This window comes from Lynx rufus, unplaced genomic scaffold (assembly GCF_022079265.1).
Source record: "Lynx rufus isolate CCGP_SWC_20201006 ecotype Redwood Valley unplaced genomic scaffold, mLynRuf1.p SCAF_10, whole genome shotgun sequence".
Classification (NCBI taxonomy): Eukaryota; Metazoa; Chordata; class Mammalia; order Carnivora; family Felidae; genus Lynx; species Lynx rufus.
The window spans coordinates 88,637,615-88,707,009 of NW_025814824.1; the positions used below are offsets into that span (position 1 = coordinate 88,637,615).

The 69,395-nt window shown below is 57.0% G+C and overlaps 1 protein-coding gene across 1 annotated transcript; it reads left to right on the plus strand.

The window, feature by feature from the left end:
- The first annotated feature begins 214 nt into the window (after positions 1–214).
- ASS1 (argininosuccinate synthase 1) lies at positions 215–46,924 on the plus strand. Its single transcript, XM_047100274.1, has 14 exons — positions 215–319; positions 1,121–1,189; positions 6,062–6,250; positions 11,518–11,574; positions 15,033–15,107; positions 18,245–18,315; positions 18,857–18,887; positions 24,014–24,104; positions 26,983–27,067; positions 27,606–27,670; positions 36,335–36,466; positions 41,135–41,291; positions 45,239–45,304; positions 46,728–46,924. The coding sequence occupies exons 1-14, from the start codon at positions 215–217 to the stop codon at positions 46,771–46,773; spliced, it is 1,239 nt and encodes a 412-aa protein (XP_046956230.1). The 3' UTR covers positions 46,774–46,924.
- Positions 46,925–69,395: the final 22,471 nt, after the last annotated feature.

The window sequence follows — 69,395 nt, forward strand, 5'->3', positions numbered from 1 at the left end:
TGGGGGAAGGGATGAGGCCGCAGGAAGGAACAGCTTCTCAGCTGGCCTTGAGAACAGGTGAACACCTTGTTCCCATCCCTCTCCTCCCCCCGCGGCAGCTCTTCCGAGGGCTGAGGCTGCCCAAGGCCAAAGTGGGGGCTGCTGGCCGGTTGGGATGGGCTGGCTCTGAGTCACTCTCCTTCCTCCACGACAACCTCCCCCTCCCCCAGACGAGATGTCCAGCAAAGGCTCCGTGGTTCTGGCCTACAGTGGCGGCCTGGACACCTCCTGCATTCTCGTGTGGCTGAAGGAACAAGGCTATGACGTCATCGCCTACCTGGTAAGGAGGCTCCCAGTGTGTGCGTCTTTCTACCTGTTTGTCCTGCTGTCCGTGAGCTCGCTCTCACTGCCCCCGAGCCCAGCTTTCCCTCCCTAAGCCTGTCAACCGTAGACAAATACTTCTTGCTGTTCTGCCTCCCTTTCTTCCCCGGTAAAATGAACATCCGTGGTGTCCCCAGGTCTGGGGTGCCCCACAGGGCACCGAGGAGGCCAGCTGTATGAGGCTGACCGGAGCGGGGGACGCCAGAAATGAGCTTGGCCGTGTGACCCGGCCAGCCTGCCTGCAAGGGGCCGTGGGCTCTGGCCTGCAGCGGGGACCGTGGAAGGCACACCGGAAGCCCCTTGTCAGCACCCAGGAAGTCTGCAAAGATCATAGACTCCTGCAGTGGCTGAAGGGTTCCGACTGACTAGGCTTGGATCATGGGCGTATCCCTACCTTGAGCAGGGGACGTGATTTGCTCCCCTCCATTCCTATGGAAAGAGGCCCCGAAAACAAGTTTCTGGTCCCAGAGGAAGCGAGGACAGTGCTCCACATAGACAAAAGTTCAGCCGTTGCCAGGAGTGATTGGTTTGCAGTTGAAGTCAAGACACCTAAGAGCGCCCGGTCCCCTTGTCATTCAGGTAGGGGAGGGTGAGGCCCAGGGAGAGAAGCGTCTCGCTCACAGTCTCCTGGTAAGTGAGAGCCACCTCCCTCTGAGGGGTGTTGTAGACAGCTTTGGCAGGGGGAGAAGGGGCTGAAATTCTTCTCCAGCTCTCCTTCGTGCCCCCGGGCTGATTAGGCCTCTCTGCTGCTGTTTCTCAGGCCAACATCGGCCAGAAGGAAGACTTTGAAGAAGCCAGGAAGAAGGCGCTGAAGCTCGGGGCCAAAAAGGTACCAAGTGGCGGCAGGATTTGGGGTCGGAAGTGGGGTTTTGACCTGGTGGAGGCAGCAGTGGGCATGGCTGCCTCAGGGTTCCTTGTCCCCTGCATCCTTTTCAGTTGGGTCCTCTCGCTCCCAAGAGTATGGGCTCGATTCCTTCTGTTTTCAGGTGTGTGGATGGCATCATCTCCCTGCCTCCCCTACCCACTTTCCCACCACGTCCTCATCCCCCCTGCCCTTCTGTCTTCCTCTTCTCCATCCGTCGGTCTGCCTGCCCATCCCTCCTTTATGCCTCTGTCCCTCCACCCATGATTCACTCATCTATCCATCCATCCAACAATCATCCATCCAGCCAACCTTCTTCCATCCATCCATTCATCCATCCACCCATCAACGATCCATCCATTCATCTGTCCATCTATCTGCCCATTCTCTCATCCATCCTTCATCCATCTACCTGTCCATTCCTCTTCTATCTCTGTCCATCATTCCATCCATTCAACAGAATCAGAAAATTCCAGTTGAGTTCGGTGCCCTGATTGAGCATCTATCTCTGCTCTGTCCATCATTCCATCCATTCAACAGAATCAGAAAATTCCAGTTGACTTCGGTGCCCTGATTGAGCATCTAATCACGTGGCAGGCAGGCCCTCTGTGGGGTGTGGAGCCCGTGTAGTAAACAGGGCCAACATGGTCCCTGCTCACACAGGCTCACAGTGTAAAGTCTGAGCTGCTCCCCGGGGCCGTCCCTGGTACCCTCATCCCTTCACTTGGGCAAGTGGGCAGGGGACACAGCAGGGATGGTGTGAAAAGCCATCAGCTCACCTGCTTGGTCGGAACTGGTCCCCTCTGCAGGGCACTTCCTTGGGGTTCTCAGAACCTAAAAAGGAGCCTGGCACATACAAAGAGCTCAATTTGCACATTAAAATAATGCAGGAGTCCCATATCCCATCACTGGCCGCAGGCCTAAAACTGGATCTCCCTCATGTCTCAGAGAGGAGAGGGGTTGTCTGAGCAGGAACCCAGAAGGTGGGATAAGAACACTTGAGTGTTGAAGATGAGCAGGGCCTTCACATGAGTTGGGCTTTTGTGTAAAGATCTGTCCTTAATTCATTACTCTAGATCGTTCTTAAGCTTGTGCTCTGAGGATCCCAACTACTTTTATGTATTTGGAATTGGAGTGGGAATTTCTTGCCCATACCATCAGGGTATAGTCTCATTGCTTTTCTTTTAATTTTCATTTTCTTTCGTTCTTTGAGTCATTAAAAAAAAAAATAGTTTCTTTTTTTTTTTTAATTATTTTTTAATGCTTATTTATTTTTTAATTTTTTTTTCAATGTTTATTTATTTTTGGGACAGAGAGAGACAGAGCATGAACGGGGGAGGGGCAGAGAGAGAGGGAGACACAGAATCGGAAACAGGCTCCAGGCTCCGAGCCATCAGCCCGGAGCCTGACGCGGGGCTCGAACTCACGGACCGCGAGATCGTGACCTGGCTGAAGTCGGACGCTTAACCGACTGCGCCACCCAGGCGCCCCAATGCTTATTTATTTTTGAGAGAGAGACAGACAGAGCACGAGCAGGGGAGGGGCGGAGAGAGAGGGAGACACAGACTCGGAAGCAGGCTCCAGGCTCTGAGCTGTCAGCACAGGGCCTGACGCGGGGCTCGAACTCACGAATTGTGAGATCATGACCTGAGCCAAAGTCGGGTGCTTACCTGACCGAGCCACCCAGGCGCTTCCCCCCACGAAATGGTTTCATTTTAAGCTAAATGTAGGCTCACAGGAAGTTGCAAATATAATATGAAGAACCCCATGACCATTTTCCACTCTTGAAAATACTTGAGTGCCCCATAGTTTTGTGGATTACATCTACTGATACGACGTTATAAATAAAAGCTGAAATTAAACACAGTAACCCACTTTAAAAGACCAATATTAAACACATCCTATGCTAACATCAGTGACATTTTTACCTCAGAAAAATAACTATTTCCAAAACAAAAACGTTTGGTGAAAGCAGCATTGTGGATGTTGCATTTTTATAAATCTCTTTCATGTCTGGTTTAGCAGAAAACAGGTGGATTCTTATAGCTGTGTCTCCATTCATTTTGCGATGTGTTGTTTTGGTTGACATTGTGAAGAAAATACGGCCTCATGAATGTAGCCCTGGAAGAGAGAGGAATATTTTATTTTATTTTATTTTTTATTTTTTAAAATTTACGTCCAAATTAGTTAGCATATAGTGCAACAATGATTTCAGGAGTAGATTCCTTAGTGCCCTTGACCCATTTCGCTCATCCCCCCTCCCACACCCCTTTCAGTAACCCTCAGTTTGTTCTCCGTATTTATGAGTCTCTTCTGTTTTGTCCCCCTCCCTGTTTTTATATTATTTTTGCTTCCCTTCCCTTATGTTCAACTGTTTTGTCTCTTAAAGGCCTCATATGAGTGAAGTCATATGATATTTGTCTTTCTCGGACTAATTTCGCTTAGCATAATACCCTTCAGTTCCATCCACGTAGTTGTAAATGGCAAGACTTCATTCTTTTTGATTGCCGAGTAATACTCCATTGTCTATAGGTACCACATCTTCTTTATCCATTCATCCATCGATGGCCATTTGGGCTCTTTCCGTCCTTTGGCTGTTGTCGAGAGTGCTGCTATAAACATGGGGGTGCATGCGTCCCTTCGAAACAGCACACCTGTATCCCCATGGAGAAACGCCTAGTAGTGCCATTGCTGGGTCGTAGGGCAGTTCTATTTTTAATTTTTTGAGCAACCTCCATACTGTTTTCCAGAGTGGCTGCCCCAGCTTGCATTGCCACCAACAATGCGAAAGAGACCCTCTTTCTCCGCATCCTCGCCAACATCTGTTGTTGCCTGAGTTATTCATGTTGGCCATTCTGACAGGTGTGAGGGGGTATCTCAGTGTGGTTTTGATTTGTATTTCCCTGAGGATGAGTGACGTTGAGTATTTTTTCATGTGTCGGTCGGCCACCTGGATGTCTTCTTTGGAGAAGTGTCTGTTCATGTCTTTTGCCCATTTCTTCACTGGATTATTTGTTTTTTGGGTGTAGGAGAGAGGAATATTTTAATAGCCTTTTCAGAGAGTTGGGGATATTTTCTGATACTGCACCTAAACTCAGCAAGGGGTGGTTTCTTAAAGAATAGTGTGATGGGGAACTCGACCCTGTAGCAATGAGTTTTTCATGCATCAGAATCCACTGGTGCAGGAGCGCCTTGGTGGTTCAGTCAGTTGAGCATCTGATCCCAGGGTCATGGGATCGAGCCCCACATGGGTCTTCTCACTGTGCATGGAGTCTGCTTAAGATTCTCTCTCTTCTTCTCCCTCTTCCCCTCACTCTGGCTTGCGTGCTCTCTCGCTCGCTCTCTCCCTCTCTCTCAAATAAATAATAAATAAATAAATAAATAAATAAAATACAAATACATTTTTAAAAACCCTGTCCATCTTGCACTTTGGATGGATTTTTTTTGTCTGTGCAAGATTGTGTCACATCATGCATCCACTGATCATGTGAAAACCATTATTTCATTGAGTTATGCAGATCTTCCAAATGTTGGTACACTTCATCATAAGATATCAAAACATCGCATTTGTCAATCTCGCCACTACCCACGGAAATATTAGGAAGCTGTCAGTTGGACGTTGTCCATAATTCTAACTTTTGCCGGAAAACCTGAGTTTTCTCATTGGTAACAAATACTCAAGTGTTCCCTGAAGTGACAACAAGGTCACTTCATTTTTGTGAAAATGTCAAACACTCCAGTCTGAAGGACCATGTTTTGTCTGTCATGCTTTCAAGTAAAAACGATGTTTCATGAAAAAAAAAAATGGCTACTTCAGCTTGTAACTCGCTTTGGAAGGCACCAGAAGGACTTCATGTGCATTTCACCTTTTGTGCTTGAGATTCAACGGAAGTAATCCTTGCTGCAGCTTCGAGACCGTTCTTAAGTGAAATCATCGCGGTGGAAACAAGACGTTAGGAACACAGTGGCGGTGTCTCTGCCTTGATTTGGGCTGAGGTGCCAGTGTGAACGCCAACCCTAGTGAAAAAGGCAAATGACAGCTTAGCATCATCATAGAAAATCTTTCCGGGGCGCTGGGTGGCTCAGTCAGTTGAACATCTGACTCTTGATTTCAGCTCCGGTCATGATCCAGGGTCGTGGCATCAAGCCCCAAGTTGGGAGAACACCTGTTTAGGATTCTCTCTCTCTCTCCTTCTGCCCCCTCACCTCAACTCGTGCTCTCTCTCTCTCTCTCTCAAATTAAAAAAAAAATCTTTTCACTCACTCAGTCTCCTTGAAAGGGTCCTGAGGGTGTCCAGAGGTCTATGCTCTGAGAACCATTCCTTTAGATCGGGGCCTCTCGACCTTGGCACTCTTGGGACGGAGCTGGCTGCCCTGAAGTTTCTGGGATGTCTAGCAGCATCCCTGGCCTTTGCCCATGAGATATCAGAAACCCTCTCCCCCAACCCACCGGTGTGAGAACCAAAAATATCTCCAGCTATTGTCACTGCTCCTGGCGGGCAAAGTCATCCCTTGTTGAGAGCTTTTGTGGATTACTATCTCCTATCTACTGCTTTAGATCTTAGGTGACAACAAGTTTCATCTCAGGCCCAGAAGGTTGGGCTGGGAGGGACTTAAAGTCCGCATAGGTTTCAGCTAGATGGCCTATCAGGATTGATTAGCAATGTCTGCCATGAGTGCAGGAATGGAGTAAGAATACTGTGTGCTAGGGTTGATTAATGATGTCTGCTACAGATAAACAGAAGGTAAAGTGAAGAGTCTGCCGTAGACACAGGGCTCTGTCGTCTGGCTGGGCCCTCTCCTTGCCGAGCCTCACTCCATGGGCTCCTCTCCCCGTAGGTGTTCATCGAGGACGTCAGCAAGGAGTTTGTGGAGGAGTTCATCTGGCCCGCCATCCAGTCGAGCGCGCTGTACGAGGACCGCTACCTCCTGGGCACCTCTCTCGCCAGGCCCTGCATTGCCCGGAAACAAGTGGAGATCGCCCAGCGGGAGGGAGCCAAGTATGTGTCTCACGGCGCCACAGGAAAGGTGAGCCAATGGATGGACGGTGCTGGGGAGGGCTGGGCAGAGGCGGGGGGAACCTGCAAAGGGGACTCGGGAAACCAGGGTGGTTGCAGGCTTCGCCCCCAGGAGAGGCAGGCGAGCAGCGGACACATTCACTGTCCACACTGCCTGTCCAGTCTGAGTAGGACAAATGGTATTCGCAGGAGCGGGTACCAGGGCGTAGGCAGCTGGGTGCTGTGGGTCCGTGTGTGTCTTCTGTCTACGGGGGGAGCAGTTTGGCGGACTTGACCCTGCGGCTCAGGGCAATCACCCCTGGCCCGGGTCACAGAGCACAGGTCACCATGCAATGCGGTGGAAAGGGCTGGAAACCCCGCATTAGCAAAGCGGGGTGGATCCCACCTGGGTGGCCCCTGTGGGTCTTCGTTGGCCAGGACCGCCGCCCCACAGCGCCACAGGCCTGGTGGCTCCAGCCATAGAAGTGTGTCGTATCACGATTCCAGGGCCGAGGTGCGGGCAGGGCCGGGCTCCCCCGGTGGAGGGGGGGCGGCGAGGAAGGCGTCCATCCAGGCCTCTCCGGGTTTCTATGGGGCCCTCATCTGCCCTCGGGCATGGCTCGCTCTGTGTCCAAATTCCTCCCTTTTATACCACACCAGTCCTATCAGATTAGGGCCCACCCTTCTGATCCCATCCTAACCCCATCACTTCTACAAAGACCTGTTTCCGAATAAGGTCACGTTCTCGGGTACTGAGAGCTGGGGCTTCAACCTGGCTCTTGTGGGGGACACCAGTCAACCCGTGACACACCCCCGCCTTCCTGCCCCTGCGTGGCCAGTGCGGACTGAGGGAGGGGGCCCGGTGGGGGACAAGGCAGGAGAGCCCTCTGCACGCTGTCCCACAGGTGGCCGTGCTCAAGACACAAGATTGCAAGGCAGACAAGTCTTGGGCGATGGTGTCAGCAAGGCTGTGTGGTCACGGGCTCTCAACGTTACTGGACGCCAAGCCAGTAGCCCCCCCGGTACAGGGCTTGGCTCCCTGACAACCCCACAGTCAGCAGACCCTGCCCCTCCCCGAGACAGGGAGCTCACTACCTTCCCCGCGCGCTCGTGCTAACCTGACCCAGGCCCCGCCCCTGCCCAGGCTGGTCGGGGCAGTGGGAGGGGAAGCAGACTCTGGCTCGCTGTGACACAGGGACACTTGTAGCCTAGATTATGACAGAGCAGACGTGACTTGAGGGTGGCCTTGCAAGCCAGGGTGGCCCTGGTTCCGGTCTTCGAGAGCTGATGCGTTCGTTCAGGCGCTTGGGCACGAGGTCAGCAAGCTTATACGGGGGCCTGTGGAAAGGGTTGGACACAAGCCGGGTCTGGCAACAGTATTGAACTTCTGGGGCTCCTCCCGCCCTCAGGGAGCCTGTGTGTCCTAGCAAGGGAGAGGAGAGTGGACAGACAGACAGACAGACACGATAAGGTGGCTGTAGGGGTGGGGCCTCTCGGCCGTGGGGGCAACAGGCAGGGGAGGGAGGCTGATCTCCAGAGCATGGCCCTGCAGGAGGAGTGTGGGTGAGTGAGTAATGGGGTACGGGAAGAGTGTGCCCGGCAGAGGGATCCGCCTGTGCCAAGGCTTGGGGGCACGGAGCCCCGAACAATAGCCCGTCTGGGAGCATCTAGCCAGAACTGTCGCTGTGGGGGGCAGCAGGCTCGGGGCCGGGCCGCGGCCATGCTGAGGGGTTGACTTCTGAGAGCACTTCATCAGGAGGCACGGGAGGGTCCCGGGCTGGGCGGGGGGTGGCCAGCGAGTCCCCCACTGGTGTGTTGGGGATGGTTCTGGACTGAGATGGTGGGAGTTCCTTCTACGGAGGAAGGGGACTGGGGTCTCTCGCGCAGACCTGTGACCCTAGAGCCTAGTCGTGAGCGCAGGGTGAGCAGGGTGACAGAGCTGGGCTGTTTGCACGGGGATGTGCGCGTCCCCTTCCGCCTTGAGGGCGGTAGGACAGAGTGCACGAGAACCCGGAGGTTCGGGCCGTACGGCTCTCAGAGCTGCACTGGGGGCTCCTGCAGGTAGAGGAAGGTCAGTGAGAACACGTGTCCGTGCGGAATAAAGACGTTTCGGAGCCGTGTCATCCACCCCGGATGAGCTGAGCTGAGCAGTGAGCTCCCCGTTCTACGAGGCATTGAAGCTGAGACCAGATCAGGATTCTGGAAGGGCTCCTGCCTGGAGAAGATCCCCCCAGGACTGAGGATGGGTGGCGTTCAGGGCTGGCGGAGTGAATGGTGGGTCTGGCCCTGGTGTGGGAGACTCGAGGGTCCAGGGAGAGACCCTCCCTGACCCCCCCCCACCCCGGGGCAACTAGCCCCACAAGGCGGCGAGCAGCCACCTGCAGCCGTGCGCACCCTCCGTTTGGCCACAAGAGGACACCAGAGGCTTGGATTTGAGGCCTTCGGGTGAGAAGGTGTGTGCAGTGCTACCCCGGGTCTGCTGTCCCTTCTGGGGGTTGATGGGCGAGGCGTACTCCTGTGCCTTAGTTTCCCCTTATCTGCAGAACCTGAGGAAGCCCCCCAAAGTCTCTGAAGACAATTTCCTAGCCCCGAGAGGTGTGAGTAGAGAGAGCCAGGAAGGCTTGGGGCCGGGTCCAGAGAAATGCCAAGTTTTTGAGGCAAGAAGGAGCGGGGACAGGGGCCGGCGGCCTGCAATGGGCACCAGCGATCAGGAGGTGGGCTTTGCGGGCAAGCGAGGGAGGCTTGTGGCCCCAGATGGAGGCACCTGGGCCCCGTGGGGTGTGGCCGGCCACCCCGAAGACAGGTGCCAGAAGGACGCTCGGCGGAGTTTTCTGCAGGGGCTCACGGTGAAGAGAGAGCTGGGGTATAAGCAGACTGCGGCCCCGCCCCCCGCCCCCCTGCAGATGTGGGGGAGATCCCAGCGTGGCCAGTCCTGAGGCTGTGGCCATTTGGAACACCCAGCCGCTGGCCTCTCCCAGCTGTTGGCTCCTGAGTCGCGGGTGGAGGAGACTCGTTCCAGCCTCCCGGATAGATGTCACCTTCCCGCGTGTGTCCATTCACTCCCCGAATACTGATCCAGCACGGGCCCTCCTCCACGCACGGGGACGCTGGTACAGGAGGCGCTCGGGACTTAGGAGCCCTAACCCAGCAGGGGCTGGAACAGGGCGGGAGCAAGAGTTAGCCAGGGATGCGGCGGGGAAGGGCATCCCAGGCTGGAACAGCCCTTGCGAAGGCCTGGAGGCGGGAGGGAGGCAGCTGGGCGGCACCTGGTACTGAGCTGGAGCTGGGGGTCCCCCCTCCACGCCCTGCCCTGATCCCTCGCTAGCAGAGAGCTGCACAGAAGCTGGGGTGGCCCTTCCGGCACCCCCCTCACCCCCCCCAGTTTTGGAAGAAGGGCCTGGAAATATGAGCCAGACTCAGGCAGGGGTACGGGGAGCAGGTCTGTAAATGGCGCCATCTGTATGGTTAGCCGAGGAACAGATGGGCGGACCCCCCTCCCCCAGCCCCTCCGGGCCCCGTGGGCGCTGCACCCACACTTACGCACACCTGCACGTGTATCAGCGCGTGGACACACGTGGCTACACCCCCCCCTCTCCCGCCCTCGGGGCCGCCCTGGTGCCGAGGGTCCTGGGGTTCCAGGGGGGAGGAAGGACTTAGACCAACTGGAGTCTTAACCTGGGACAGAGTTTGAAGCAAGGGGGCCCGTCTGGCTTCTGCGAGGGTCTCCGACTGTGGAACAGATGGGTGTCCTCATGTGGGTCTGGACAGGCAGACACCAGCCTGGGTGTGCCTGTCCGAGGAGGCACAAGTGGCCATTGTACTGGGGAAACGTGAAGCCACGGTGGGGGGGAATCACCAGGAGACGCAATACCGTGGGCTTCGTGGGCTTCGCAGATCTGACCCGAGCCTGCTTCTTCATCGCCTGCCTTTGCCCCGGGAGCTGTGCCCGCCACGGGTCCTTGGGCAGGCGTGCCACCTGTGCCTCGGTTTCCCCATCTGTCAGGCAGGGACGATACCGGAACCTATCTCAGCTGTAAGGATTCAACAGGTTTAAGTCCGGAGCTCGGACCGGTCGCTGGCCTGTGAGCTGTTGGGACAGAAACGTTGTCTGTCGGCTGCGCGGCCCTGGGCAAGTGGCATCACTTCTCTGAGCCTTGTCAGCAAAGCTGGGTTAACTATCCCCCCTGGCCCCAGGCGGCTTTCCCCTGTGGCCGCGAGCACATAGTAGGTGCTCACTACGGGGCTTGGCTGGCGGGCGGGGAGCGGGATGGGCCTGGGAGGCATCAGAGAGGGACGGCCTCGGCCCCTCGGCTCCTGGCTCCGCAGAGAGGGGCTGCAGCCTGTATTTCCACGCCGCCTGACAACTCTCTGGAAAATAACACGTTATTCCCGCCGCTGCCTGGCTGGGCCCGTGCAGTTTTCACAGTAGGCGAAAGGCCCCTCTGTTATTTCCACAGCTTAAGTCCCCCTCTGGGCGCCGAGCTGACGGGAAGCAGGCAGGACGCTGGCAACCATTGTGTCTGCGGCCTTCTCTTCCTCCTCCCCGTCGTCAGCGCCCTGGGGTGTCAGATGAGTCTTTATTTTACGCAGGCGCGGAGAGGCAGGGCAACCCTCCCAGGGAGGTGGGCTCAGTGCCCTTGCACTAGTTCCTTCTCTTTGGACCTCAGTTCCCTGTCCGTTCAGAGAGGAACCGAGGAGCAAAGAGCCCTCGGGTCACCTGGTTGCACCCATTCCCTGCCCCCCCGCCCCGGCAATTTATAGATGGGGAAACTGAGGCTCAGAGAGGAGACGGGATTCCCAACTGGATGGATATGAGTCGTCAAAGGACCACGGAGCCCCAGCCCTGGATCTCTGGGTGGGGGTTAGATGGGGCCAGGTGGGGGGAAGAAGGCTGAGGTGTGGACAGCTGGGGGCTCCCTAGAGGAGGACGGGGATCTCGGCGGGGCTAGACCCCCCGCCTCACACATGTGTGCACCCCCTGAAGCGTGCACAGACATGATGATGCGTGTGCTCGCCCTACCGTGTTCCCAGACAGGTGTACCCCCGTCGGGCCCCACGCCCCACACCCACACCACTGGATTCTAATCTTGACTCCACCTAAAGGGCAGGGCCCGGGGCTTCCTCTCCAGGAAGGAGGCTCGTAACAGTCCCCACCTCAGAAGATCTCGGGGTTGGAGGTGGGCCTGCCCTGAGCAGCCCTCAGGCAGGTTGTCGGCCGTCACACGGTGCCGTCCCTGCCCCCAGCCCCTGTCCTGTGGCTCCCGGTGATTCCCCCCCCCCCCCCGTTCCGTGTTTCAGGGAAATGACCAGGTCCGGTTTGAGCTCACCTGCTACTCACTGGCCCCTCAGATTAAGGTAAGATGTTGTTCCTCCCCCGAAGGTGGGTGCTGGGGGCTAATGTCACCGGCGGGGGAGGGCACGGTGTGGAGTTCTGGGAGGTTCCACGGACAGGGACAGAGTGCCCCTGAGTCTCCAGGTGGGTGGTTCCCTTCTTGCTCGGGAGAGACACTGTGCTCACGCCAGCTGAGAGGCCACGGCACCCTCTCTGACCATTAGTCCTCCTGGAAGGCGCTGCCCAGGGGCCTGGGTAGGTCAGAGGACTGGACAGAAAGACATAGCCGCCCTTTGGCCAGGGTCCTTGGTGCTCCCGGGTCCGGCTTCTCGGTTCCAGGCCGGAACAGTTCTGGGACAATGTTGGCCTGTTTCTAGGAGCTCATAGCACACCCAGGGTCGGGGCCACCCAGCTAAGGCCCTGGCTCTGCTCCGGCTGCCTGAGCCCTGACCCCCTGCATCCTGGATCCTTTCCTGGGTGGAAATCACCAGAATCTGGGGAATCAACCGCCCCTGCCCGTGGCCTGTCACCCAGGCATGAGAGCACACATCAGGGCTGTGTGTCGGCCACCGCTGCTTCTGTCCCCCCCCAGGCTGGCCTGGGGCCTGGGCCTGTGTCCATCTATCTTATCTGTTCCCTTCCTCCCTCCCTCTCTCCCTTCCTTCCTTCCTTCCTTCTTTCCTTCCTTCCTTCCTCCTTCCCTTCCTTCCCTCCTTCCTTCTTCCTTTCCTCCTTTCCTTCCTTCCTTCCTTCCTTCCTTCCTTCCTTCCTTCCTCCTTCCCTTCCTTCCCTCCTTCCTTCTTCCTTTCCTCCTTTCCTTCCTTCCTTCCTTCCTTCCTTCCTTCCTTCTTCCTTTCCTCCTTCCCTTCCTTCCTTCCTTCCTTCCTCCCTTTCTTCCTTCCCTCCCTCTCTCTCGCCTTCATTCCTTCCTTCCTTCCTTCCTTCCTCCCTTCCTTCCTTCCTTCCCTCCCTCTCTCTCTCCTTCCTTCCTTCCTTCCTTCCTTCCTTCCTTCCTTCCTTCTTCCTTCCCTCCCTCTCTCTCCCCTTCCTTCCTTCCTTCCTCCCTCCCTCCCTCCCTTCCTTCCTTCCCTCCCTCTCTCTCTCCTTCATTCCTTCCTTCCTTCCTTCCTTCCTCCCTTCCTTCCTTCCTTCCCTCCCTCTCTGTCTCCTTCCTTCCTTCCTTCCTTCCTTCCTTCCTTCCTTCCTTCTTCCTTCCCTCCCTCTCTCTCTCCTTCCTTCCTTCCTTCCTTCCTTCCTTCCTTCCTTCCTCCTTTCCTTCCTTCCTCCCTCCCTCCCTCCCTCCCTCCCTCCCTTCCTTCCTTCCCTCCCTCTCTCCTTCCTTCCTTCCTTCCTCCCTTCCTTCCTTCCTTCCTTCCTTCCTTCCTTCCTTCTTCCTTCCCTCCCTCTCTCTCTCCTTCCTTCCTTCCTTCCTTCCTTCCTTCCTTCCTTCCTTCCTCCTTTCCTTCCTTCCTCCCTCCCTCCCTCCCTTCCTTCCTTCCTTCCCTCCCTCTCTCTCTCCTTCCTTCCTTCCTTCCTTCTTTCTTTCCTCCTTCCCTTCCTTCCTTCCTTCCTTCCTTTCTTCCTTCCCTCCCTCTCTGTCTCCTTCCTTCCTTCCTTCCTTCCTTCCTTCCTTCCTTCCTTCTTCCTTCCCTCCCTCTCTCTCCTTCCTTCCTTCCTTCCTTCCTTCCTTCCTTCCTTCCTTCCCTCTCTCTCTCCTTCCTTCCTTCCTTCCTTCCTTCCTTCCTTCTGTATTTACTCAGATCAGGCCCTGGGCCAGGCTCCAGGCATACAATGAGTAGACAAGGCTGGGCCACAGAGCTGTAATGTGCCACCAATGGGAGCCCTATGGGTAATTTACGTTTTTCTAGCAGCCGCATCAAAACAAACCGATAAAAAAACACAAGATAAAAAGCGACGGGTGACCTCATTGTAATAATACGTACTGCATGTACGTCCTGAACCCTGTGTACCCCAGTGGTGTCATTTAACCTGCCATCGATGTGAACACATTACTCATGAGATGTTTTCCGTTCTGAGTCTTCACGCTCCTTGTGCTTTGCGGTGGCAGCACATCCCAGTCGGGACCGGCCACGTTTCGGGTCTCGGTGGCCACACGTGGCTCCTGGCTGCCGGACTGGACAGGACAGGCCTAGGTCTGAGCTCCTTCGAGGTCCCTTCAGGCTAAAGCTGCAGAAGACGTGTCTCCTCCTGAGCACTGAAGGAGCCCTAAGAGGTTTCCTTATTTGTTTATTTAAAAAAATTTTTTTTTAATGCTTCTTTTTGATAGAGAGAACGTGAGTGGGGGAGGGGCAGAGAGAGAGACACACACAGAATCCAAAGCACCTTCCAGGCTCCCAGCTGCCAGCACGGAACCTGACGTGAGGCTCGAACTCACGAGTCGCAAGATCATGACCCGAGGCGAAGTCGGACACGTAACCGACTGAGCCACCCAGGTGTCCCTTTTTTAAAGTAGACCGTCTCTCTCTGTCCCTTTAACCAGCCGGCAGCTGCTTGCTGGGTGGGAGTGACCTGGGGGTAAGCTCTAATGGTCCCCGAACACCGAACACCGGGCAGCTAGGAAGTCCTCAGCAGTGGCTGCTTGCTAGCTTGTCGCAGGCCGGTGGCCATGGGGGCTTTCTCTTGACCCCCCCCCTCCCTGGGTTCCCACAGCAGCTTGGGGGAGGAGGGCAAGGTGTCTGGTTCCTGGATCTCTGTCTGCACAGGCCGAGCCGAGGGGCTGGGATGGGGCTGAGGGCAGGGGCCAAAGCTGAGATGAGACGAGACCAGAGGGTGCCCCCCCATGGCCGAGCCTGTGCCAGGGGCAGCTTGCCGTCAGAGGCAGGGGCCTGGCTGGCTCCAGGGCTGGGTGGGGGCTCTTCTTGGGGACCTGACCCTTACGGCCCCAGGCTGAAATGAGCTCAGTCCCCTCAGTCAGGCTGTGACTCCTCTCCCTTCCCCACCCAGCGCAGCTCCGGCATGCAGAAGGCAGGAGAACAAGAGAAATGGGTTGAGAGCACCGTGCGCTGTCTCTGAGCCCTGCAGGGCTTCTGCAGTGGTGTGGACCGCCCCCCACCCCCACCCCGGGCAGGGGTCGGGGGTTGCTAGCCCTCTGACCGGGGGTCCTAGTAGGAAACCCGAGGCCTGTCTGGTTCAAACCCTCAAGTCTCAGAGAGACGGATGCCCAGAAAGCCAGGGAACCCAGCTGGGGGCCACAGGGCCATCCTGCCCTGGAGCTTGGGCCTCTACAAAGCACGCCCCCCCCTCCAGTGTAGCAGGTCCTGTCCTCCCCGTGCCTAATGGGGTAACTGGCCGCCCCACACGGACTCTATTCTCTCCGGGGAGGATGCAGTGGGGGACTCCCCACCCAGGTGACCGCTGGAGCCTTGGGCCCCTTAACAGAGAGGCCAGCTCTGTGGCCCCAGGGCCAGAAGAAGCCAGCATCTGGGCTCTCCCACATCTGACTCCTTGTCCCCATGCCCAGGTCATCGCTCCCTGGCGGATGCCTGAGTTCTACAACCGGTTCCAGGGCCGCAATGACCTGATGGAGTATGCGAAGGTATGGCTGAGTCCCCGCCTCCCCATCACCCCCAGCCCTGGCCCTCCGGGCATATCCCTTCCAAGGGGCTGGAGCAGCAGTACAAGGCTAAGGCTGATCCTTATCCCGGGGTGTGGGGGGGGTGTGGGGGGGGGTACTGAATCTCTGTCCCAGCTGCCTCCCCCCCGTGACACCTGTCCCCTGGGCCGGCCCCACGGCGGGCGCTGTGGTCACTGCCTGGGCTGGGCATCTCCACGGAGAGTCTCCAGTCCGCCAGGTCAGGGGGTGACGGGCACCCCGTGCCTCCCCCTCCGTGGGAGGTGTGAGTGAGGTGTTCTTTGGCCCTCCTTTACCTGGCTGCTAATGGTCCCCGGCGCTTTGCGGGGAACAGGTAGGCACGCTGAGGGGCAGTGGCAGACAAAGGCTTGTGTCGAGCCAGCCCTTTTGAAGTACAAGTTGCAATAAAACATATTAGAAGTTTTGCATCAAGATCCTTAGCCGCTCCCCAGGGCACCTTTCTTTTTAGCGACTCAATAGCAGCTCTTGACAAACAGCCTCAGTCAATCAGACAGGGGTGGGGGGGGGGGGGAAAGCGACTCGTTGCACACGCCAGAAAATTGCTCAGGTTTTAAATAGCAGTCACCAGGGCTGGCTGTGAGCCCTCACCGCAGCCAAGGTGCCGCGTGGTAGGGGACCCGGCGGGGACGCGGCCCTGCCCCTGCCGCCAGCATCCCATTAAGACCTGGAGGGCTTGGAGGAAAGATCTCCTGGGCCATCTGTTGTTTTATTATTAAGAGGGGAGTTTACGAGAGGAAGCCCATATGTTGCCAAACAAATTGTCAAATAGCAGAGCTATTAAGAGAACCGGGTTGACAGGGCCTCCCCCGCCCCCCCCCCAAGCCCTTCGTCTCCTTGATCCTGAATATGGAACACGTTTCATCTTTAAGAATAATGAATTGGAACCCCCACCCCGAACTACATTCTCACGACTGCCGTCCTGGTTCAAGAGAGGGCCAGGGCGACCCCACGCGTGGCCCTTCGTTTCCGTTAAGCCCCACACAAAAGCGGCTCCTGGTTTTCCCAGCAAAGATGAATTTCCTTCCCAGGTTTTGGGGGAGAAGTCACTTCACTGAGCTTCTGTCCCCAATAGCCTTTGGACAGGAGAGCATGGCGGGGAGGGGGGTGAGGAACAGGCGAGTCTGGGGCCCCAGGCCTTGGGTTCTCCTCCCCCCCCACCCCTCCACGGGCGGCCAGTATCTGCATTGAGCTCCAGGGAGTCTGAGCGCATTCTGGGAGGGAGGCCGTGTTTCTGCACCCAGGAAATGACCAGAATCACTGAACAGCAACCAGGCTTTGTCCAAAATTCAGAGCCAGGCAGCTGATTCAGCTGAGACAAAAAATCAATGGGGCTTTGAAAACCCCTGCTTTCAAGACCCGTAAGTTACCAAGGCCAAAAGGTGGGGTAGGAGACCCGCAAACATGTGTTGCCTGCATTTTCCATCCAGCCCCCCCAAGCCATCGTCCAAGGGGGAAAACACTCAGAACCACCCGTCCTCAGCATTGTCACCCTAATTAGTTTCTTTTAAAAAGCCAGCGGACAAGCCAGGGGGGGCTACAAAGCAGGGCAGTTGCTGCAATACATGTTGACGAGGGTTTTTTTTTGTCTCAGTTGCAGTGAGAATTTCTTTGCGGGCTGGGTGGGGCGGGGGGAGCCTCAGGACAGAGAGGGGAGGGGAGACAAAAATCTCTTTGGAGGGGCTGCCCATCCTGCCTTCCCTCTCTCGTCTCCTTGCTCCGACCACGACCAAGGAGCCCCAGTGGGAAAGAAGGCAAAAGTGTTTCCAAACCATCCCCCCAAACGGGCTGCAGGGAACCCATCTGCTGGCTTTCTCCGCCCCCAGCCCGGGGATGCCAGCGCCCGCACAGGGTCCCGGTCCCCACAGCTGGCCCATTCTACCTGGAGGGAGCGTAAGGCCAGCACGTGCATTTGACTCTTGGCAACCTTGCCGGGAGACAGGCGGCCCCCCAACGCTGAGCAGCCCTCTAAATGGGGTGTTGTTTGCCCACAAATTCTCGAGTAGATACGGACTTACAGAAACGTTCCCCTGGTAAAGCTTGAGAAAAACAACTTAGAGGGCTTTTAGCTTCATTTACCTTGAAATTTTAAGGTGGGGCTGAAGGAAACCCAGGGGCTCCCTGGAGGAGGCTGGAATCTTACAGTCGTGGGAATAAGTGTGGCTCAGGGTGGCCCGACCAGGAGAGGCAGAGTGGTGCTGGTGGGGGCTATGGGGCTGGGGCTGGCTAGGTCTAGGACCACAGAGGGCAAGGTGCCGAAAGGGGGCTTGGAGGCAAAGCGTCAGGTGTCACTGCCTTAAAGGGGCCTGGCTGGGCCCCTCAGCTGCCTCTGCCCAGTAACGTGTGTGCACTAGATTCCGGCCGAATATCCACCCAGGGCAGCGTGGGGTAGCTAAGGGGGTCAGCCTCCTCCTTATTCGGAAAGGGCCTTCACAGTGAGATCACCAACAGCCTTTCAGACCCAGGGTCTCGGGTGGGGTGAGTTTTCTCCTTGCACGACGGATGGAACGATTTGGGAAGCAAAACACGATTGGAACCAAGAGAGGAGGATGGAGAGGGTGCGGATCGGCCCAGGATGTCCTTTTCAGGGTTGCAGAGTGATGGGTGTGGCCGTTGCGCCAGGCAGGGGGAGAGGGGTGCCTCCCAGAAAGTGCCAGGCCCACATCGTAAACAAGTGCCGTGGGCTAGAAGCCCTTTGCTTGGGGCACAGAAAGTACCACGCGGGCACAGATGGCTTCCGCGGTGGAAGTTTGGACCCTTCCAGCCCCCTCCCCTCCCGCTCAGAGGGTCGGGGACCCATTCTAATGCTCAGAATCTTCTGGAAGGAACCTCCAAGGTCAGTATCCACTCCACGACGTCGCAGACACCATCTTGCGGTTTCTGCACGGGCGCGTCCAGCCGCAGGGCCCTCACTCTCCGTGCAGCCTGGAGGAGGGGAGGGACACTAGAGCGGGGCCCTGGCCTTGACTGCGTGGTGACCAGTGTGTCTGAAGCCTGGAAAGAAAACCAAGGCAGCCGGGCCTGCCCCTCAGGCCTCCTTCACGCTGCCTCACTCCCGCCCCCGTGTCACTTCTTACCTGCAGCAACACGGAATCCCCATCCCGGTCACCCCCAAGAACCCGTGGAGCATGGACGAGAACCTTATGCACATCAGGTAAGGAAGACGTCCCCCGCCTGTCCGCTGCCCCGCCCTGTGTCAGGGAGCACCTGCCTGCGCAGGGCAGATGTCACGGTGACCGCATGCGGGGACCGACCCACTTGTAGCTCACTGCACGGCCCTCTGGGGGGTAGATGGATGATAGGCACCCGGCCTCCGCTGGGGTATCCGGAAGGCTTCTCGGAGGAAGTGACATTTGACATTCAAACTTCAAGGATGAGAACGGACTGGACCGGCCGAGGTGCACGCAGTGTTTCAAGCAGAGAGAATAGCGTGTGTGAAGCGCCGCCCCCCCCAAGATGGGAAGCCCTGGGGCCGTGCCCCCCCAGAAGATTGAGGGAAATGTCCCAGGGTCTTTCCTGCAACCTGCAGTTCCCACAGCCAACTATGGTGGGCTCAGAATGTTCCAGGCGGGGCTGGCAGCGGTTGCTTTGGCAGAGAAAGAAAGGCAGGGCAGACTTTGTTGGGCATGGTGGGGGCGGGGGGCGTCTCCCTGCCCCTCCCCACCTGATCCCCTGTCTTCCCTCTCCCCCTGCAGCTACGAGGCTGGAATCCTGGAGAACCCCAAGGTAATCCCCCCCACCCCGTTTCCTGTGAACGGGCTGCCTGCTCCGGGCCCGATGCTGTCTGATGTGATTGTAGCCTAATTTGAAATTTCACGGGGGCCGGGTGTGGGCCTGGGGCCGAGCCCTGCCTGCGTCCAGGTCCTCCCCACCGCCCCCCACCTCCCCTCGCCGCCTCCCCACTCCATGCTGCTGCGTTTTGAGACACCCCCCCCCCCACTCCCTGGCTCTCTTTTTCTAATTGCCGCCCGAGATGAATAGGGGAAGGAAATATTTCAGGACAGCATGGAGAGAGTGTGTGATTGTAAGACAATAAAGAAGCAATTAGGCAGATGAGACACTTGTAGGAGGGCCCAGGCTGTGCCCACCAGCTCTCAGGCCGCTAGTGCTGCAGTGGGGTGGGGGGTGGTACAGATTAGAGCCCCAGGACCCATTTGTCTGCGTTTTCTGCTCCACGGCAGCCCGAGGCAGGCCGCCCTGATCCCCGGTCCCCAGCCTCCCAGGCTGGCCAGGCTGGGCCTCAGCCCTGTTTGAAGTTTAGGATTTCTCTCCCTGGGGGGTTTCCCTTTGTATCTCCCCCTGCCACCGTGGGAGATGGGGGCTGGGGCGGGGTGGGGGGGGGGACCCGGACGAAATCTATCCTGGGAAGAGAAAAATCTCTTTGTCCCTGAGGGAATGTGTCTCCATTCCCTGGCCCAGCCCCACACCAGGGCGGCTGGTTTGGGGGTGGGGTGAGCTGCTGGGTGGCTGACGTTAGGGAAGAAGTGTGCTGTGTGGGGTGCTGCTTGGGCAGCGGGGTCTGGGGGATCCAAGAAGGCCAGCTGGAGTAGGGGGGGTGCCCTGGTGGTGCCGGTGAGGGTCGGGGAGCTGGAGCCCCTGCCGGGAGTCCTGGGGGGGGGGCCCGGAGGGACCAGGCCTCTCCGGCAGTGTGGGTGATATTGTAACAGCTCCCAGTGACCATTTCTGGGGCCAGGCCCGGGTTTAGCTTCTTCTTGGATTCCTTTCCTTGGCTCCTAGCCATAAGCCAGTCCTCATCTTACGGGAGAGGAAAGGGAGAAACCAAGGCCCAAAGTTGAGTGGCTCCCCCCACCCCACCGCCTTGCTAGGGCACCCCATCTCAGGAGCTGGCCCTCCTGCCTCCGTGGTTCCCCCATTGCCCGCCCCCACCCACACTCGGCTCTGCCCAATGTGTCACTCAAGAGAGCCCGCACCCTTGCCCCCTGGGGGCTGATGGCCCCACGGGGCTGCTGCCTGCTGGCCACAGGTTTTTCCAGTTCATGCTCTGCTGACCCCGTGACACTCAGGCCAGCCACCCCTAATTAGCCAGTCAGTCAGCGCCAAGGGGGGCGGGGGAGGCTGAGCCTGGCAGAGGCAGAGCTGTGCAGAGGCAGGCTGTGACCCCGACCCCTCTCCAAACATCCTGTGGCACTCTCACCCACCGAGGGGCGGCTGGGGGGCGCGGGGAGCAGAGCCAAGGCCAGAGGGGAAAGTGCCCCTTGGGCAGTGCTGGGGGTGCAGATGGCTGTGTGACCCTGGGCAGACCCTCCCCCTCAGGCCTCCTGTCTAACGAGGGCGGTGGATGGATGCGTAAGGGCCAAAGAGTGTCTTTGTAGGAATTCTGCCACCCGCTCAAGTTGGGAAGGCTGGGGCCTCAGGCCCGGAGCTAAGAAACCGGGCTCTGAATCCTGGCTCTGCCACTTGGTGCTGTGCCGCCTCGGGCAAGTGACCCAACCTCTCTGAGCCTTTGATTCCTCATGCGCACAGTGGGAGGCCCCAGCCAGCCCTTCCCTTCTGCGGCTCTTGGCCTGTCCCTAGCACAGATCTTAGAGCCGAGCTCCCTGCCCCCCCCCCACCACCTACACAAAGATTCTTTGGGGGATAAAGGGGCCGAGATCCTCGCAGGACCCCTCTCATCGGGCAGGGAAGGCTGGGCTGGGTATGAGTGAGAGGAAACATCATTCCCGCTGAGCAGTGTGGGGTAAGGCTGAGGACCCCACGGTCCGGCTCTCCGGGGCCTGCCCAGCTTGGTGGCAGGGGTGAGGGGGCTCCCCCAGCCTAAACCCCAGGACCCCCCCCTTGCATCTCTAGATGCCCTGTGCATGGTGCCAGCCTCCACCCCCCCCCCCCGCCCCACCGGCAGCCCTGGCCCCCTTGGGAGGAGATGGGGAGACAGCTCAAGGGAACGGGGGGCCCCCCTCCCCCTCTCCAAAAAAAGCCCCAAGACCTGCCGAAGGGAGGGTCTGAAGGCAGATGGCGGAGCCATTTTCTGCCTCCGTGAGGGCTGATTGAAGGGCAATGAGGCAGCTAATGCGAAGAAAGATAGAAATTTACTTGCTTTAACTTCATACGGCACACAGTGAAAGAGTTCATTCAGTCGCCGGCCCGCCATATCTGATGGATGAATAAACCATTTTCAGCATCGATCATGCCTCTACATCATGGTTTAGTTCATGGGCCATTTGCTTCCAATTTCTCCTTCTCGGCCCTGTTTCATGCTTTCTTTCGGCCTCTCCCCCCACCCCACCCCCCACTCTCTCTCTTTTTTTTTCTTCACTCTCTTCCCTCCCCCCAGCCCCCCCCCAGATGACATTGGAAGTGAGCCCTCCCGCTGGGAGGGATAAATAGATGGTATTGATACTCGGCAACAAACTATTTGTCATTTGAACTGGGCTTTTAGGAGGGAGAGTAAAAAAGAAGGCAGGCGCCCAGCCACCTCGGAATGCAAAGCAAATGTCACTTGATTTCTATTTAGTTATTTTATTTAATCGGCGCTGTCAGGGTGTCGGAAACCGGCAGGACAGCTGCATCCGACGTCCACCGCGGAGTGTGGGTCGCTGGCCGAGCGGCTCTGCCCGCCTCCTCTGTCCTCCCAAGTACAGGCCATCTCGTCCTCCGTTCCCAGCTTCGCAGAGAAGCGTGGCTGGAGGTCAGGCAGCGCTGGGGGGGGGGGCGCGGTGGGAGGAAGGAGACGTGGGTGCGGGACCGGGGACCCTCAGCGCTGGCACCCCGCTTTGAGTTCATCCTGGGCTGTGGGGAAAGGGGCTGCGGAGTCAGGGGGGACACCCAGAGGTCCAAGCCCTGCTCTCCACTTTGCCTTTTGGCCAAGGACGGTTTGTCATCGGGCCTGCCTGTGCCCAAGGAATGCGGTGGTCGGCAGGACCCAGCGGCGCCTGGGGAGCTGGGCATTTCTCTGAAACCACGCGAAGCCTGTCCCCACCGTGCACGATGGTGGCTGTCTCTGGCCCAATCCCTCGCGCTGTTTCTCAGCCCTTTGGTTTCGAAACCAGCTGGGGAACGGCAGGGGGTGATGGGAAGAGCACTGAACAGGGGGTCTAGAGTCTACACTGGGGTGGGGGGGGGCAGGCAATATGATTGGGTCAAGCCACTTCTTTGGCCTTGGTTTTCCATCTCTGCCGTGGAGTCATCAGGTCCTGAAGGACCCTCTTCTGCCCTGAGTCTGTCTTTGAGGTCAGCTCTGGAGGCTTATTCCCACCCTACAGATGGAAACAGATGAAGGGATACAGCGGGGCCCAGGTCGTGCAGCAATCTGGAGGTGAGGGGTCCGCCGCAGACCCCTGTGTGCGCTCAGAGGTGGAGCTAGAAGCCCAAGCATCCCCCTTGCCCAGGACGGAGGGGTGCCTAGGCGGGCGGGAGCCAGGGTGGGTGGTCACTTGGGCATACAGCCAAGAAGCAAAGCGACCACAGGTGAGGGGGCCCAAGGCACCTCTGCCGGCCCACCTCTCCTGGACAGGCTCTTCCCGGAGGCAGACGCCACCGGGGGTCTGTTCCAGCTGCCATACCCCCCCTGCAGGGCAGGTCACAATTTGCACCCGACCTCCCTGCCATTTTCTTAGGTGACGTGCATGCCCAGTAAAAATTACAAAAACCACCCTGTGTGCTTATGGTGGAAGATGGTCAAGGGCAGGGATCGTTTCCCCGTTTTGCAGGTGAGGGAAACAGGCCCAAGGAAGCAAAGCAACTTGCCCAAGGCCCCCCCCCACCGGGCCGGAGATCCTGACCCCTGGCTGAGGGTATTTCCCACCAGTCTAAAACCCAGCTCGTGTCTGTGGCGGGTCTCAGGGTTCCCTGTCCCGGGCAGGGTTCAGGCTTGCACAGAACCTAGTTGCAGCCGTGGTCCGCCCCCCGCCCCCCGCTCAGCCTCTATTTCTTCATCTATAGATAGGATGATAGCACTTGACCTTACCAAAGGGGGCTGCTGGGAACCTGAAAGAAACTGCAGGTGGAAAGAGACCCGTGAACGTCTGCAGGGTTCTGAAAGCAAAGATTTAAGGAACTATGTGTCCCAAGGTGTCCCAGGCGGAAACTGCTAGGTCCGGGGTGCCCACAGAAGAGACTAGAGCAGTCAAGCTGAGAGGCAGGCCCCCCTCCCCTCAGTGGCAAGGATCCTGGGCCGGTGGGGAGTATGTGTGGGGCGGGGGGGTGCGGGTAGCCAGGGCCTCGGGAGCCCCAGGCAGTCAACGGTCCCTCTGCCCCTGGATCAAGACGAGAGGCCCATTTTCCAACACGCCCAGGGAAAAATATACATAAAGGTTGATGTGCTTTCAAATGGGTTTTTGCTTTACTCTTCTCTTTTCTCCCTGTGAGTATTAACCTCGGGGACCCCGGGGACGGCTCGGCCTGCCGGAGCACCTGCTGGGGTCACGCGTAGTCATTAGCTTTGCGGTCAGTGCAGAATAAACCCCAATTCCCGGCGCCTGCGAGAGCGAGCGCCCGCTCCCGGGAAGCCCGCTGCCACCCGCCCGCCTGCCTCGCTCCTCCAAAGTCACACTTTTCTTGCCTGACTTGTTCCTCTGCTGCTATTCTATTCTATTCTACCTCCAGCTGTGGGGGCGTCGAAGAAAAAGATGAGATCAAGTTGAGGGGAAAAATTGTCTGATTTCTTGAGCCCTTTGTTTCCCAGGCCCCTGGCAAGTGGGAGGGTGCAGGGGGGAGGCCGGCTCCTGGCTGGGGGGCTGGGAGGACCATGGGTCCGTGCCAGGCGGTGGCAAGGGCCGTAGCCCCCTAGTTCCGGAGAAGGGGTGCAGATCTCTGGGGAGGTGGGTGCAGGGACTGGCAGGGCACAGCTTGGCTCTGGGCACCCCGGCCTCCAACCTCTTTCTGTCTTTTATCAGAACCAAGCGCCTCCAGGCCTCTACACAAAGACCCAGGACCCCACCAAAGCCCCCAACAGCCCTGACATCCTTGAGATCGAGTTCAAGAAAGGTAGGTGCCCGCCTGTTGGGACCCGAGGGGGTGAGCTCTTGGGGCCCTGGGGTCCTGGCTCCTTTCCCCTGTGCCCAGGCCTGGGCACGAGCCCTCTCCATCCCTCCTGTGTTCCCGGAAGCCAGAATTCAGGTTTCCCAACCCCCGCTTCCCCAGATGGCGTGGTCCACGGAAGCCCCCCAGGCCTCAGAGAAAAGCACCCTCAGTGGCCCATCACATGGGCTCATGGGCACCAGCTCTGACGTGACAGCATTCCAGTCCCCAGGCAGTCATTTGCCAGCTGCTTTGGGACTTGGGGCAGTCATTCAGCTATCCTGGGCCTCAGTGTCCCCTTCTGTAAACTGGTGATAGAAGCATCCGCCGCCTGGCATTTTCGTGGCATGGAATGAGGTCTGAAAGGGACGTGTCTGCTACAGGGTTCCGGCACCAAGGAGGTGCTCAGTAAATGGCCGGTCTTAGAGAGCCAGCCTCGGGGGGCCCCTCTGACCCCACAGCTAAAGCCTCAGCTAGTCCTAGGCTCGATGCTGTCCACACCCCCTACCCCAGACTCAAAGCTGCCACCACTCTTGTTCGCTTTGGCCGTGGGTGGGTGTCCTGATCTCCCTAGCTTCACCGCTAGCAGCAAGACATGTTTGCTGGCCCGGCCTGAGTGCCCAGTCTCGAGCCTGGCACCAGGCACACCTCTTGCCATAGAGGACAGACGGGAAGGCAAGGTGAGCCTGGTAATGAGAAGGGCGGGACCAGGCTCAGAGTGAGGGCTCAGGGCACCCAAGGAGAGGACCTGCCCAGGCAGCTGTAGAAATCGGGGAGGCTTCCTGGAGGTGGTGCTAGGCAGGAGCTAGAGGATCCAGCAAGGGGGGGGGGGCATCCTGAGTCTGGACAAAGAGGCTGGACAGTCCATCCACAAGGCCACTCCCTGGGCTAGAACAGAGCGGAGGGAGAGGGACATGGTCCCTCCCAGGGCACCTCAGAGACCTAGGATGGGGAAGGGGAGGTGGGGGTTCAGATCTGTGCCTCACTCATGCTGGTGTGACCTTGACAGCCAACTTCACCCCTCTGGGCCTCGGGCTCACTTTCCTATAACACAGGCCATGGAAATGATGCTCGTAGGTGCTGAGTATGGTGTGTGGAGCGAGACAGTGGGAAATAGAGGCTGTTAGTGCGCGGATCATCCGCCTCTCCTGGCCTTTCCCAGGAACCTGGCCAAGCCAGCGGGCATCTTCATTGCCCCCCCCGCATCCATTCAAACGCTTGAATTTCATGCCACTTGGGAACCAAAGGGCCCATGGTCTGACGCCCCCGCAGGTAGCTGAAGCCCTAAGTGCCCATTCTGTCTGACCCAGGTCTGGTCCGCAGGCGTGGGGTATCTCCGGGCACCATCTCGAAGAAGGTGGCAGGAGGGGACCCAGGCAACACCTCCGGCAGTTTCCGCCGGGGAGCCTGGGAGAGGGTGGGAGGCAGGCGGGCAGGCGGCAGCGGGGTCCCGGACACAAGGCTCTGGCAGCCTTTCTTCCAGAAATAGGGCAGCCCCAAGGGCTGAGCTGGAGAAGAAACGTGATCCATTTTAATGATTTGGGGAACCGTCTGGAAAAAAAAAAAAACACACAACAAAAAAACAGACGGGAGGAGCCGTCCCCGACTACTCCCATTCACTCTCTAGTTAATTTATTTGAAGTTTTAATCTAATTATTAACTATTTTAAAGGCTAAGAGGCTTTCTCCGGCAGCAGCATCGACAATGTTAGCTCCTCTCTGGGGCAGGCCCCCATCCAAGGCCCCTGCGAAGGCCATAATAGGACCGGGAGGGAGAGAAAGGGAGAGGGGAGAGGCGGGCAGTGGCGAGAGGGGCTTAAGGTTCATTATTGGGCAGACTTACATTTAATAGCAATTTACAACCAAGTTATAAAACCCCTGGAAATGGGGGTGAAGAATGGCGAGGTGACAGCGCCTTGAGGGAAGCCCCTCCAAGCGGCGCCCGGCTAATAAAGACTGGAAAGCCGCTATAGAGGCTGATTGGCCCCCGGTCGCTGGCTACATGGTAATGAGCTGGGCAGATGGGTGGGGGATTATCCGCCAACTTTGAACAGCTTTTCTTTGTCACTGTTACAGCTCTCTTGTTAGCCCCCTGATACATTCATTGCTCATTTCACACCGCTCCAGAAAAGTGCCCCCTTGCTATTCAAAGTCAACCCTGAACCCACCCACTGCCCCCCTTGACTCGGCCCTGCCCGCCCCTCCCCGAGCAGCGGCCACCTCCCTCCTGCCCTCCTGCCACCCCAGCCCCGACTTCTCAGAATTCACGGACACCTCCCGACACCTCGCCTGCTGGAGCGGGCACCCCTTTACCCCGGCGATCGGATGGCTGTGGCTGTGGAGGTCTGGGGTGCGGGGTCCGGGGGGTCCACCTGACAGACGTGGCAGGGGGCTGTGAGTGTGTGTGAGTGTGTGTGTGTGTGTGTGTGTGTGTGTGCATGTGCATGTGCGTGCACGAGCCCGAGCCCCTCCGCATCTCGGCCAGGCGGCCTGGGTAGCTGGTGGGACAGAAGGTGCCCGGCGAAAGACAATGGTGGAGCGTGAAATTCAATTAGTTCAGGGCTGGTTCCAATTTCACAGCCCCTAAATGCAAAAGGGACAGAGAGAATGGGAAGGGTGGGGGGCGCGTTTTTATTGCATTTTCCCTTTCATTCTGGGGGGCGTTCTCGCCCCTTCTCTCCCTCCAGCAGGCCCCAACCTGCACAGGGCTTTTCAAGGAGTCATTTGGAGTCTATATCTGTCACATCCATTTAAGGCGTTGCGGGTGGAGGGAGAGGGCGGGGTGCCAGGCACAGGCTCCTCCGAGCTCGGCCCCGCAGGCCCACCGCCCTCTCCTCCTGCCCTAGGGGTCCCCGTGAAGGTGACCAACGTCAAAGACGGCACCACCCACCGCACGTCCCTGGAGCTCTTCACGTACCTGAATGAAGTCGCGTGAGTGCCCGCAGCCTTTCCCGGCCTCCTGGGAGACCACCATCTCGGGCAAGCCCTGGCACAGGCCATTGTGGCTGGTGGTCACGGCCTGGGGCTTCGGGGCCAAGGGGGATGCGCCTGGGTCCTGCCGGCGGCCGTTGGCACAGCCCGTAGGCAGGGGGGTCTCCTGGTTTGAGCTTCTGAGCCCTCCGTCCGACCCGAGACCGGGACAGAAGGAAAGATGAGCAGGGGGTAGGGCTGGTGCCGTGCAAGGCCTCAGGACGGAGGTAACAAGTGGCAAACTCAACTGCGTGACCCAGGCAATCCTTTCCACCCTCGGGGTCTCAGTTTCCCCACCTGTGCAATGGGCGGTTGAAGCAGGTGACTTGGCTCAGATGTCCTTTGAGTCTTGGATCCTGCGATGGTGTCGGGCACCCCCCCCCCCCCATGTGGCTCTGTGGCTCTGGCGCCCCGCAGCTGAGAGCCCAGCCAAGAGGGCGGCCTCCGACTCGCATCCTCGCGGCGGCATCTGGTTTTCAAGAACCCGCTCTCCCCACAGGGGCAAGCACGGCGTGGGCCGCATCGACATCGTGGAGAACCGCTTCATCGGGATGAAGTCCCGAGGTGAGTCTGCTCTCCGCCCTCGGGGGCACGTCTCAGCTCCCAGAGACTCCAGAAGCCCCCCCAGATCGCCATCCCATTGGGGCGTCGGGGCAGGTTCCTTCCCCCCGCCAGACTCCGTTTCTCCCCTGTGAAGCGGGGATAGCGGGCCGTGTGTCCCTGACTCCCAAGGGCATCATGAGAGGCACTGTCCCAAGAGTGAGGAGGAAGCTGGGGGTCCAGGAGGGGCTCAGAGGCGAGGGGAGGCCAGGGACGGGCCTGGAAGCCAGGCTCTCCTGTGCCCTGGGTGGGTCGGCCAGGTCTGGAGGCAGACCATGCAGGGCCGATTTCACAGTCATTAAGGCTTCTTTGAGGAGGCCGCCAGCCCAGCAGGGCAGGAATCCTGCCAGGGGTGGGCGCTATGGGCTGCGCTGGTCATGCGAGGGGGGCCTGCGCCTGGGTTTGGGGCAGCTGACTCGTCGGCTAGGTGGCCCGTAGCTGCCTTTGGCTGGCCCAGGAGTGGAGAGAGGTTGGTCCCAACCAAGCGGGTGCCTGTATCTTCTCTTTAGTAAGCAGAGCCCTGTGATTTTCCGGCCATCGCTCACAGGGGCATCAGACCGATCAGTCCCCAGGCCACACCCTCCCCTCTGGGACTCAGTTTCCCCATGCAAGGGGATCTCAAATCCCCGCAGGTCTGGGTCTGTCAGCATATGATATAAAGCAATGCTGCCTCCTTAGGGAACTTTAAGAGGGAGAGGGAAATCTTGCAGCAGTGAGAGCCCCCAAATCGAGCCCCTGATTTTTTAAATACTGGTGGTGAGCTTGGGGGGGGTCCCCTGTTTTGACAGATGTTCAGCTTGCTTTGCTTAGGTTCGATTTATTTTATGTTATTTTTTATTAAAAACAATTTTTTTTAATCTTTATTTTTGAGAGACAGAGTGTGAGCAGGGGAGGGGCAGAGAGAGAGGGGGACACAGAATGTGAAGCAGGCTCCAGGCTCCGAGCTGTCAGCACAGAGCTGGACGCGGGGCTCGAACTCACAAACTGTGAGATCATGACCTGAGCCGGTCGGACGCTCAACCGACTGAGCCACGCAGGCGCCCCGTATTTTATGTTATTTTTAAAAGTTCATTTACTTATTCTGAGAGAGGGAGCACGAGCAAGAACACGCGTGCGAGATGAGAGGGGCAGACGGAGGGGGAGAGAGAGAAAATCCCAAGCAGGCCCCACACTGCTATCGCAGGGGGGGACGTGGGGCTCGAACCCACAAACCATGAGATCATGCATGCCCTGAGCAGAAACCAAGAGTCAGATGCTTAACCGACTGAGTCACCCAGGCGCCCCTTCTTCGGGCCAATTTAAAAAGATAACACAAGCCAAAGGCAGCCAGGCCAAGGGATAGTCACGGCACTTTGTCCTTTAGGACATTTTTACTAAGATTCTCAGATGCAGAGAGCTGATGGCCAGATTTCAGCTGTCAGAACAGCGTGCTGGGCCGGGAGGCAGGGTGTGGGAGCTGTCACTCAGGCTCGCCCAGGCTTGCCCGGTGACCTCTGACTTGTCAGCTCGGGGCCCCGGTTGGCCCACGTGTGACGTGGTAGGCACGGGGGTGGAGGTCGGATCTTTTTGCCTATGACCTGTTTGGATGTGTCTCCAAAGGTGTGGGGAGGAGGGAGGCAAAGTGACTGCTTAGCCTCTTTCCCATGATTTTTTTTTTTTTTTTCCCCTCCTGGACACAGCTACTATCTTCCAGAAGCAACCTAATTGAAACTCTCAGGGAAGGCCTTGTCAGAACAATATTACTAATTAGCTGCTACCTTTTATCCTCACTTACCTTTGTCTCTTACCTGTATTAACGTCTAATTAAATGTCCCTTTGTCTCCGTCTGCCCTTGGGAGACAGCACAATGTAAAATCGTGCGAGGCAGATCTAGGCGGACCTTGGGGAGCCACAGATCCGCAACCTTCATTTGACAGAAGGGGAAACCAAGGCCAGGACTGATGCCCAGACCCAGAGAGGCGTGGGGCTGAGGCCAAGAGCTGAAACTCGGGGGTGGGGCACACCCAGGTTCCGGCCGTGTTGCATAGTGGGATCAGGTGCCCCACAAATGACAGCAGCCACAGAGGCATGCTGGAAGGTCAAAGGTGTCCTGTGCCCTCGGGGAGCTCAGTGTGGCTCAGAGGCATCCTCTATGGCACCTGCCGTCATGACCTTCCCGAGCCATCATTCGTGGATTGTGGACGTGTCTCGGTGCTTTGGAGAGTGACACCAACCGACCAGGACTGGCACTTGTGGTGAAAACGAATCACCTTCCGGGTAGGGACTGGCCTGAGGTCACTCTGTGAAATGGCATCCCACAAAGTAGGGACAGTCGAGTAAACTTGAAGGGGGTAGTAATGAAGGCCTAGACGGGGCTATGCTGAAATGACACCTTGGAGACGGTGGCAGGAGAATGGGCTTCAGCGGGTAGATGTGGAAGAGAGAGGTGGAGTGGAACATTCTGGGGGGATTAGTGAAGAAGTTAGGGGGCACCCCAGATGGCCTGTTAGGTCTGAGGGGGAGCTGAGCCCCTGGGACCTGACGGAGGCACATTGGAGGGCTGGGCTTCGATAGAAGACGTGAGTCCCTGTCTCAGCTCCATCACCACTGGGAAAGCGACTTAGCCTCTCCGGGTACTCTGCGTGTACCTGTGGGGAGCCGTCCCTAAAGGCACAGAATTGAGCCCGAGAGCTGTAGAGCCTTTGGAGCAGACAGTCGACATTCGGCTCCCAAGAACTTGCTGTGTGACCTTAGCAAGTGGCTTTCCCTCTCTGTGGCCCCAGCTGTCGAAGGTGGGGCCAGCCTGGGTGATCTTACCCCTTGGAAGTTGTAATTTGCCTGTTTTCTTACTTGGATCAGAGGGGGTGAGAGAAGACAGCTGCTTCGCGATTTCTCGGGCGGTGTCCTGTTTTTACGTCTCCACTCTGAGTAATTCGTCGGGAGGATGAACGAGCAGGGGGGGAGGAAATGAGGGTGCTGGGGATGTCCACACGACAAGGTCTTTATTAAGTCTACCGTAATGGGAGAAGCTGTTAATTGTCAACGATATTGAGGGCAGAACAGGAAGACGCTATTGTCCGTCGCTCCGTGTACAAGGGGAAAATGTCGTTTGTATTGATTTTACAAAGCTCATAATTGAAATTCGTTAAAGGGCTTGGTTTCTTTTTTTTTGGGGGGGGGGAGTTGGGTAGGGAGCTGGGCAGTGCCACTGCCCTGAGCCTGGGGTGGTCATGGGGTCAGAGGGGCAGGGGACTGGGGAGGCTGCAGACGGAAGTGCTTTTGCTGTATTGTGGCTGTTCACGTTGTCATTATCACATTATCTTTTTAACTCTGGAGGGGGGCTAATTAAGTGAAGTAAATGAAATCAGTGGGGAGGAGAAGGGGGGCAGGGCAGGCAGGAGGGGAGCGGGGAAGGCGCCAGCTCCTGTCCTTCCGCTCACCTTCTCCTTCTCCAGCCACCTCGGCTCCCTTCTTCGCTCCCAGCCCTGTCCCTCCCCGGCTCACTTCTGCCTGCTGCTGCCTCTTCCCCCTGCGGACTCCCTCCCTCTCCTCCTCATTGCCTGCTTCTCCTCTTCCCTCCCCTGTCCCTCTCTCCTCCACCCTTTCCATCTCTCTCCCACTCTCCCCTCCTGTCTCACTTCCTCCCGATTCCTCCACTTTCTGGCTAAGAAAAACCAAGGGCTGCCCGCCCACTTACCCACCTGCCTGCCCACCTGTCCAGGCCTCCCAGAGGCTCCGCTCAGATGGAATGTTCCAGATGGAGAGGAGAGAGAGAGAGAGAGAGAGAGAGAGTTATGCAACAAAGATGTCTGTACCCTCAGAGGCCCACACTGCTCACCAGGCTGGGGTTCGCAGGGCACCAGGAGCACAGAGGACGGCTGGAGACCCACCATGATTTGCCTCCCCATTACCATGGCAACCCTCTCCGTCCTTGGCCCTGGTACCTAAGAGGGGAGCCCTTGGGCTCCAGCCAGCCTCCCTTCCCCGGGTCTTTGCAAATCTCTCCCTCTGGATCCTGCTTTCCCAAAGCAGACCACCTCTGGTCCAGGCGCCCTCACCCCTATCCCCACCCGCTGCCCCGGACCCCAGCTCACTGGTGGATCTCACTCAGTTCTGCCAAGCTGTGCGGGTCCGGTTAACCTGGCAGCCTCGGGAACAGAGAAGCAGCATCAGAAGTGTTTTGGTCCCCACCACTTCCTCCTCGGTCCACTCTCGCTCCCACCCCCCCCACCCCCGCCAACCTCCCCTAGATCCCTGCCCTTTTCCCCATCCCCTCCCCACCCCCGCCCCAGCAGTAATTACGGTGTGATTGAGGCTGCTCCGCAGAGAGCCGTTGACACCCCTGTCTTTTTCCTGTAAACACGGGGAGATGAAAATAGACACTTGGAGCCGCTGTGCATGTCACTGCGAAGATGTCTGTTGTCTCTTCCACCGCGACAGCGACTCACCTGTCATTTCCTCCTTCTTTTTGCGCAGTGGTTTGTATGCCGACTGTCAAAAGCCCCAAATCCATAGTCTTTTAGCATCAGGTTTCTGTCACTGTTTTTTTTTTTTTTTGAAGTCATTTTTTTTTTTTCCAGAAGGAATACACAGAAATCATCTGTACCCCCTACCCCTGTGGAGAGGAGAGGGGAGATCTTTCAAACGCTCTCTCTCTCCCTATCACACACCATACGCGCACACACACACGCATGCACACACGACAGCAGCGACCTGAAAACAGCTTTTTGATCAGTCACGGTTAACTTTAACACCTAAGAAAGGGAGCAGGAATATTAATTGTGCTGCTGTGTGTCAGGGGCTATGGCTTTTCTTCTTGCCCCGGATGCTTCCCGCAGCCGTCGGGCACGTTCTCTGCTCCTTTCCTGGGAAACAGCTATCCTGGGCCAGCAGCAGGTGGCCCTGGGGCAGGTCACAGGTCTTCCTGGCTGGACAGTCTAGGTGTCCTCCTAGTATCGCACGTGACTGCTGTTCAGGTGATACTGTGGGGTCAGCCCCCCCCCCCCCCCCGTGTTCTAGAGACAAAGCCAGCAGGGTGCGCACCTGCGATGTGGGTGTGCCTGGGCACTCACCTTCCAGGCAGGCCTCCCGTGAAAGTTGGAAGGAGGAGCAGTTTGCTTGGGGCTCAGAGAGGCAACTGACGTGGGCCAAGGTCACACGGCAAAGCTGAGCTGGGAGCTCTGCGAAGATATCCTGTCCGTGGGACTTCTGGTCCCCAGCCTCAGCCCTTTGCAAATACGGCTTGGACTGCGCCCCATGCCTGGCCCAGCCAGACAGAAAAGCAAGGAGGAGTCAGGTTCCCTGGGAGCCGGAAAGGAAAAGGGCTCCAGGGCTGTAGCTATTGGCCCGCCCCGGCTGGCACTATGGAGACTGACCTTGCCAATATACGGATAGGCTTTGAAAGTATCTGGGTTTTTCCAAGGCGTGGCAAAACTAATCATTAGAAGGCCTGTTTGCAATTCAATAAATACCGAGTTCTTAGCTTGTGCCTAAGACGGACGAAAGGCCAGTAAAAGCCTCTGTCGGTATCTTGCTTTAGGTGGCTCTTGGAAAATTACTATGTTCCCGATGCTAAAGTTTCTAGGATAGTTGAAAACCTGCCACTTGAATATTGTGCTCATCTCTGCCATTCCGGAGGCCGACTTTGTTGTTGTGGTTGTTGATTTATTCATTTTGAGAGGGGGGAGGGGCAGAGAGAGAGTCCCAAGCAGGCTCCACGCTCATCGAGGAGCCCGATGTGGGATGGGACTTGATTCCATGACCATGAGATCACGACCTGAGCCGAAATTAAGAGCTGGGACCCTTAGCCGACCGAGCCACACGGGTGCCCCTGGAGGCAGGCATTTCTCAGTGTTCCCAACATGTCTGTCTTTGTAAACAGACGGCTGAACCTGTCGGGTCTTTCTCCGTGGCCCCGGGGGCCACTGGGAGCCACGTGTGTGTGTGGTACCTTACTGCCCCAACTTCTGTGCTAAGCTCTCGTAGGTTTTCTGTGGCTCCCCGTTCTCATGCTCTTGGCTTTTCTCAGCCATCCATCCGCCACCAGCCTTTCTGCCCTTTCTGGCTGGTGGCTGGGGGCCGCCCCGAGCCCATTTGAACTGTGTTTGCCAAAAGCTGAGTGAGGGTCTGAACAACTCCCCAGGACTCCAGGGCTTGGGGCCGGTGCGTGAACTTGGGATGGTGGGGTCTTCCTGCTGGGGAGGCCGTTTCCCCTGCCCCCCTGAAAGGTCACAGTTGGAGCAGGACAGTAGACCTTGCCCTGAGGGCCACACAAGTGGAATGGGACAGGCTCCTTCGTGGCACACTGTGATCATATCAGCACCTGGCCTCTAGGTGGGGCTTTGACATGGATGTGCCCACCCCCAAGACCAGGATATCAGAGGTTTGCAGATAAGAGACTCACCACCCGCCCCACACACACCCCAGAGAGGCTCTTTTTTTCTACTGGGGAACACCTCGGAGCCAGGGTGAGAGCCCAGGCTTTTCCTCCTAAGCCACTCCTCAGATCTGTTCCCTTTCACGCCCTGGTAAGCACGGGATTGCTTTGCCAGAGGCCCTGAGAAGCAGCCTGGGGCAGAGAAGGGAGGTCCAGTGCCGGTCCCACTCGCCTTGGGCAGGTCCCCTCCCTCCCCGGCTTCAGCCTGCCCCTCTGTAAAAGCGGTGTTGGACCCGGTTGGCATTTAAAGGACTTCTTGGTGGAGCCCAGCGTTTTCAGAGGGGCCTCCGCTCCCCGCAGCGGGGCCTGGGCCGCGTGTTCTAAAGGCCGGGCTTCTGCCAAAGCCTATCTGAATAGTAGGTTTGCAGCTCAAAGTTAGGACAACAGGGCACCGGCGATCCGAAAGGGCCTGTCCTCGCCCCGGCATTTCTGCGACTCCCAGACGGAAAGATCCAAGGCGGGCAGGTTCTCGGAGGAGGGCGTTTCTGGCCGGGGACAGCGCACTCAGCCGTGTCCTCGGCCCCTTGGGTTCCAGGGTTGAAAACAACCTCCTTTCTGATTTGGGCTCGGGGCAGGGGAGGCTTTTTGAAACCTTTTTTTGGAAACCATGGTACAATACACTTAACAGGTGTATTTGAACCATTTTCAAGCCTACAGTCCAGTCCAAATACATTCACGCTGCTGTGCAGCCGGCCCACCGGCTACCGCTAGCCTCGTTTTCGCCTTCCCGAACCGGAGCGTCCTCACCCTGTAAACCAGCGCCCCCCCCCCAGCCCCTCCTCCTTCCCAGCCCCTGGCGCCCACCCTTCTGCGTTCTGTGCCTATGAACTTGACGACTCTGGGGGGCCTCACGTAAAGTGGAACCGTGCAGGATCTGTCTTCCCGCGACCGGCTGGCGCTCCTCGTGCCCTGTTCCCCGGGCGCATCCCCGCCGGATCCCACGTCAGACCCCCTCCCTCTTTCAGGCCGGATAATAATTCTGCTGAGTGTGTTTGCCACATTTTGTTGAGCCGTTCGGCCGTCGGTGGGCATTCGCGCTGCTTCCGCCCTCTGGCCGTGGTGAACACGGCCGTGCAGGTCTTTTCTGGTTTTTAGAGCAGCCAGTGTGGCGAGACCGCGGTACGTTTTGAGGATAACCAAAATTATCAGGGAAGCGTCACACGTAACCGGAACGTTATGCGGTGGGAGGAGGGGAACCTTTTGGAGAGGCATCTGCGGAAGGGGGACGCTTACGGCCCCGCCATCGGGACAGCAGACTCTGTGGTCAGCTCAAGGCACTGCCCTGAACTTCACCCGAGAGGCCGTACTGCTCGCCGCAAGAGGGGGTCTGACCGTGTGCGCGCGCGGGTGGTCCTGCCTCTGGGCACCGCGGTGTCCTCCCCTCTAGGGAGGAATCTGTGAATCACACCTTCCTCCCGGGACCGCGCTCAGCTCGGGGCCAGGCGCCTCAGTGTCACTTCGGAGACCGTCTGGTCCAAGCAGGCTGTTTAGGAAACGGAGGGGCTGGGCCTGACGTAATAGGGACGGGGGGGCCCTGAGCAAGACCAGCCTCCCCACGACCTTCTGGGTTTGGGCCCCCACCGCCAGCTGAGCCACAGGGCAGCCGACAGCACTGGTCAGGGACGTGGCCCCACGTTGGGCACGTCCTTTCTCCTCCCAGGCTCAGTTTCCCCATCTGTGCATGGGGCCAGCACGGAATACCGCCGAGCCCTCTGCGGCTACCCCAGAGGTGAGGGCTTCTCTGCAGAGACGTGACTTATAAGGGAGCCTCTGGCTGAAGGTGGCATGTGTGTGCACAGCTGTCCCCTCCCCTGGCTCCCCCAGTGGAAGGGAGGAAGGGATATTTGGGGCCCCGGGCTCCACTGTGGTTGGTTTAATTATAGGTTTTCAGCCGCGGGCCGGTGGGCACGCGTTGGGAGGGAGGGGGGAACAGCTCCGAAACCCTGTCATTTTCCAACGTCTGAGGGCCTCTTCAAAGGGGGGATCCAGACATTTTCTCCGCAAGCCGCAGAGTGGACTGTCGTGGCCCCAGCATGAGCATAATGACAGGAGCGTTTTGCGGCAAGCTGGGAGTGAATGGGTCCGACCGGCTTGTCTCCTGTCAGACGAGTCATTATTTTTTTTTTCCATTTTTTTGTCATTTGCTGACAGTTTGGGTTTCATGCGTTTCTCTCTTTTTTTCTCCTTTTCCCCCTGCCTGGAAAAATGGCTAGGTATCTACGAGACCCCAGCAGGGACGGTCCTTTACCATGCTCATTTAGACATCGAGGCCTTCACCATGGATCGGGAAGTGCGCAAAATCAAACAGGGCCTGGGCCTGAAATTCGCCGAGCTGGTATATACGGGTGCGTAGACCCCGCTGCCCTCCCCTCCCTAAGCAAACAGCACCCTCCTCCGGTCCCGCTCCACCCACCGCCATCCTCGCGAGAGCCCGAAGGATGCAGGCTGAAGGGGGTCAGGCGAGGCCAGGGGACAAGGAGCGAGGGGGGCGGGGGCGCCAGAACCTGCCCTCCTCGCAGGGTGTTGAGGGGAACGTGTCAGTCCCCCCAGGATGTCCAGCCGCTCCACCACCTGTGATTCGCGTGACGTCAGCGGGGGCCAGGGAAGCGTCACGCATCATCCCTGGGGTGGCCGACTTTTACGCGGCACGCGTGCCAGGCACTGTGTGGGGACCCCAGCCATCCCCGGGAGTCCCTCCCCACGTTCCTAGGAGGGCTCCGGCCAGCTCTTGTTACAGACGAGGAAACTGAGGCTCAGAGGAAAAGGACCGTGTACAAAATGACACAACCGGAGGTGGCCTAGGTGGGTCTGGCCCCAGGTCAGGCTGTCTCCAGGCAGAACCTGGAACCACCTCAAGCGAGGGAAAGGCTGCCTTGACCAAGAACTCGGCCCCAGGTCCGGGCATCGCACGAGCCAGATGTCACTAACCCACGCTCGGAATGACATTAGCGCGCGGTATGGGTGGGCCCCCGATTTACAGTTGAGACTCGGGTTTCCGTGCCTTATCTGTCGTCCCAGAGTTGGAATCCACATTGTAAAACACTGGTCCCCAGGTCCGGCCCATCTTCCATACCTGTTCAGCCCCTGAGGGGAACCTAGTTTTTTTTGTTTTTGTTTTTTTTTTATACTTCTTAAATAGTTGGGGGAAAGTTAATGACACTCTTTCACGTCACAGGAAAATGACAGGTAATTCGGATTTCAGCGTCCATAAATAGTTTTGGGGGCACGGCCGTGCTCATTGGCTCCCATGTTGTCTCTGGCCGCCTCTGAGAGATAATGGCAGCGCTGAGTAGTTGTGAGAGAGACCGCACGACCCGCAGAGCCTGGAATAGTTACTGTCTTCAGGGCCCTTTCCGGAAGATGTTTGCCGACCCCGCTCTATGACATTCACCGGCTCCTTAACGTGAGAAACCACATCACATCAAACAGCCCCTCTGAACTGTGGCAGGGGACCGGCTGCTGCTGACACCTATGGGGTCCTGGACGTCAGGGGGACCCTGGAGAGTGAACATTAATAATCCCTACCTGGGATAAGACTCCGCGGCTCCTACTCACCCCCTTCTCCTCCACCCGGAGGTTTTATTTCCTTTGAAAGCTCCTAACCACTGTAACTCATCTTGGGGCTTCAAGGGGACTCGGGTCCCCCTCCTTCCCAGGTAGAGACAGGTGTTTAAATACCATTGTCTCCTGCGGGCTCTCTTGCTCGGCAGGGTTTCAGCTGGAAGGTGGCTTCTGGTTACAAAGGAGGAGAGTCGTGAAGCATGGCAGGCCAGTGGGGGAGAGCACCTGGCCTGGGCGGCGGGCTGCTAGCTCCGAGGCCCCGGCTGCTGCGGGGAGGCCGAGCGGGGGCAAGCCACCAGTCGCCAGCCACCTCCCTTCTCATCACAGAAGGGCTGCTACCTCTTGCCGAGGGGCCCCGAGCTGGGCCCTCACGGGTATCACCTCATCTTGGCTGCACAGAGGTGAAGACACTTGAACGGTCTCACGGCTGACGAGTGGTGGCTTTGAGCCCGGGACAGGCCAGCTTCGGAGGGCAAGTGCTCAGCCACTCCAGTAGATCCCAGGAGGCAGGAGGGGCGTGGGGGGCAGGGAAAGTGGGCTGGGGCCCTTAGGAAAGGGAGATCAAGGGTGGGGTGGACGGAGCATGCACGGGGGGAGGGGGGAGGCGGGAGAGGGGCAGAGAGAGACGGAGACACAGAATCCAAAGCAGGCTCCAGGCTCTGAGCTGTCAGCACAGAGCTGGAGGCGGGGCTCGAACTCACAGACCGCGAGATCATGACCCGAGTGAAGTCGTAGGCTTGACCGACTGGGCCACCCGGATGCCCCAGGTGCCCCGGGTTTAAGCAAGTTACTGAACCTCCCCGTGCCTCAGTCTCCTCATCTGAAGAGTGGGGATAATACATAAATAGTGAGGACTAAATGCATGCACATTTGTAAAGCATCTAGAACAGGGCCTGGCATGGCGGGGGTGGGGACGGGGGGGGGGTTGCTACTGCAAAGTGTATTGAAAACTACAAATGCCTGGCATGTTTCCCAGGATAGAGGCAGGGACCAGGGCCATGCCTCTGGCTGGTTTGATGACCTTGAGTAGGTCTGTCTACCCCAAGCCTCAATTTCCCCTCCTGTAAAACTCAGGGCACCAGGCCAGGACTCTTCACGGTTCCTAATTCTAACAGCTCAGTCATATAGCCACTCTGCTGTGCCACTCGGCTTCCCCGGAGCACAGACAGGGAGACTGAGGCACGAGGGAGCCCTTCTGCCTCAGCCCCACTCCTAGATGGCCTGGTGACTGACCACTGTTCATTTCCGTCTCCTCACCCCATCCCCAAATCTCCCTATGGGCTTGTACAGATCCCCTCCCTCCAGGCGCAGACCCTGGTCCCGACCCACAGGGTCACCCTGGCAGGATCCCGGCTTCAGGACCCATCTCCTTTAGGGCACATAAGCTCACCTCCTCTCCCCTCGCCTCAGTTACTTCAGCAGAAAAATGGGTATAACGCACCCCTCGTACAGAGGGCCGTCATCCCGATTGGCACAGTGCCTGGCCCAGCCCAGAGCTGAGATGCCCATGCAACGCACCAAGTTCACTGCCCCTCTCCCCAGTCTGGGTCCGCTGGGAAAAGAAATCTGAGTGCAAGACTGCCACGTAGTAGAGGTGGGGAGGTCCCGAGATAAAGCCCAGGCCGGGTCTTCCCGCGTGGGTTTCAGCCCCCTATCTCTGGCTCTGTCTTCCAGCCTGAGAGCGTAAAGGTCTAATCATCCTGACTTAGAAAGATGGCCAAGCCCCTGGGGCATGGCAGGGAAGGGGCGCGGGGGACATCAGCGTCCCCTCCCACGGGGGTCTGGGCCAGAGTCGGGAGCACTCTCCAGGATCTGACTGTGGCTTGGGACAGCCTCTTCCTCTCTGGGTTTCTGTCTCCCTGTGTGCAGTGAGGGCTGGCGGAGGCCGAGTTCAAATCTGGGATTTAAAATGCTTAGTGTTCGGTCCCCATCCTGTCATTGAAACCACACAACTCCCCCGGAGAATGGTTAGTACTCTCTCACCGTACAAACGAGGAAACCGAAGGGCAGAGAAGTTGCATTGCTTGTCAGCGTGTCAGCGCGGAGGTGAACCCAAGTGACAGGTGGCTGGAGAGCGAGGACCCAGTCTCTTCTCTCCCTGCCTGGCCCCTCCCCCACTTCTGCAAGCCACCGGACCCCATCCTGGAGAAGGCCTGCTCCGCTTTCCCACGGAGAGCCTCAGCAGGTGCCCCCCCCCCCTCCCCAGGCCCGGCCTCCAACAATAGCTGCAGACCCGGGGCTGACCTGGCCCTTTATCAGGGCAGGAGATCGGGCACCATCTGGCCCCACAGCTGCCCAGGTGGGGTCACCTTCCCGGCTCCGTTTCAAAGAAACCCTACCGCCTGAGCTGTCCCTCCCCCAATCCTGCCCGCGCGGCCACCCGCCCTCCACAGGGACCAGAGAGGAGATAGCTGTCTGCAGGTCTGAGCCTGTTGGGGCTGAGATACAGGCCCTGGGGCAGCCTGGGGACTGAGCACATGGCCTTCGCTGGCCTTAGGGCTCCGGGGGTCAGAGCTTGGGGGCGGGGGAGGCGGCACGTTTCTCAGGCACCTTGTGCGCCGGTGGATGTTCCATCCCGGGACAGGAAAATTCCAAGATTATCATGAACTTGGGAACTAAGGGCAGACCCAGTCCCCTCCGGGTCTGCTTGGGTGTGACCTTGGAGAAACCTCGACTTCCCTGAGCCTTACTTGCTCACCCAGAGAAGAGAGAGGCTAAGAGAGTTTTTCTCGTAGGGCTGTTTATGCCCATTCGAAGAGCCAGTCCAGGACACCCGTGCTTCATTCATAAAAATATTTGCATATGCAAATATTAGCAGTATGTTGACAGGTTACTGACATCCAGGGAGTGGGGGGGGATGCGTACTGGCTCTTGGCCAGGACGCCAGTGTGTGGACGCCCAGGACTTCCACGCCCAAGAAGCCCACTAGTCCTGGGAGGGTGATCTTGTGTCACCCCAACTCCAGACATGGGGAAACAGAGGCAGAGAGGTGAAGGCCACGCACATGTGGCCTTTCTGCACCCGAGCCACCATCCATCTGCCCGTGCTGGGTGCTTCCATTGCTCAGGCTGGGGTCACACACACGCCTGAGTCTCAGGAGGCCTCCTGCCCCACCGCTGTCCGCCGTCCTCATGAGACTGAGCTCCCAGCGGGCAAGCGTCCCTTCACCGCCGTGTCCCCAGTGCCTGGCCCGTCGTGCTCCCTGAATGTCTGGCATGAGGCAGAGGGTTATAGCTCCCCTCCTCCTGACCATGGCAAGGGTACCTCCTTACCCACAAGAGACCTGCAGGGGCACAGGCCCGGCCTGCGGGCTTATGCACAAGTGTGCGTCATGCCGAGACTCGGCAGCGAACAGGGCCGACCCGCCCCCGAGGTCCACCATGATGGGCTGAGGCGTGCGGTACCCCAGCGCCGTGGGCCACCCTAGCACCCTCACTTTGTCCCCGCTGCAGGTTTCTGGCACAGCCCTGAGTGTGAATTCGTCCGCCACTGCATCGCCAAGTCCCAGGAGCGCGTGGAAGGGAGAGTGCAGGTGTCTGTCTTCAAGGGCCAAGTGTACATCCTCAGCCGGGAGTCCCCACTGTCCCTCTACAACGAGGAGCTGGTGAGGTAGGTGCCCTACACCTGCCCCAGCTGGGAACAGACAGTGTCTCTTCTGACGGGCTTTCTCAACAAAGATGAGCACGAGCAGGGCACGGAGGAGACGGTCACGAAGAGAACAGACATGCTGCCTCTGCCCTCGGGGCCCTTACAGTCTAGATGGGGAGAAAGGCACCAATCCAATGATCGATTGAATGAGGAAAGGGGGTGTTGGGCTGTGGCGAGGTGCAGGGTACTCTGGGTAGAGTGTGGAGAAGCTTCCCTGAGGAAGTCACCTTGGAGCTGGCCTCCAAAAGACAGGAGCTAACCAGGTGGAGAGGCAGCAGGCAAGTTTCCAGGGAGGTTCTGGGCCTGGGAAGAGCCTAGAACATTCCAGGCACTACCAGAAGCCTGGTAGGGACCAGAGCATGGGGGCCAGGGACCAGAGCATGGGGTTCCCGGAGCCAGATCTTAAAGGGAAGGACCCATCAGATCTTTTGTTTCCCAAGGGTCCCTTTCTGGCTGCCCTGGAGAATGGATTCGGGCGAGGAGGGAATGAGCAAGGGTAGAGCACGTAAAGCACCCCATGGGACATGCCGGTGGCTGGGACCCGGCTGATGGTCCTGGAGACCGAGGGAAGCAGAAGGATGTGACAAATGGTTAAGAGGGAGAATCGAGGGACACCTGCGTGGCTCAGCCGGTTGAGCCTCCGACTCTTGATTTCAGCTCAGGTTATGATCTCCAGGTTCATGAGATTGAGACCCCCGTGTCGGGCTCTGTGTTGATGGTGCAGAGCCTGCTTGGGATTCTCTCTCTCTCTCTCTCTCTCTCTCTCTCTGTCTCTGCCCCTCCCGCATGCACTCTTTATCTCTCAGAATAAATAAATAAACCTTAAAAAACTTAAATAAAAGAGGTAGAATCGAAAGGGCTTGGACGTGGAAGAAGATGAGGAGGAGGTATGAATCACCCAGCACGAACAGCTGGGCGCGCTTCGGTGGCAAGTCCTGGGTTGAGGCAATTCTTGAGGAAAGAGCGTGCATTTGGATTCAGACACCCTGAGGGTCAGTCATCTTTGAGACTGACCAGGAGAGTACCTGGTCAACCCTTGGACACACGGGTCTAGAGGGGAGGAGAAATTGGGTTGAAGACAGTGGAGAGTGGTGGACAGCTAGATGTTTTTCCGAAGCCAGGAGGAAACTGGCTGGGGGCTAGGATCAGACTGAGAGGGCAAGGGAGCCAAGGAGGGATCTTGAGGCCAAGCCGAGGGTGCTGACAAGGCCCCGGGGGACAGGCTGCAGAGCCCAGGTGGGCCGGGTCAAAGGCAGCCTTTGCCTTTGAGCTGCACCTCCACTTGTGTAGGAGAGCATGGCCTTCGCCGATGACCAAGGCATCCCTTTTGGAGGTCATCTGGCCAAACCAGAGGTGGGGACAGACAGCCCCCCCACTCCCTCGACTCAAGTCCCAGGCCTAGGTCGCCCCCGGGGTGGGGGGGGGGGGAGGCCCGTTGGGAATTAGTGTGTGAGTTTTGTTTGGCAGCCAATATTATTTTTCTCTTTCCCTTCTCCTAGCCGTGTTGAGCGTCTCCCCCCTTCCATTTTTCTAAACACTCTATAAACCATAAATATAACCGAATCAGTTTAGATCAGTCGGGGTAAATGTCAAATTATCTTCTCTCTTTCTCTCTCTGGCTCTTTCTTCCCTCCCCCTCCGAATCAACAGCCTCTAATAATCTGCCCAACCCTTCATTAAGCCTTACAGCCTCACTCAGGGAGATTAAATGAAGAAAGTAAAAAGGGGAAGGGAAAAAAAGAGAGAAAAGCAGGCGCATTTATTCTCACTGTGTCTCCGACCATTTCCCCTTTCTTTTTGATTTCTACATCGCTGACTTGAAAGCCCTTGAATGACAGCGTCACAGGGACCAGCGAGGAAGCCGTGAGAGGTAGCAGGGCTGGAAATGCCGAGGCACAGTAGGTAGAAAGTAACGTAATTATAGAGCAGGTCAGAGCCACTCGAATGAACAAAAATAAAAGCACAGAGGTTTTCTGTAGACCGTCAGGGGAGGTAAAAAAAAAAAAAAAAAAAATCATTGTAAACTCTTTTTCCACCACCCCCCCCCCCACCCACCCCAAACCACGATTTTAAAAAGAGGTTTTTCAGCTCCTGAGAAACACCTCTCGGAAACTCTTCGGCAGCCTTGCGGGACAAGTTGGTCCCTGGACGTGGGCCTCCCTTTGCAGGGGCTGCTGGGGCCGGTGGACGGGCCGACGGGGAGAGGGGAGTGGGAAAGTTTGTTTTGACACGCGCAACGAGATGGTGTCGCAAAGGCAGGTGTGCGTGGAGGGGAGCTGGAAGCTCGGAGCCCTGGCTTCTCCCTGGGCCGAGCACAGGGGTCCTTCTGAAGGGGATCGGTGGCCACGTGTTCCACAATTTGTGGGGGGAGGGTGGGGGGAGGGGTAAGCTTCATTTATCATCCAGGGCAAAGTCCGTAAAAGGGATCCGTGGAAGGTGATGCTTTAGTTTGGTCCGGCTTTTTCTCCGCCCAGTCAGGGGTGGGGGGCAAGAGGCAGCCCCCCGAAGTCTGTCAGCTTCCCCCTTACAGGGGAACTTGCTGGTCGGCTCCCGGTGGCTTCAGCCACCTGAGACCTGGAGGGGCCAGCGGAGGTGAGGAGGAAGGGAGGGGTGGGAGTTCGTGGGCAGCTTCACAGCCCCCTGAAGGTCAGGGCAAGGGCATGGTGTGGGTCGGGCAACAGAGCCCACGTCCTGAACAAGTTTCAGGACAGCGGAGCCCAGAGACCCCATTGGTCCTTGGAAAAAGCCCACGTCCACAAAGAGCCAGCCAGAGGCACAGCCTTAGGGCGAAAACACCCGCAGATTCTCCTCTGCCCTCCTCCTCCCCGATCTCACCCCTGGGGAGAAGGGCTCCCGAGGGGACAGGCCGCCCCCCTTGTCATTGAGAACCTTGAGACTGCTTTGTCCCGAGGCTGGAGTTCTGGAGACGTGAAGACAAGGGGCTGATTCAGAGCAGGATGCGTGAGAAACAGAGGAGGGTCCTCTGCCCACGGCGGGGGGGGGGGGGGGGGGGGGGGGGCCTTGGAGGGCGGCCGTGTGGAGACAGATCTGAGACCGCAGCGCCCCTGAACTTGTCCTCAAAGAGCTTATCACAGTCACAGTTAAGGAAGGCAGGTGGGTGCTTGAGTGCTCCCGTCTCTGCGCCACCCACGCCCCGCGGGCCCTGTTCTCGTCTCCCTCTCGGTTTCCTCGTTTCCTCGGCACCTGCGGGTCCTGGGTGCCTAGAAGATCCCCAAATAAATGAATGAGTGAATGAATGATACAAGTAGCAGTGAATGCTTGCCATGAGGTGCAGTGACACCATTTCGGGCGGAGCCAAGTAATGACATTGAGAGCCCCCGTTTGGCAAGTAAAAGCCTGAAGTTCAAAGAACAGAAATATTTGCCCTAAGCTCCATGTTGGGGGGGGGGGGAGGGGCGGCAGAGCTGAGAGACAGGCCCCTCCCCACCCCACCCCCACCCTGCCCTGAAGGACTGTGGTTGGGAGGGGCTTTGGAAGCTAGGGAAGTGAAAACAGCCCCAGAGAGGTCGAATCTGGAAGATGAAGGTTGTAGATGGGGGGGGGGGGGGGAGGGAGACACTGGTAACAGCAGTGGTTAACCAGGCACTTCTGGTGGCCAGCTGGCGTGGGGCGGGCACCAGGTTCGTGGATGGGTTAGGCAGGGTCTTGCCGGGACCCTACCTGCCCCTTCGTGTAGCAGGGATGAGGCTCCCCGCTCTCCAGCCCCGGACACGGTGCCTGGCCCGTAGTCGGGCTCCTGAATTGGGACAGAAATGCAACGAGAAGCCAAAGTTTGGGCCAGCAGGGCAGACATACCCCGGGTATCCGGGAGCCTGAGCTGTGCCCAGCCCCAGAGATCCTCTGACATCGGGGGGCTGTGCTGACAGGCTTCTACTGTCTCCTTGCAGCATGAACGTGCAGGGCGATTATGAGCCCATCGATGCCACCGGCTTCATCAATATCAACTCCCTCAGGTGAGCGGCTCCGGGCCCTGATGGGTCCTCAACACCCACCCGCCCCAGGTGTGGGCAGCAGGCAGTGACAGGACCTCAGCTGCCCTTTCCTAGACAAGCCCCACCTTTCTGTCCCCCTGCCCATGGCGTCTGCAGTGCCTGCTTTGGACCCAGCCTGTTCCTATGCTCAAAGAGGCAGAAGGCACAGCCAAGAGCCACAGAGGGTCCTGGATACTTAGGTTCCATGTTTCCGGGTCCTGCCCTTTGCCTCTGACACTTACTCCCACCCTCTCCAGCTGCAAGAAGGACTCCGCTAGGAGCCCCTTGCCTGGGTGGGTTAGAAAGGGAAATGGCCAAGAGGTAGAAAGGAGCCTCAGAGAGTCGCCGGGCCGGAAGGCACCCGTCGCCACAGCCGAGCTGCGGGTCTAACTGGAAACCACCCTGGCCACGTGGATCCCCATGGCCTAGCGGGGGTAGCGAGTACCATCTGAAGCCACTCAGACCTGGGTTCAAATCCGAGCTCTGCAGTACGGTCTCAGAGCCCTTGCCGAACCACCGGGAACCATGTGGGGTCACTGACCATAGCCACCTCACCGGGGTGGCAGCCCAGACCCTGGCCTACAGGAAGAGCCCAGAAACTGGTACCACGTGCTCAGCCCAGGGGGGGGCGGGCTGTACAAGGGCAAACAGGGTCATTTATTCCCAACAGTCACCATACACTAAGCCACTCCCAAGGCACTCTCCTAACTTGTCTCCTTTAATTCTTACACAAAGCTGCGACGCCAGAAACAGGCCCAGAGCGGTTAAGTAACGTGCCCACAGTCACACAGCTAGGAAGCCATATTGCTGAGTCCAGAAGGTGTGTCTGTCCAGCTCTGGGTGCTTAGCCACCAACTTCCTTCTCTCGGGACTTGGCGTTGGGTAGAAGGCACGAGTCTCTCTTGTCTCCCTGACACATGCACTGGGCACAGAGCCACCGTTTTCCCCCAAAGCCAGGCTCTTGTCCCGGGTGCCGAGACCGAGGGAGACGCTGAATCCAGCCTGACCTTCCCGGGCGCTCTCCGCTCCGACAATCACCTCCGCCAACCCGCCTCCTTCGCCCCGTGTATTTTATGATTATAAACCCTTTTTCAATGGCTCCAAACACATCGGGTTTTCATAATGGCCTCTTCATCTCTCCCATTGCCAGTTAAATGCTTTGTCTTCAACAATGCCAAGCAATGTTTTCCCCCAAAGATAAATTAATTACATTATCCTGATTGGAGGGCAGGAGGGGCCGGGGGCAGGAGTGGGAACAGAGGGGGGGGGGAAGACAACTTCACACACACACACATCTTAACAAGCAGCTGCCCCCCGCCACCCGGGTTGGGCCCGAATTAATTGAACCGAGTGCGTGTTGTTATTGTTAATTTACATTTTTCTTTGTTTTGAATCTGGTTTACAGGCTGAAGGAATATCATCGCCTCCAGAGCAAGGTCACTGCCAAATAGACCGGTTGACAATGAGGAGCTGGGCCGCCTCCTTTGCCCATCTCCCAAGTACAGGCGCTAATTGTTGTGATAATTTGTAATTGTGACTTGTTCTCCCGGGCTGGCAGCCTGGTGGGGGTGCCAGCCCCCAGCTTTGTTCCCCGCTCCCCTGCAGCCTGCAGAAGTGGGCACGGAAGGGAAGGGGGGGGTGGCTGCAGTGGGGAGATGTAAAATGACAATTAAAAAGAGATACATTAGTCTTTTGTTTCTTTATTTCTGCAGAGAGAGGGTGTGTGTGAGACTGTGTAGTCAGCGGTGCCCTTCTTAGACCAACCTTTGTGATTTAAGCGCTACCAAAGCCACCTTTTGCCGGGGACCCTGTTTATCTGGAAGGATCGGACCGTCTCTCCTCCCGCAAAACCCCCCCAGAGAATCCAGATTTGGCCCCGTGGGTCAGCCTGGCATTTTGTCACCGACTGTGGCCCCGTGCCATGTCGCAGGGAACCAAGGAGAGTTTGGGTGACCTCCTGGGGAGCTGTCCCGCCCGCTGCCCACAGAGAACAGCCGGGAATGGCGGCCATGACTGCCCACAGGAGGCTCCCCCACCACAGCACGGTGGCCTTATGTGGCCCAAATTATGGAGGAGGAGGAACCCTGAGTTAAGAAGAAAAGCCTGAACAGAGAACAGAAAAGGACAGCCACAGAATTTAGTGTCAACCCTCGGGGGGAGGCCACCTGGCCTACAAGTTTCCCCCCATCCTTCCAACACAAAACAAGGCCCAAGGCGGCCATGTCTGTGCAGTGACTCCGCCCCCTCAGCCATATCTCATTGGGCCGGGCCTGGACACCTGACCCAAGCCGGGCCAATCAGAATCTTGCTCCCAGGGACCCAGCAGGCACAAATAGGCAGAAGAGAGGCCAGGTGCCCTTGGGCTGGTTGGGATGCCTCGTTCCCGGAAAAACGCGAAGGGAGAAGAAAGCAGGCGGCAGGGGGATGGGAGGAGTGGGCTTCAGGGTTAGAATCCCAGTTCCCATCCCGGTGCGCACCATGGTGGTGGTGGCGTTTCTTCATCCGGATTCTCTAAGACAGCCTGGGGTTCTCATAACCCAGTATCGTGTGGGGCCTAAGCTTGAGGAGGGAGTGCCTGATACTCCCAACCAGAAGCCGCTTTACTGGGAAGACTGGAGTGCGGGTTACTCTGGACCCTGCCCTGGTTCTGATCTCCCCTCTCCTGCCCTGGCCAATGAGGGTTTCTTTCAAAACAAGTTTTGTCTTTGAAACTTCTTTTTCTCTGCTTATCGGAGTTATCGGTGAATTCCTCAATACCACCGTTGCCAAACGCTTTGCTATACGCTTTATTCACATGGTCTCCCCGGACCTTCAAAACACCGTGTGGTTGACACTGTCCCCTCCATTTTACAGAGGAGGCAACGGATGCAGAGAAATTGATTTGCCAAAGGTCCCTCAGCTGCAAGCGACAGCCAAGGACCAAACGCTGGCCTGGCTGCCCCGCAAAGGCTCCCGTGTTATGTCGTGATAGGCTGCGTCTTACTAAAATTAACAGAAATCTTATGGAAAGAATGAACACTCATCGGCTTGCCACCCAGTTACAAACACCGCTTATACTTAGTTTATTTCCTTACAGTTGTATTTTTCTATGCTTATAAATATTTTTGCAGAGTCATTCAAGCTAAAATATTTCAAAAAAAATTTTTTTTAACGTTTTATTTATTTTTGAGAGAGACCGAGCACGAGCAGGGAAGGGGCAGAGAGCGAGAGGGAGACACGGAATCTGAAGCAGGCTCCAGGCTCTGAGCTGTCAGCACAGAGCCCGATGCAGGGCTTGAACCCACAAGCTGTGGAGATCATGACCTGAGCCGAAGTCGGACGCTCAACCGACTGAGCCACCCACATGCCCCGAGGCTAAAGTGTTTTAAAAGCAGGTGGTGTGCTCAGCTTTAAAATGTTAACATTATACGGGTCAGCCGGTTAAGCGTCTGACTCTTGCTTTTGGCTCTGGTCATGATCTCGCGGTTCATGAGTTCGAGCCCCACATCGGGCTCCACGCTGACCGTGCAGAGCCTGCTTCGGATTCTCTCTCTTTGCTCCTCCTCTGCTCGTGCTCTTTCTCTCAAAATAAATAAATAAACTTTAACATGTTAACATTATATCAGGGGCACCTGGGTGGCTCAGTCGGTTAAGCGTCCGACTTCAGCCAGGTCACGATCTCGCGGTCCGTGAGTTCGAGCCCCGCGTCGGGCTCTGGGCTGATGGCTCAGAGCCTGGAGCCTGCTTCCGATTCTGTGTCTCCTTCTCTCTCTGCCCCTCCCCCATTCATGCTCTGTCTCTCTCTGTCTCAAAAATAAATAAAAACGTTAAAAACAAAACAAAACAAAACAAAACAAAAAAAACATTATATCACGAATGGTTCCCCACATCATTAAATCTCTTCTAGAACACTTCCAAGAGCTACGTAACATTCCATTACATTGAAAAAAAAAAAAAAAACCCAAGTTACTCACTTACAGATTTATAGATTTAGTTTTTTTCCACTCCTAAATTGTTTCCCTCCCCTTTGTTGGATTTCATTGGGTATTTTTGGTAGTTGGTTTATTAGCTATACTTCTTTTTGCCTTTCTGGTGGTTTCTCTAGGGGTCACAATATCTATCTTTAGCTTAACCCCAGACTACCTTCAACGAATACCGTACTGCCTCATGTGCAAGGCGAGAATCTCACAACAGAGCCATCTTAGGACATTTCCTTTTGTGCTGTTGTAGGCATTACTTTTCTCAAACCCCTAAGACACACTGCTGTTATTTTTTTTTAATGTTTTTATTTATTTGGGGTGGGGGAAGAGGCAGAGAGAGAGTGGGCAGAAAATCCGAAGGGCGCTCAGTGCAAGCACCAGAAAGCCGGATGCGGGGCTCGAACTCACGAACCGTGAGATTGTGACTTGAGCCGAATTTGGACCCTTAACCGACTGAGCCACCCAGGTGCCTGGTTCAGGGTGCTTTTAGTGCCGCTTCTGTCTGAAGGAGCATCCTTCTGTAAGCCTCATTTTTCCTCCTGTAGGCTGACAAAGCCTTTTTAATGTATGTGGGATTGATAACGGTGTCCTTCTTTCATTACTCCCCTTGGTAATTTGTGTCCTTGTTTTTTCTTGACTAGTGTAACTAAAAATTTACCATTTGGGGGGCGCCTGGGTGGCTCAGTCGGTGAAGCGGCCAACTTCAGCTTAGGTGATGATCTCACCGTCCGTGGGTTCGAGCCCCGCGTCGGGTTCTGTGCTGACGGCTCGGAGCCTGGAGCCTGTTTCGGATTCTGTGTCTCCCTCTCTCTCTGCTCCTCCCCCACTTATGCTCCGTCTCTCTCTGTCAGAAATAAACATTAAAAAAAATTTTTTTCACAAACATCGTTTTTGTCCTTGTACGTATAATGTCTGTTTTTCCTGCCTGCTTTTTTTTAAGTTTTTAAAAAATGTTTATTTATTTTTGAGAGACAGCGTGCGAGTCGGGGAGGGGCAGAGAGAGAGGGAAACAGAGAATCCCAAGCAGGTTCCCCACTGTCAGCGCAGAGCCCGACTCAGGGCTCGAACTCATGAACCATAAGATCACGACCTGAGCTGAAACGGAGAGTCGGTGGCTCGAGTGACTGAGCCACCCAGGCACCCCTTCTCTGCCTGCTTTTAAGACTATCTCTTTATTGCTGGTCTTCGGCAACCTGATTATGACGTGCTTTGTTATTGTTTTCTTATGCTTATTCTATTGGGGTTCATTGGGCTTGAACCTGTGGGGTTTTATCCAATTTGGAACATTTTTGGCCGTTTCTCCTCTCAGTTAACACACGTCGCATAGTTTCCCATCCTTCCTGTTTCCACCACGTCTCCTATCTCGCTCGGCACAGAAACCCAAATCCTTCCTCCAGCCGGGACCGATTAGCAGACACAGAAGTGAGACCACATGGGAACTCCGGCTCCAGTCGAGCCGCAAGATGACAGTGGTTGCCTGAATGATCCCACATAAGACCAGCAGAAGAATCACCCAGACGGGCAACCTCTGGGCTCCTGAGAATGAATACAGTTTTGTTCTGTTGCATTAAATTGGGGTTGCTTACGACGCAGGAACAGATCAGCAATCCATTTACTAGGGCCTATGAATCCCTTCGTGGCTCCCTACTGCCTCCCTCCCTCACCTCCTTCACTGCCCCCCTCACTCTGTCCAGCCCCCTGCCTTACTTGCTGTTCCCCAAACAGGCCCAGCTCTGCCTGGAGCCACCTGCCCGAGACGGCCACAAGTCTCACTTGTTATAGAGCCCCAACCTGGCACCTACTATACCCTTTCCCCGGCCTTTCTCTGCTCCATATTACCTATCACCCCCTGACACGTTATGCGTTGCTTTGCTTTGTGTGTCTAATAATTTTTTTATCGGATGCTGGGCATTGTTGAGTGTCTCTCCCACCAGAACAGGGAGCTCCGTGTGGGCAGAGACCCGGTCTCCGGGTCAGACCCAGACAGCCATGTCCCTGGTGCTGAAACCGTGTCTGGTCCATAACAGGTTCTCAGAAAATTCTTGTTGGATGTTGAACATCCACCCAGTCTTGATTAGCTCAGAAGCCACATCCAAGGAACTTTAGAAGCACACCTTCCCTCTGCCCCCAGTTCAGAGCCCATCCCTGATCTCGAAGTACAGGGAGGGAATGGTGGTTAGGCACTCGGGAGCCGTTCCAACCCAATCCTCGTGCCACAGCCCAGGTTCCTGCCTTCACTCGCCTCCTGTTTTTCCTGTAACTTCTCTCCAGCCACTACCTACGAGCTTGACATGCCTCCGCCCCTGCTCTCAAGAGCAGGGACCCCCAACTCCACTGAGAAGTGGGTAGGACACCACCACCTTAGGGGATCCAGAGTAGGGTTGCTTGGACACTGAGATGTTAGAACTCCTAGCGGTTCACACACCCAGCGCTGCCCCATCTGAGCACGCGGATGTGGCCAAGTGGTCTGGGTTGCTGGTGGTTTCTACCGACAGCCCCCAGCTCTCACTAGGACCGCCCTGTCTTCCGGCCACAGACCTTGTTGCAGGGCCTGGCTCACCGGGACTGACCCTACTTCTCTCGGGGTAGATTTTATCCTTGGGAGACCCTAGATTCCCTCACCCCCCTGGCTATAGGCTTCCATGACGTGGCCCCCAGACCACCACAGATGTCCAGGTATGTCTGAATCAGGCCATTCCCAACATTGGAGCTCTTTCTCCAGGCACGTCCTCAGCTCTCAAGTCAATCAGGAAATTCGAATAGATATTGGATCGTGGATGGGGCTGTTGGTACCTCACATCCATTCTTTACCTGAGCTCTGCCAGAGTGACCGAGCAGAGCGATACTGAAAAGTCCAGAAACTTTGGAAAATCGTTGGGAAGAAATTCATTCCTGCATATCCACATGGGTTTTTTTTTTTTTTTTTTGGAGGTCTTTTGGTTTCTTGGTTTGTTTTTCTGTGTGCGTGCGTGTACGTAAGTTTTATTTTAGAGAGAGGGGGGAGAGAGGGGCAGAAGGAGGGAGAGAGAGAATCTCAAGCAGGTTCCACACTCAGCATGGAGCTCAATGTGGGGCTCGATCCCATGACCCTGGGAGCACGACCTGAGCCCAAATCCAGAGTCGGCCGCTCGACCAGCTGAACCACCCAGGTGCCCCCTCTGCATCCACAGGTTAGCTAAAATATTTTGGTGAATATTTTTATGTTTCCTGTTAGTCATGTTTGCATATGCACATTTGCTCTCATGCGTGTGATGTAATATGCTTACGTTGTGTACTCGCACATTTCATTTTTTTTGCACTTAACAGCATAATTAATTTTCCACAATAACAAACTTGCATTATATGCTTGAAATGGGTAAATCTTGTCTGAGGTGTAAATCACGTTTCAATGTGAGGAGGAAAGACGGCCAGTGTTAAAGAAGGATGGGTGGGGCGCCTGGCTGGCTCAGTCAGCCGAGCGTCCGACTTCGGCTCAGGTCATGATCTCACGGGTCGTGAGTTCGAGCCCCGCATCGGGCTCTCTGCTGTCAGCGCCCCGAGCCTGCTTGGGATCCCCCTCTGTGTCTGCACCTCCCCAGCTTGTGCTCTCTCTGTCTCTCTCAAAATAAGTACATAAACTTTAAAAAACAAAAAACAACAAGGACGGGGAAGAGCATGGGCTGGGAAGGTGGGGCTGGATGGAACCTCTGGCCGGGTAGGAAGGTGTCCAGCCAGAGTGAAGCAAAGGGCTCTCACAGAGCAGCTATAGGCAAGGCAGGGAGGACGGGGCCAGGGGGACAGTCCAGGGGCCAGACACAGGCTACCCACACCACATCCTGCCTACTCCTCTGTCCCCCTGAGCTTTGGTTTCTCCGTCCGTAGGATGGGACCATAATGGGTCCTTCCTCCCAGGGATCTCAGGGGACCCTCAGAGGCACACGACGGGCCGTCGGGACACAGCCTGGCCTCAATCACTGCTCCACCCGAGAGGCACTCCAGGGTCACGGAAGCTGGTCACTGCAAATAAAAACTGCCCCTTATGTGCACCCTGGGTGGGCAGTTCAAAAGGCTTTTTCTTCTCCTTTACATCGTGGGAGCTTGACCATCATCATGGTGAGAAAAGGAGGCGGGGGGGGGGAGGAGAACCCTCATTTTACAGGTGAGGCTGCCCAGACCTGGGTTCAAATCCTGCCTCTGCCACTTCCTAACCAGTGACCCGGGCTGACTTCTTCAGTATTTCTGATTGGCCTCCGCATCCTCAGCTATAAAACCGGGATAATAACCGTGTCCGCCTCATAGGGGCACTTTATTTATTATGCAGCAACCGTAGGTCTCCAGTCTCCCGGCTTCCAACCACGTCAGCCCCTGTGGCATGCCTACAAGGGAACAGGCACCCCTCGATGTGGGTTTGGCCTGCGACAATCTGACCTTTTGCATCCCCGGGCCCTGACGAGTGCCACTTTCTTGGCGTTCAAGGTTGAGGAGCGCATCCTCCAGCTTTCCCTAAATGCTCAGCCCTGGCCATTCCCGGGGTGGGTTCCAACTACCCTGCAAGGCTGCAGACACCCTGAGAGCAGTGACTCTGCGTCCCGTGTCCGTCGCTGGACCACCGGGCGCTCGGCACAGGGTTCGGCAGCTAAGAAGTTCTCGATGAGATTGTGTCGAATGGGTGAATTCTCCCATCTCATGTCAGTTATTATCTTATTGTTTCCAAATCTACCCCCTGTCCCTCCTCCAGCTCCTGGCTGGGGGAAGGAGGGGCTCTCGTGTCTGGTGCTGGGGTCCCGAGCCTGGGCAGGACAGACTGATCAAGGACCCCAGACCCCTTTCACCTTCTGGGGCTGGGGAGACAAGGAGGGATCTCCTGGCTGGCCAAAGAGCCAGGCCAGCCAGCCAGGCCCACCCCTTCCAGGCCTCCCTGGTCCTAGAAGAAGCCAAACATTCTATTCAAAGGCAGAAGATGGGGTTGGCTTCAGTCGAGGCACCATATATGTGCGCGCTAATGCATATACACACACACACATGCACACACTCACGGTAAAGTGCATAAATCTTTGATGGACAGCTTGATGAGGTGTATTCATCTGTGTTAACACCACTGAGATGAAGATATGGAACATCCCCAGTGCCCAGAAGGCTCCCTAGTGCCACCGTGAGACTGTTAGAAATCATAGGGTTGGGGCGGGGGGGGGGGGTGCGGCGCGGGGAAGGAGAACACCTCGCTTCTTTTAAAAAATTTACGGAGGCAGGCTGGGCAAATAAGAAAGTGGAGAAAGTTCAAAGGCACCGAGGCCGCCCCATCGCAGTGCCGGTGGCAGGGATCACCAGCGGCTCCTCTGTTGAGAGCTCTGGGCCGTGGCTGGGTCCAACCCCGCGGGATTCCCTGAATGAGTCGAGAGAACGAGTGAATGAAGGAGCTTGCACCTGCCTCTGGTCTCTTGCTCTCAGCTGATTTCTACGGAGACATTTGGCTCCCGTGGGGCCTATGTGCGCAGCCTCGGGGCCGTGGTGGGGGGCGGCGTGGTGGGGCAGGCCACTCCTGGTGGCGCCGGCCTGAGGGTACCCCCCCCCTTTCCATTTCAAGTGCCCCGGTGCCTGAATTTCAGAGGGAGAAAGAGCAGACCTGGGGAGCTGCCAGGAGGCCGGGCTGCCTGGGACCGGGAGGCCGAAGTCTCGAGTGACAAAGGTGAGGTTGAGATCTCGTCACGTCCTGCCCCAGGGCTCGCACCGCTGGCCCAGATGTGGCATTAGATTGGCCGCCCCGACGGCGGCCTCGCTTCCCCCTTGTCCCCATTCCCTGGCCAGACGTTGCCTCTGAGGCCCTAGGCAGACCGTCCCTTCCCACTCACATGCCTTTGTTCACGGAAACGCCCCTCTCCCCAGCCGCCCTTCTCGACAGCAGAGCACACGGGGAATAAAGGCCCAGAGCCCAGGCGTTGGCCAGCCCACAGGCCCACCTGGTGGGGCCACTGCCAGCCTCACCTGGACCCCAAGGCCCCAGGCAGCTGCAGGGAGGGGCTTCAGGGCCTGGCAGCCAAGGTCCAGGCACAGAACCGCTCGGCGCGCCTCTCAGGCTGGGGAAAGGGCTCGCCTGGGGTCAACACAATCGATATCTCATCTGTAGCTCTCCTAGCGGAAGTGATGGCTATTGGAACATGGTAATGGGTGTTGTCTTGTGGAAGAGACTAATCTTCCCAGCTGTGGAGGGGCTCCGCAGGTGGCCAGCCACGCTCTGCTGCTGCTGGGGCCCTTTTAAAGCCACAGAAGCCTCACTGCCTGGCGGTGGCCGTCCTGCTTTCCCAGCAGCTTCCTGGCACAAAACCTCGGGGGTGACCCCGACCCGTCCTCCAGCGCGTAGACGGGGAGGCTGAATCGGTCGCATGTCCGAGGTCACACGCTCAGAAGATAGCCAGAGCTCAAGCCTGGTCTCCAGACTCCTCATCCAGTACACTGAATGCTGGCTGGGGCAAACTCATGGCCATAGACCCCACTTGGCCGTGAGGGCACGTGGGGTTTTTCACTGGCTGCCTCGACACTTCTTGAAAAATAGATTCCAGATGCCGTTGCTGTTGGCCGCGGTCACTACCGTTCCTTAGCGTCTCACGCTCAGCAAGCTTTTACGCATCTCATCACCTGTCTGAACTTGGACTAGTAAAACTGGGGTGTCAGCCCAGTGGGATGAAGAGGAAGAGAATTAGCCACGTCCCCTGGAGAAGTGGGACTCCCCCCGCCCCACACACGCACACTCAGCCTTCCTTATCCTGGCTCACAAGCCATGGAGGTGACAGGCTGTGGGCCCTGGGACAGCAAGGGTTGCATCTCTCTTATTCACTCTTATTCACTCCACTGCTGTGGAGGACATTCAGCGCACATTTCAAAAATATTAACTGAGTAGCTACTATATGCCGGGCCCTGGGCACATGAGCCCAGCTAAGACAAAGCCCTTTACATTAAATGCCTTCCGGTGCGCTCCCGGGAACCTGGAAGTAAGTACTGACCCTCAGGTGATGGAATCGTAGACACCTGTTACCCCACGCAGCTTGACGTCATGGCAATTTGCGGAACTGATTCCACCACTCATTTGCTGTGTGACCCTTAGGCCCCTGAGCCCTTCCGGGCTTTAGTTTCCCCAAATGTAAAACCAAAGGGCCAGGGTCCTCACAACTCCTAGGTTCCCTTTCTTTCCAAATGTCTTCTTTACAGCTTGTGAGGCTGCAAAAGTCCCTCACGAAGCTCCAGGGGTCCCTGCTGGTGACGGCCGGGAGCGCTCAGTGGGACCAGGCCACAGAACTTAAAAAAAAAAAAAAAAAAAAAAAAAAATTATGTTTTTATTTATTTTTTAGAGAGAGAGAGAGAGAGACAGAGACAGAGTGAGTGGGAGAGGGGCAGAGAAAGAGAGGGAGACACACAATCCGAAGCAGGCCCCAGGCTCCGAGCCATCAGCACAGAGCCCAACGCGGGGCTCAAACCCACAAACCACGAGATCATGACCCGAGCCGAAGCCGGACGCTCAACCGACCGGCAGGGTGGAGTGCTGTATGTTGAACCCGGATGGTGCGGGCTTGGCCCCCGCTGGCCAGGCTCCTTAGGGAAGGCCTTTGAGGGTTCCCTGCACAGCCAGTAACACCCGGGAGCACAGAGGCGGCAAGAACCCAGAAGGCAGGTAGCGTCATCTCTCTGAGTCTCCGTTTCCTGGTCCAGAAAATGCGCCCAATATAGCACTCCTCTTACGAGGCTGCCCTGCGGAACGAATTATGCACATAAAGAGCTTCAAACGGGCCAGGCACCTGGTAACCCTTCAACAAGTGAGAACGTAGGTAGTGGCTATCACAATTGGCGCCCTCTCCCGGCCCCTCCCCCACACCCTGACCCTGGGAGTTGGGGGGGGGGCACCAGTTGTGACTAATCACGACACTAGCCACCCCCCCTGGGGCTAACAGGGACCCAGCCGGCCACTCAGTTAATACGGTAATGAAGCGGCTGGGAAACAGGAGGCCTTTCCATCTGGGACCCCGGCTGACCCGAGTCCTGCCTGAGGTTCGAGAAATCCCTGTGCGCACTCTGCCCCCAACCCCACCTCCCACAGCCCAGCTGTTTATCCCTGGTGCGATCATTTATTGATGTCCGCGTTACCTGTGCGCAGGTCCCCCACCCCCCCCCACCCCGGGCCTCGCTCTGTCCCTGCCAGGCCTGTTCGTGGAGACAGATGTCCAGGGCCACGGCCCTGATGGAGGCAGCCCCCAGCCCTTTGGGACCACTCAGAGGAAGGGGTGGGTGTGATAAGACAGAGGTAGGGGTACGACCCCCTCATTCTTGGGGTAGGAGTGGCCCAAGGGAGACCCTCCACAGTTATGGAGGGGAATCTGACAGTTCCTTCCACTTGCTGGGCAACGCGCCCCAGGGAAACAGAGATGCCTATTCGTTCCACGGTTACTCATCGTATGTGTCCTGTGTGTCCCTGTGCTGGGGACACAGAGGTGAAGGAAACACGCTCCCCCGTGTACTAGAAAACAGACCCGAGTTGGGGGGCGGTCACTTAGATAGGGCCGTCAGGGAGGCCTCCGAGGGTGGCGAGCAGCGGCAGCCATGTGAAAAGTGGAGGGAACGGCGATCTAGGCAGAGGGAGCGGCACGGTTAAGACCCAAGTTTGGAGGAACCAAACGGGTTGAGTGGGCACAGGAAGAGAGAGGGAGAGACACGGAAGGCCTGGGGAGGTGGGCACAGCCGGGTCACCTGAGGTCTCAGGGGCTTTGGCTTTACTTTAAGAGCACTGGGAGCAACGGGGGTCTCATGTGGCCAAGGAGAGCCCGGTGAAAAGCTGCCAAGGCATTCCCAAACCCAGGAGTCCAGCTCCCAGGGATCCAGGCCCCTCGGCACCCCCAATTCCACCCTCGTGTGCCTGGGGCTCAGTGAGGTCGATGGCCCTGCCCCTGGGAGCAGCTGGCCCCACGTACCCTGGACAGCGCCTGAGGGGAAGGGTCTCACCAGGGAGTGGGGTCCCTGCTCCCTCTGAGTCCAACCAACAAGGCGGCTTTGTCAGGCGGCGCAGAGGACCCCAGTGCTCCTCCTGGACCCTCCGAGGGCCCCTGCAGCGGCCCGAGGGGGAGCTCTGAAAGGCCGCTTTATCTGTGTCCCAGGCCAGATTGCTGGGAAGCGGGCGGTCCGGGCTGACACACGGAGCCACGCAGCCGTGGCCGCCCTGAGTCCTGGGGCTGCAGATGCGGAGAGAGGCCGGGGACAAAAGGGTGCCCTAGGGCAGCAGACGGGTCGAAGCCTGGCCTCGGAGGAAGCCAAGAAGACCACACAGGCATCCCTGTCCCTCCTCACCACCCCTGCAATTTGGTCCTTCGGTCGCAGTGGCCGGTGACACGGCCCTTTGTGTGGCCCCCCATCCTGTGGGAGGCAGGAAGGAGGCAGGTAAGGCCGGGGCGCCCGTAGCCGGATCTCCTGGGCCTGCTCCCCGCTCCTCTTCTCTGGTCCTGGCAAGCACCGGCGAGTGGGAACAAACCGGCCAGGAAGGCAGTTTTCCACATGAAAAGGAACTTCAAGAAAGATCTATGCCCTTAACCACCACCGGGCAGACTGGAGGGAATGTGAATCAGCAAGAGGAGATTCCAGAAGGGTGGATGTTCCTGCGCAGACTCTTCCTGGGTGCCTGGGGTGCTGCCTCCCAGCCTGGTCCCTGTCGCCCTTACGAAGCCCGGGGTTGGCGCTGATAAGGGCAATTGTGGAGTCCGGGCAGTGCCTCCTCGGGGATTATTTCTAATGCCCACGAGACCCTTTGTGGCACTCGATAAAGATAGATCAACACCAACCCAAGGCTTCCCGGCACAATGGGAAGGGATGGAAGAGAATCAGAAGGACAATATTGTTGGGGCGCTCGGGTGGCTCAGTCGGTTAAGCGGCCGACTTCGGCTCAGGTCACGATCTCGCGGTTCATGGGTTCGAGCCCCGCGTCGGGCTCTTGTGTTTGGGCACCAGGGACCTGGCTGGTGCGTCGTGAGAGCTACGGGAACCCTGAGGAGGGGGGAGGCTGGGGCCACCGGGAGGGGAGAGGGAATAATAGCGGCCCCATTCTCCCTGCTTGACCCCGGGTGCTGCCGGCCGAACACTCAGACGCGTAAGGATGAGGAAATAGAGGCTCGGAGAGGCAGAGTCCCTCGACCACATCTGCACAGCAAGCCAGGCGCAGAGATGGGATTCGAACCTGGGTCTGTCAGACTCCAGGGACGGTGGGGTGAATGCCTGGGGAGGTGGTGGGGGCCAGGGAGCAATGCTGGGAGGGAAACTCAAGCCTGGTCATCCCCGTCACAGACGCCACCACCGCCCCTCTGGCTCCGCCCAAGCAGCCCCACAGAGACCTTGACGGCTCGAGATTTCCTGAACTCGAGATGCACCGTGTCGTGCCCCTCCCCCACCACGAGCCAAAACCCTCCAGAGTCGCTCCCTGCCACCTGTGGGCTCCGCCCCACAACCCGTCCAGACCCCCCCATGGATTCTGTCCGCCGGCCGGACTGACCCATTTGCAGCCCCTCTAAAGCTCTGCCACCGGCGAGCTGGGCCACCCGGGCTGAGTCTAGCCGCTCTCCCCACTGTCAGATGGGGCCCTGGGCCCTGCCCTCAGAGGCTGCTCCCAGCAAGGATGATGCACAGAGTTCCACGCAAACTGTCAAGTCCGAGGTGTCATCATACGACGATGAAGGAGAGCGGACAAACCCAGCCTGGCCGGGGACGTTGGGCATCTAGCCCTGGCATCCCCCTCCTGGCCTCCCCCCTGCCCCTGTCCCCGCTGTCCCCTGGGGAGGCAGATTTATCCCCAGATTTCCTAGGGCAGGTTAAGACCGTGGTTTGAAGCCATCTCTGAGGTCAAGGGGTCATGACAGTTTCCCATCGATCTCTTTGTCCCTCCCTGGGCTGCGGCCCTTTGCCCCGCCCGCCAGCCCCCAGAGCCGGATCAGGCTTCAACAGCCCCCTCCCAGCCTCGCTCCCGAGCCCGGCCCCAAGGAGCCAAAACGCAGAGCCGAGCTTTAAAGCACTGCCCCTGGGCGACTTACCGTTGGGGCTGCCCAACCCCTGACCTCAGGAGGAGACCTAATGCATCTCCCTGGTTTAGCTGGATCAATGGTGCTGTGAAAAACAGCCCCATGTGGGCCAGTGAGGACCGCAGAGAAGGATCCCCTTTCCCCGGAAGCCCCACTGTGACAGCCACCGAGTTGAGGTCTGTGTGCACACGCGGGCTTGGGACATCTCTGCACTTGTCCACGGCTCCACCGAAATGTCTCAGGCGAGAGTTGGGATTGGGGGGGGGGGTCCAGCAGCCTTGGTTTCAGATGGGGAAACTGAGGCTGGGAGGTCACAAGCGAGGTCCTCAAGGTCACAGAGCAAGTTCAAGGTGGTTCTTGGTTTCCCGGTGGGGCACTGTAACAGCCGTGGTACTTGGGATGTCACTGGCGCCTGGAAAGGCCAAATTTGGCTCTCCCGGAGCCTTCCAGCTGGACCACAGTGGACCCACCATGCCACCAGGGTAGAGCGCCCTGCCTCTGACTGATGTGCGGCAGAAACCAGACCTTTAGGACGGTCTTCTGGCTCAGTCGTAACATCCTGCCTAGAGCAGAAGCCCGGGGCATTGAGCAAAAGGCTCAGTGTGCTCAGATACCCTCGCTCCCCCAGAAAGAACACCACATTTGGAGGGCCCTGACTTCAAATGTTCCTCAGTCCTCACGGGACTGGGATAGCAAATCAGGGCCGGTGATCCACAGAGTTCACCGCTGGAAATTATTTTTAATTAAAAAAAAAATTTTTTTTTTCAATTTAGGTATAAGTTACATACGGTAAATGGCACAAATCTTAAGTGTGAAGCTTGAGGGATTTTTACTGTATCATGTACTGCACGACCCCAAATCCAGATCTAGAACACTTTCAGGACCCCAGAAGCCCCCTTCTCCCCGCTCCCAGGCGCTCTCCCTCCAGGGGTGCGTTAGTTACCTCCCGCTGCGTAACAAATGACCACAAACTTAGCAGCCTCGAACAACATCCGTGTAGGATCCGGCAGTTTCCGGGACTCAGGAGGCTGGGCATGGCTTCCTGGGTTTTCTGCTCGGGGTCCCCCGAGGCAGCAGCCAAGGCGTCAGCTGGGCTGCGTTCCTTTCTGGAGCTCGGGGCTGTCTTCTCAGATCTCGTGGCTGTTGGCGGAATTCAGATCCTTGCAGTTGGAGGACTGAGGTCCCAGTTTTCTTGCCGGCGGTCGGCCGGGGCCTGCTTTGGCCACATGGTCTTCTCCCGGGCAGTTCACACGACAGAAGCTTGCTGGAGAGTCAGCCAGCAGGAGAGTCTCTCTTTTTAAGGCTTCTGCCTGATTAGGTCTGGCCTCCCCTTCGGAGGAACTGAAAATCAACCTGATATGGGACCTCCGTTAACATCTGCAAAAACTCCCTTCCCCTTTGTGTCACGCCGGGTGAGCGAAAAGCAGCTCACTGGCCCCACCCACAGTCAAGGGGAGGGATTACACCGGATGTAAACACCAGCCAGTAGGATTGAGGGTGTGTGTGTGTTTGGGCGGGGGGGGGGGTCACTCTAGGGTCTGTTGCCACAAAGGGTGATGACTATTGTGCCCTCTTTCATCGTCAGTTAGAACCCCCCCGAAATGGAAGCACCCAGTGCCTTTTGCTTCAGGCTCCCCTCGGGCCTCATTGTGTCTGGGGGATTTATCCATGTCGGAGCCGGTGTTGGCAATTTCTCTTTCCATGGCTGCATAGTGTTCCGGTCCGCGAATGCACCACCGTCTGCTATCCGTCTATCGACAGATATTCGGGTTGTTTCCAGTTCCTGGCTATTAAAACAGAGCCGCCAGCCTGTGGGATTCCTGGTTGCATTCTAGAACAGTGAAAGGACGGTAATGGAAACTAGAGAAATCACAGTAAGGTCTGTGGCTCATTAGTAACAGCACACCAAGGGCAAGTTCGCAGTTTGACAAACGTGCCACGGTTATAGATAAGGTGTTAACTTCAGGGGAAACTGGATGAAGAGCCCAGAGAAGCTCTTGGCCTTGGCCTTGGCCTTGCAACTTTTATGCAGCTCTGAAACTCTTCCAAAATAAAAATTGTACTTAAGAAACAAACGGATAGGGGCGCCTGGGTGGCTCAGTTGGTTAAGCAGCCGACTTCGGCTCCGGTCATGATCTCACCGTTCGTGGGTTCGAGCCCCCGCGTCGGGCTCTGTGCTGTCAGCTCGGAGCCTGGAGCCTGCTTCGGAGTCCGTGTCTCCCTCTCTCTCTGCCCCTCCCCTACTCATGCTCTGTCTCTCTGTGTCTCTCAAAAATAAATAAATGTTAAAAAAAGAAAAAAAGAAAAAAAGAAACAAACAGATAAGCTGCTAGTAAGCACCCGTTACCGGCCGTGTTGGAACAGTGGGCACACAGCCAGCCCTCCCACCATAAACATCCATGAAACTGGACAAAATGTATGATGTAGCTGTTTTCAGGCGGCATGAGCAAGAAGGGAAACCCATGAGGTGAGCCCACGGTCACCTAGCTCTCTGCCTGGGGCCAGTTTCCCAACCACAGATGAGAGAGCTCGGGTCCCAGACGAACAGAGGCATCCCACTGAGCTGAGGAGTTGAAAGGCAGGACTTGGAGCTGCCGGAGGCAGCTAGACTCTGCAGGGCTAGAGAAGAGGGAGCTGCCCAGGGGTGGGTTTCTAGGTTAGTCCAGATCTGGATGGCATGTGCCCGGGATATGACCTGAGTCTTCCCAGAGATCAGCTGCTATGGGGTGGAGGGTGGAACAGAGATACGGGAAGTCAAGCAGTGCTGGGGGATGTTAGAGTTCCAGTCCAGCCCAAGAGGAGAGACCGCATTAACATCATGAGAAGCCAGATATCAGAAGAGTCTCCCCTTAGGAATAAGGACCACGGGAGCACCTGCGTGGCTCAGTTGGTTAAGAATCCGAGTCTTGGTTTCGGCTCAGGTCATAATCTCACGGTTCGTGAGTTTGAGCCTCGTATCAGGCTCTATGCTGACAGTGCGTAACCGACTTGGGATTCTCTCTCTCTCCCTCTCTCTCCTTTCTCTCTCCCAAAATCAACAAATAAACTTAAAAATAAAGGAACAAGGGGGCACCTGGGTGGCTCAGTTGGTTAAGCGTCCGACTTCGGCTCAGGTCATGATCTTGCAGTCTATGGGTTCGAGCCCCTGGTCGGGCTCTGTGCTGACAGCTCAGAGCCTGGAGCCCGTTTCAGATTCTGTGTCTCCCTTTCTCTCTGCCCCTTTCCTGCTCATGCTCTGTCTCTTAAAAATAAATGAATGTTAAAAAAATTTTTTTAAGTGTGTGAGGTTTGTATTGTTAGTAACCCCATTAAAAAAAAAATCACAAAAGAAAATAAAATACAGGAATAAGCACCATGCCCTAGAGTAAGCCTTCACGCCCTAGTAATTCCTAAAACCAAGCCCTGACGAGATCCACGGAGAGAGCAAAATTTGGAGTTTAGGTCCTGCCAAGTTAGAGGGGTTTGAAAAACACCTTGGTCTATCCACAGATCTTCTCTAACAAGATACAGACCCAGGCATGGGTAGGTCCAAGGTGATCAGCTAGTAATTAAACCGCCTACTCCAAAAGGAATCAGTAGACCTTGTAAGAAGAGAGTGGAACCCAGAGCCTCTATACTGTGTCATTATAATGTCCAGAATATAGTAAAAAATTACTAGAAACACAGGAGTAAAACTCCTTTGAATATTTTTTAAAAATATTTTTAATATTTATTTTTGAGAGAGAGAGAGAGAGAGACAAAGCATGCGTGAGACAGGAGCGGAGAGAGAGGGAGACACAGAATCCGAAGCAGGCTCCAGGCTCTGAGGCATCAGCACAGAGCCCAATGCAGGGCTCGAATCCACGAACTGTGAGATCATGACCTGAGCTGAAGTTGGCCACCCAGGCGTCCCTCCTCTGAATATTCTTATACACGACCTTCATCTGTTATTTCTCAGAGTAGAATTACTAGGTCTCACTGTTGTTTTACTAAAATTATTTATTCATCTCCCTGGGAGGCTAAGAGGAGAAGGAGCCCCCAAACCCAGCCCGTTCCCCAGTCTTCAGACTATTTTAGTATGGCTGCAAAGGGCAGTCAACATCCAACACACGGGGCAACTTTGAGCTCCCTAGACTGGGCTTTCACCAGGAGGTGGCCAGGCAGGGTCCCCCAAGGGTCTCCATCTCCCTAACACCTTGTTCCTTCAGTGTGGCTTGGAGCTGGTGCCCTCAAATGAAGCTCAACCGTTTTGTTGTTATTCTGAATCTCTCCTGTGCACCAGGGCCAGGGAGAAGGAAAATAAAATCATACGTCATTCAGCTGGACAAATTACCCTTAGAAAATGGAAACCTGTGACCACTTACCCATAAGCTCTGCAAGTGTCCATTCCCTCCCGCCCCTACTTCCTTACCTCGGTCACACAGGATGGCAGGAATTGGACCCCTTCACAGTCGGGATCATCTCCGCAGCCAAGGTGAAAGGGACCCCATGGGAGAATTCACCTGTTGGGGCACAGGCCAGTCTCCACACTGTGGCACTTGTGAGCTATATGCCAAGTGTTGGCTAGCCCTGGGAGAGAACCGGAAGGGACAGAAAGAAATAAGAGCTGGGGGGCGCCTGGGTGGCTCAGTCGGTTGAGTATCCCACTTTGGCTCAGGTCATGATCTCATCGTTTGTGGGTTCAAGCCCCGCCTCGGGCTCTGTGCTGACAGCTCGGAGCCTGGAGCCTGCTTCGGATTCTGTGTCTCCCTCTCTCTCTCTGCCCTTCTCCCCTCCCCCACCCCATTCTTGTGCTCTCTCTCTCTCAAAAATAAATACACATTAAAAAAAAGTTTTTTTTAAATAGAAATAAGGGGGCGCCTGGGTGGCGCAGTCGGTTAAGCGTCCGACTTCAGCCAGGTCACGATCTCGCGGTCCGTGAGTTCGAGCCCCGCGTCTGGCTCTGGGCTGATGGCTCGGAGCCTGGAGCCTGTTTCTGATTCTGTGTCTCCCTCTCTCTCTGCCCCTCCCCCGTTCATGCTCTGTCTCTCTCTGTCCCAAAAATAAATAAACGTTGAAAAAAAAAATTTAAATAGAAATAAGATCTGGCCCTGCTCTTAAAGAAGAGAACAGCGGGTGCAGAGTATGTGTTAACGAATATGCTCTGGATGGACGGAAGGACGGACGGATGGATGGATGAAGCTGGAGAAGCCAGCCCTTTCCCTGCCCTGATGCCGGGATGGAGAAGGAGGAAAAGACGGGGGGTAAAAGGTCAGTGTTTGGTCTAGCCTCGGCCATTCTGTGAACTTCCCCTCCACCGGATGAGGCAGATGCCACGGTGAGCGAACCGAGTTTCTATGCCCATGGGACCCAGGCGTGGGGGGGCAGGGGAGCACATGATAGAACCGGAAACAAGCCTGTAAAAAGTCAAGGCAGGTGGCTACTCCTCTCCATGGGTAGCTATTCCCCTTCACAGGTAGCTACTCCCCTCCACAGGTAGCTCCTCCCTCCCCACAGGTAGCTACTCCGCCCCACGAGTAGCTACTCCCCTCTATAGGTGGCTACTCCTCTCCATGGGCAGCTACTCCCCTCCACGGGTAGCTACTCCCCTCCACAGGTGGCTACTTCCTCGCTCGCTACTTTTTACCAAACCTGGAGCCAAAGCCCCGGGCGTGAGGGTGGCGAGGAGACAGGCCCTTTGTCCAAGCCTCGGCCCAGGTGGGGGGCTCCCTCCTCCCTGCTCCCTCTGCCATCTCTCTTGGTGACTTTTGTCCTTGGATGGTCTGCGTGCCCAGAAGAGGTTTCATTCTCTGGCAACCGGGCGGCCATTAGGAAGAGGCGGACGCATTACCCTCTCAGCGCACAATGGTTGGCTAATTCAGTTATTCTCTTTTACCTGAAGACTTGCTTTGCAGCCGGAGTCTCCCCTTTGGAACAGGGCAGGCCCCATCTGTCGGACAGTTTGCTCCAATGTCTCCGGCCATTATGCCGCCACTCGGAAGGCTGGATGGCGCACGTGCGAGCGAGCGAGCGTGTCTGCCCATCCGCTCTCTCTCCCTCTTGTCTCTTTATCCTCCTCCCAGGGCTGCGCCGAACTTGCTTCAAAGAATGATGTCAGATGTGTGCAAAACAGACCAATAAAACCTAATGCACTCACTCCCCTTTGTCTGCCTGACTCTCCTACAGAACATTTCCCACTCAGAAAGCCACTTAAAACACATCAGCAGTAACTCCGCAAAACAGCCACTTGTTGGCTAATTGTGCTAAGCAGCTGCCAGCAGGGCTGGGGGAGGGGTGGAGGCGGGGGGGGGGGGGGGAGGGGAGGAGGGGAGAGGAGGGACCTCCAGCCCAGCCCTCGGGCCACACTTCTGGGAGAAGCCCAAGCTTCTGGGGAAGGGTGCCTACCCCGGGCACCTGCCTCGGCAGGCAGCCGGGAGAATCCCCGAGAAGAGGCAGCTCCCCCTGGGCTGGGGGGGCACTCCTGGGTGGAGAGAGGAGGCAGGCCTGGGGCCAAGAGGGTAGAATTCTAGCCCCCACCAACTCCCAACTCAGCTATGGGAGCCTGAAGGGTTCACTGCCTATCTCCGAGCCTCGTGTATCACTGCCCATGCATCACTGGAGCAGTATGGACTGTGGCTTCTACAATCTCTTCCAGCTTCCAAATGCTGCCCGGTGTAGCGTTCCAGAATCCTCAGACAGACCCGGGGTTCACATCCTGCCTCTGCCGCCGCCTGGCCCCGTGACCTGTGGCTGCAGCCTGTCTGAGTATTTCCTTCCTCATCGAGAAAACGAGATGATGTAGTGCCTGCTCTCATCGGGTACCGAAAGAATTCACTGACGTGCCTGTATGGACCTTGGAGCCAGGAGCACAGGCCCTCCTCGACCGCACTCAGGAGCTCACAATCTAGAGGTGGCCCATAACAAGGCACCCCGACCCAGTCTCAGGAATCGAGAACCAACCCGGCACGGCGTTTGGTCAGAGGCAGGGCAGGATCACAGTTAGCAGGAACCGGTATATACAAAGGTCCTGAGGCAGGGCTGAATTGGAGGCACCTGATCAGGACTCCGTTAGGGAGGCACCGGGCAGCAGCTGTCAGGCCGAGGGCCCTGAGGGGGACAAGTCCTCACCCCCTGTGCCCGCACTCGAGGACAGCTCTGTCTGCTGGAGAGCCGTGGGCACGGCGGGCACACGTGAGCTCCGGGGTCTGGGCAGCCCAGGGTTTGAATCCCGCGTCTGCCACTGCCCGCTCCTGGACCTCGGATGTGAGGCTCAAACCCTCCGCTCCGTGGGTCTCTCGGCGGTGAAGACAGCCGTGGCGGCTCCCCAGAGGGGCAGGGACAGGTTCTTATGAGACACCAGGCTTGGAGGAAAGTGCTGAGCGCACCGGACCCGCTATTATTCCTGCTTCCTTAGCCCCGCCTTTCCGTGCGCGCTGCGAGGCACGCGTCATTTTCATTACCCCATCTTCTACCTCTGCCAATTTCCCCCTTGGCTTTGGCTCTGGCGGCTCAAAGTCAAAGTGAACCGCTGGTCAAAGTAACTCTTCCCAGTTTCCTTCATCGTTGCTTCTGAGGCCTCCTTCATTTTTTTTTCTTTTTCAACTTGATTTTTTTTTTTTTAATTTTTTTTTCAACGTTTATTTATTTTTGGGACAGAGAGAGACAGAGCATGAACGGGGGAGGGGCAGAGAGAGAGGGAGACACAGAATCGGAAACAGGCTCCAGGCTCTGAGCCATCAGCCCAGAGCCTGACGCGGGGCTCGAACTCCCGGACCGCGAGATCGTGACCTGGCTGAAGTCGGACGCTTAACCGACTGCGCCACCCAGGCGCCCCTTTTTCAACTTGATTTTAACGAACTTTCGTGCATGTGATGTAAGCGGCGGCGGCGGGGAGGGGGGGGGATGTGCAAATGAAAATGACGTCTTTGCTTTTTTTTTTTTTTTTTTTTTGATTTTCTAGGTAAACTTGCTCATAACGAAAAACCTCCAGACCATACAGAAAGGTAGAGAGAAGAAAACCCACGAGACGATTCTGCAGCAGCCTGAGGTAGTTGGCAGCAAAGATTGAATAAGGAGGCCCCTCTTTATAAAACTGGGGTGTTCCCAAGGGGCGCCTGGGTGGCTCAGTCGGTTAGGCGTCCGACTTCGGCTCAGGTCATGATCTCTCGGTCCGTGAGTTCGAGCCCCGCGTCGGGCTCTGGGCTGACGGCTCAGAGCCTGGAGCCTGTTTCCGATTCTGTGTCTCCCTCTCTCTCTGCCCCTCGCCCATTCATGCTCTGTCTCTCTCTGTCCCAAAAATAAATAAACGTTGAAAAAAAAATTAAAAATAAAATAAAAATAAAAAAACAGTGGTAGACAAGACACAGTAAGCAAGTTATAAAAAGTTGTTACAGGGGCGCCTGGGTGGCACAGTCGGTTAAGCGTCCGACTTCAGCCAGGTCACGATCTCGCGGTCCGGGAGTTCGAGCCCCGCGTCGGGCTCTGGGCTGATGGCTCGGAGCCTGGAGCCTGTTTCCGATTCTGTGTCTCCCTCTCTCTCTGCCCCTCCCCCGTTCATGCTCTGTCTCTCTCTGTCCCAAAAATAAATAAACGTTAAAAAATAGAATAAAACTGGGGTGCTCCCTGGCTGCCCCCTGTCGTGCCTGGGCTCCCCGGCTCCAGCCCCCTTTCCCTTGCCCATCGGCATCCTGCCCACCCCAAGCCCCAGCTCACCCCAGCTCAGGATCTTGCTGGCCACAAAGGCTCCCTAGATCTCTGCGGCCCGGGGCTGTCTTTCCCTCCATCGAGCTCAATTCTTTTCATTTCAACGAGCATTTATTTATGGAGCGTCTGTTTTGGACTCAGCCGTACGGACTCGCTCCCTTCTGCCTTCACTTAACTAGTATTGCATTATTTCGTTACCCTGCATCGAGACTTCTCCAGGGCCTGGATTATCGGCTCCTGGAGGGCAGAGGCACAGCGTCCGTCTCCTGGTAGCCCCGGTCCAGCCTCTGCTGTTCCTGGCTGGGACTTCAGGGCGCCTGGAGGAAGGACAGCCGCCGTGGATGGCATGTGCTGGAGTCCTTTGCACACACGATCTCGTCTGATCCTTGCACCGACCGTGGGAAGCGGGTGTTGTTGTTTCTGCCACTCGGT

What these genes read in the sequence shown, in the direction of transcription:
- ASS1 (XM_047100274.1), top strand. Translation starts at nt 215, where the DNA reads ATGTCCAGCAAAGGCTCCGTGGTTCTGGCCTACAGTGGCGGCCTGGAC. An exon ending in GAATCCTGGAGAACCCCAAG is followed by an intron (nt 18,888 to 24,013) that starts GTAATCCCCCCC and finishes GTCTTTTATCAG; the next exon opens with AACCAAGCGCCTCCAGGCCT. An exon ending in CATCGGGATGAAGTCCCGAG is followed by an intron (nt 27,671 to 36,334) that starts GTGAGTCTGCTC and finishes AAAAATGGCTAG; the next exon opens with GTATCTACGAGACCCCAGCA.